Consider the following 71,783-nt stretch of genomic DNA (forward strand, 5'->3'; position numbering starts at 1 on the left):
GAGGAGGTTTTTGAGTATAACTTCTTGGCTACGCCTTGTTGTATTTAAGTTAGTGTAACCATTTCTCCAGCGTTGCAGCGACACACTATTTTAAGGTGCATTCACTTTCTCCTTCTCCGAGCGATCGTGGTAGATCTGTTATTCCGCACACATGAGTTACAAAATTATTGAATGCCACGAGGCTATCACCAATGTACGTACTCTAATTAGATGGTAGAGTCTTAGCTATTCAAGTGTTCTAGTATAGTGGACATTAAACGAGCTTTCATCGTCTACAAGGAATTCTGTTACTTGTGTGATCTGACACGGTGACTGTTATCCTTATGTTGTCTGATCCTCGCTTTGCAATCTGGTATCGGTGTTGCTTGGAGGAGGTTCTCTGATGGTGGATTTTCGCTACACGTTGCCATGACGCATATCTTATCGATGATTGATAATTGAGATGGAAAAAAAATCGAAGGATTTAATATAGCTCTTTGGTGTGTCTTAAGAGGTGACTATCTCCATTCCTTAGTGATTCTAGTAAAGATATGATTTTGGATCAAGGATAATCTATACATGCAATTTTGTAGGAATTAGGAGTCAATTCTGAGAGACAATGCCACTGTTCCCGTTATGGAACTAGAATTAGTGTTGATTGATGACGTAGGATTTTGGAATTGGCAGTGCTGATCTTTGATACAGTGGTATGAGGTGGACCTGCAAGGTAAGCACTCCAACACCCAAGTCAGTTCAGAGTCCAATATGAGTATAGTGAAAAGTGGACATCAGAAAGCAGAAAGTGTATGTTTGATCTTACGTGCACTAGCTATATACCTTGGATTGTCTCTATTGAGCATATGCATTATTGGACCCTTAGTCGGTCCATATATATATATATATATATATATATATATATATATATATATATATATATATATATATATATAAAATAGATTTTGCTTATCCTCTCAATCGGGTGAATGATTTGCAAGTAAATTTGTTGAATCATTATGTTGGTAAATCCTTTTTAACACATCTATCAATTGATACCTATAACACCTAGCACTACTACAAAAAACACATATAACAGTAGCCACAAAAGACCTATAATAACGGTTGAACAATCGTTGTTAGGTAGGGTGTGGTTGTAAGTGGGTTATTATAATCACGATCTATTACCCGCAGTAGTAAATTGGATAGCACGCTACATACAAACACATTTATACTAAACAACCGTTGTTGTATGTCTTTTAATAAAATAAAATAAAAATGAACCATTAGAACAACAACATCAGCAAGAACAACAACAATAACAAGAACAAGAATAAGAAGAAGAAGAAGAAAAAGAAGAAGAAGAAGAACAACAACAACAAAAACAACATTAATAACAACAATAACAACAAGAACAAAAAAAGAACAACAAGAACAACAACTAACATTTCTAACTCGAATCCATATTTTTCTTGTCGTATTCAAGTTGGAGAAGAGATGATGGAGTTCTGAAATTTGTTAATGAAATCAACGATGTTTTCGAGTTTTGTTTATGAAAGAAATGATTTTTTTGAGTTTGGTTTAGTGGAGAAATAAAATGTCGTAAATGAAAGATGACGTTTGGAGGTAGAAGATGAAGTTCGACTAAGTTGAAAGTTCGTCTAAGTTTTAGATTTCATGCGGATCACTAATAGCAGTATCTTGAGCGATGATAATCACTAAATGGACGATCAAGATTTGTTTAAGGACAGTGAAGAAACTCAATAAGCGCGCTACATACAACAATGTTTGTATTAAATAACTATTGTTGTATGTCTTTTAATAAAATATAAAAATGCAACAGTAGATTAATAACAACAACAAGATTCAAACTCGTGACAATGCATTACATACAACAACAGTTGTATTAAACAACCGTTGTTGTATTTCATTTGATAATACATAAAAAATGCAGCAATAGAGCAACAACAGTAAGATTCAAACTCATGACCAGACGCCCCTTTTCATCACGGTTGGAAGTTCCAACCGTCGTGAAAAGTGGGTTTAAAAATGAAAAGAAAAGCGCCTAATTAAATAGATTCTACCACGATGGATTCTTTGGCCGTGGTGAAATAAAATTTGGTGGAGTTATGAAAGGTAATTTTGTATTAGTGCAGACTGCTTTCAGGATTACTGACTGACCTCATAAATCAATACGAGGTCACAACTTAGAAAATGTGGTTAAAGGTATAGAGAGGTGGAAGTTTGATTCTTTTGAATTCGTTAAAAGAAAAAAGAGGAGTTTGCTGCGTAGGCTGGAAGGTGTGCAAGTAAGGTTAATAGAATGAAAGTTAATAAATAAGAGTAAGAAGATGCTGGATCAGAAGGAGGAGTGGTGGTTAACAGTGGTTTATGCTAACCCTAACTATAATAGTAAGAAGATGCTTTGGGAGGAATTGAAGACTCTTGCGAGGAATTTAAATAGAGGTTGGATGGTGGCGGGGGACTTCAATGACATAGATGCGATTCAAGACAAGAAAGGTGGGCTACCAGCTTCTCTTTCCAGATTTCAGAAGATGAGGGATAGAATGGAGGATTGCAGCTTAAATAATTTGGAGGCTCGAGGTCCTAGATTCCCTTGGCGCGGTCCCATTTATCATGGGGGACAACGTATATATGAAAAGCTTGATCGAGCTCTCTGTAATAATGAGTGGAAAGTCCTTTTTCCGGATGCCTATGTCCAAGTTTTGGTGCGTGTGAATTTCTCCGATCATCACCCTATTCTCATTCATCTCCAAGATAATCAGCCTTATGCTCAAAAAAGACCTTTTAGGTTTGAGAGTGCTTGGATTATGCATGAGTCTTACCATCACATGTTGCATGAAGTTTGGCAGCAAGCAAAGCCTATTAGTCACAACTTAGAAAATGTGGTTAAAGGTATAGAGAGGCAGAAGTTTGATTCTTTTGAATTCGTTAAAAGAAAAAAGAGGAGTTTGCTGCGTAGGCTGGAAGGTGTGCAAGTAAGGTTACAATGTAGAGACAACTTCTGGGGCATGAGGAAGCTTGAGAAAAAGATTCAGAAAGAGTTGAATGACACCCTTAATAGCGAAGAGATGATGTGGTTTCAGCGTTCTCGCTCTATGTGGTTAGCAGATGGTGATCGTAATACAAAGTATTACCATATGCAAACATTAAATAGGAGAAAAAGAAACAAAATAGTGACTCTAAAGGATGAAGATAACAACTGGATTATTGAAAAGGATGAGATGAAATTGCATGTGACTATGTTTTACAAAAAGCTGTTTTCCTGCCCTAACAGTTGGTGTAGTTGGAGCCAATCGCCTGTCACCTTCCCTAAACTTTCTGATGAGAACTTGCAGTCTCTCAATCAAGCCATTAGTGATATAGAAGTTAAGCAAGCTCTATTTTCTATGAAGCCTTGGAAATCTCCAGGGCCGGATGGGTTTCCCCCGGGATTCTATCAAAAGTCTTGGACCACGATTGGATCAGACTTGATTCATTGTGTGCGTGAGGTTTGGAAGAATCCTAGCATGATAGCGGAGTTTAACAAAACGAATATCTGTCTTATTCCCAAGATTGAGCATCCGATTTATGTGACTCAGTTTTGCCCTATCTCTTTGTGCAATACATTGTATAAAGTTATTAGTAAAGTGGTGGTGGCTAGGCTTAAACCTTTCATATCTAAATTGGTGTCTCCTCTTCAGACTGGTTTTGTGCCAGGAAGATCTATACATGAAAATATTATCATTGCGAAGGAAATCATGCATTCTATGCAAAGGAAGAAAGGGAGGAAAGGTTTCTTTGCCATTAAAATTGATCTTATGAAAGCCTATGATAAGTTAAACTAGGAGTTCATATGGAGAGTTCTGGAGGAAATTGAGTTGCCTAGGGATATCATGCATGTGATTATGCATGGTGTGACTAGCGTAGAAACGAACGTTAACTGGAATGGTAATAAAAATGAGTTCTTCCGTCCGCATCGTGGTATAAGACAAGGAGACCCAATGTCTCCCTACCTCTTTGTTCTTTGTATGGACAAATTAACAAATTTGATTGAGTATGCTATCCAACATAAACAGTGGAAACCTTTCCAGATTGGTAATAGCCAGACCTGCATTTCCCATCTCATGTTTGCGGACGATTTGCTTATTTTTGGGGAAGCAAGTGAGGTTCAGATTAATTGTGTGAAGGATACGCTGGATGAGTTTTGTAGAATGTCAGGGCAGGAGATTAGCAAGGAGAAGTCAAACATTCTGTTCTCTGATAATGTTGCTCGTAGTACAAGGAATAAGTTGGTGCATTTATCGGGTTTTAGGGAAACACACAATTTTGGAAAATATCTTGGTATACCTCTCAAAGGAAAGGCCAATAAAAAGCAAGATTTCCAATATGTAATTGATCAAGTGGCAAGTAAACTAGCGAGTTGGAAAGCTAGAACTCTATCTTTAGCAGGGAGGGTGACTCTTGCTAAGAGTGTGATTGAAGCCATTCCTGTCTATCCTATGATGACAAATCCGATTCCTAAGGCTTGTATTAAGGAGATTCAGAAGCTTCAAAGAGCTTTCATTTGGGGTGATTCTGATGACAAAGAAAAGTGCATGCTATCAGCTGGGATACAGTCACTAAAGCTAAGTGCGAGGGAGGTCTTGGAATTAGAGATTTGAGCAAAATGAATAAAGCCTGTATTTCAAAGCTTGGATGCAAGATCATTAATGGTGAGGAAGATTTGTGGTGCAAGGTTATGAGGAGTAAATATATGTCCGGGAGTAGAGGTAACATGATCCATGCTAAACCTTCGGACTCTCAATTGTGGAAGGAGATTGCCAAGAATTCTACGTGCTTATTTGATATGGGAATCTGGAGTCTAGGTGATGGTGCTTCGGTTAAACCTTGGAGTCAATGTTGGATTGAACAAGGTTTGATTATTGCTGATAAAGTGGATGTAATCCCTCGCGAGCTTGCGGACGTGTACGTTCAGGATTTAAGTGATGGTTTAGGTGGATGGAACTAGAGTAAGCTGAACTGGCTACCTCTTGATGTTCGTGGGAGGATAGCTGGTGTATTACCTCCAGTAATTGGAAATGGTTGTGACAAGTTTTGTGTGGCTACTGAGGATAATGGATCTTTCTCTATTAGCAGTATGTATAAGCATCTCAACAATATGGAGATGGCATCTGATTGCATGACTTGGAAGAATATTTGGAGGCTAGAGGTTCCTGAACGAATAAGATTATTTGTATGGATGCTCCATCATGATCGTTTGCTCACTAATCATCGCATCAGTGTTTCCGGTTTTGGGCATGATGGCTGCCCCTTATGTGGAGCTGCGAGTGATACGTCCCTACATGCGTTACGGGACTGTCGTATCGTGAAAGAATTTTGGGATAGTATTATCCCTTTCTCACTAACCAGTGTTTTCTTTAATGCAGGTTCGCTTGATTGGATTAAGAATAATATTTTCTGTAACCCCGTTGATTATCCCAATTGGAGTAATGTGTGGGCTACTAGCTGCCATACTTTATGGACTTGGAGAAACAAAGAGGTGCATGATAGGAATTATACTAGACCGTTAATGGTTCGTGAGGTGATTGAAGACATGATTCAGAATTATAATGAGGCCATGCATATGAGATCACAGGTTATGGATAGAACCGTGGAGTATAAGTATGTTCGATGGCTTGCTCCATTGTCTCCCTTTGTGAAACTCAACGTGGATGGAGCTAGGGATACTGATGGCACAACTGGGTGTGGTGGTTTAATCAGGAATCACCATGGCATTTGGCTTGGTGGGTTTGTCAAAAAAATTGGCATTTGTAGTGCTCTTATGGCAGAGATTTGGGGAATATATATCGGCATTACCATGGCTATGGATATGGGCTTTCAGCATATTATTGTGGAGTCGGATTCTCGAATTGCCGTTGATTGTATCAATCAAGGAAGCAACAGAAGAATGAATGTGGGTAATTTGATTGATGGAATTAGAAGTTTGATGCATCGATTTGTCAATGTGGAAGTCTCGCATATTTTTCGAGAGGCAAATGGATGTGCGAATATCCTTGCTCTTGAAGGAAAGAAATTGAGTTCTGATCTTATTATTTTTAAGGATGCTCCAGATTGGATTCGAAGTTCGCTGGATAAGGATCTCGCTGGTGATTCTGTTTCTAGGCTTGTGCCTATTTAGTTTTTTCTGTTTTTGGGCTTAGGCCCTCCTTTGTAAAAAAAAAAATAAAAAATAAGAGTTTAGTAGTGAAAAATAATAACAAATGTTACATTGGTATGGTAAAAAAATATTTATTTTGAGACGGAGGAAAATTACAAATGAAACACTATTTATAAGACAGATGAAATAATCTACAACTTTGTATTGTTCATTAAAAATAAAAAATTGTTAATAAGCTGGAAAAACTCATAAAATAAGAAATTCTTTAAAACATGTAAGTAGAATAATGGATTGGTGTTGTGATATTGAAAATAAAATAACTTAAAATAAACGAAAATGAAATAATAAAAAAGGTTGCTTGTGGGAAAATGGAGGTGACTACAATGGTGCGTGGTATGGTCGTTTGTGGGAAAAATGGTCTCTAAGTGGCTCAAATGAGAATGATTAATGATAAAATTGACGATTAGAAATATAACAAAGAAAGCCAAATAGTGATGATAAAAAAAAGGTAAAAAGAACCCGCAATAAAAAGCAGAAAAAAGTTATCGACGTCGACAATCATAATTTTTTCGGAAGTGATTACCAAAATTAAAAAATTATTAGAATTTGGGTTGGACCTAACTCAACTCTAAAAAACTAACTTGTAAGGTGAGTATTGTTAGGTCATCAAATTCGGGGGTTCAACATGAGAGAGCATTTACGTTGGGACTTTTTTCTTTATGAGTGATACACCTTGCGAGAGACACACCACATACTAACCCAAATCCTTAAGGTGATAGGCATGTGAATCCTCTCACTTATAATTGCTCAAGTCTCCACTTTTCTAATTAATGTGAGACTTCCCCACACTTTTTTCTCAATTGTTCTAACTCACACTTGTTATTCTCAACACTCTCTCAAGTGTGAGTCCACAATGCTCCTCTTTAAGCGGAAATTCTTTCATCCACATACACTTGTACCACCGTTGACACTCTTCAACATGACTCCTCCTACCCACCACCATGAGGAGTACTTTCGATACAAATGAGTCGGTCCTTTAGTCGAACCAGACTTTGATACCATTGCTAGGTCATCAAATTTGGGGGTTCAACACGAGGGAGCATTTACGTTGATGCTTTTTCTTTACGAGCAACACTCCTTGTGAAAGACACACCACATACTCATCGAAAATCTTAAGGTGATAGGTGTGTAGGTTCTTTCACTTATAAATAGTCAAGTATCCCCTTTTCTAATCAACGTGAGACTTTCCCGCACTTGTTTCACAAGTGTTCTAACTCACACTTGTTATTCTTGATATGATTGTTCCCATTTATAAACATATGTCAATGACATATATCGTCTAATATGAGACTATTATTACACTCTCTCATGCTCGATAGTATTGAACTTGGTGTGTGATTCAATAATAAAAATCGATAGTAGGTGACCCAACGGATCTTGAACGAAACTCTAATAATATATTGTAAAATAAGATTTTGATATATTGAAAGTTGTAATCACAATGCTAAAAATAATCATAATTAAATATAAAGTAAAAATAAATTTGATCGACTTTGATTAATGAATCTCAAATTAATACTATAAATGACTATTTACAATTTAGTAATCATAATAATATATTAACTATATATTAATCAAACTATTAATTTTTTAAAATTATATTTCTCATCTCTGTTGAAGAACATGTAAAAATAGGTCAGATCAATTTAATTCGCTTTCTATACGTGCTCAAATCGTAAAATAAAAAAAATAAAATTTTAGCAGATTAGATCTACTCTGACAATTGTTGTTATAAATATTAAATAAAATATACAATACATCTTATATGTTTTTCTCAAATTTTATACATTTTTAAAACTACTCATTTCGTGTTTCGTGTTGTCTGAATATACATTTTTAAAATTACTCATTTCGTGTTGTCTGATTCCAGACACATTCTATATGTTTGTTCGATAATACTTTCCAAATAAACGTTTTAATTTTTTTAAAATTGTGGGGGTGAAATCACCGCTATTACCTTTTTCAAAATTACATGCATTTTTTTAAAAGGAACAAATTTATTTGATTTTTTAATAAAAATAGTTTGCAAAACATGTTGGAGAAAGAAAATATAAGAGCTACTAGATAAGACTTTGACGTCTTTGCAAGTATGTGAACAATAAAAGTTTGCTTACCTCATAATAAAGTTAAACTTTTAATTTTGATGTACATTGATCTAAAATTAAGCTTGTGTCATTATTGCACTTTAACAAAGGTGCAACGGGTTTTCTCTAGGCCATTCCTTTCAAATTTGTGTATTTCTGCTTTTTATTTTAAAAAATTTATAATATGTTGAAAAGAATAGATGCTAAATTTAGAGTGCCAATATTGTATAGTACCAAAAATATAGAAGGGCAACTAGAGAAGTAGGAGGGTCCATCGTGAACTTTTGTTTGAACAAGGACTGGAAAGTTCCTCATTAAATGCTTGTTAAACTTTAACTACTTAATAAATTAAAGTAGGACTTCACCCCATATGTGTAGATGACTAGATAATCACGTGAATTCGTCAATTTATAGCAAAAAGGAAGACCATATGTGACTCAATTACTCATCGGTGAATGAACTATTTATAGCAAAAATGTAGTAATCACTCATTGTCGGTTCAAGACATATCAAGGTTGAGATGTAATGTTTTTATATATTATAATAGTATTTTAGTGAATAAATTATAGAATATCAAAAAATTTATAATTTTTTTTTAAGGTACGAGAGGATTTTTTTTTTGTCTTTATACCAGGCCGACCCTATAATAATCACGTAAGAGGTGTGAATATATCAGATTTATTCAAATATTATTTAAATAGATCATGTTTATTTAAAAAATAAATAAAGATTTATGTTTGACGCCTTCTCTATTATAGAGGGAGGGAAATAACAAACTTGGTATTTGATAGACGTGAAATCTAGAGAGTCGTTGGATGCACTTGCGGTTGAGATCATTTGTGGTCATTACGATGATAACTCTCGTATGCTGAGAAGGTTTTATAAGGAGTGTTGTCTATTCTCGCTGGTAGGTCGGGATAGACATGGTCAACATAGAACAAGTCCATACAATGTCTTATACCGTTTGAACACTTTGTTTTCTTGGCTTTCTTTCTCAAAACCAACTAGTTATGACATACATTTCTTCATCTAAATTTCCACTTAAGAATGCACACTTTACATCTATCTGACACCTAGATTAATTGTTGATATCAGTTAAGGCAACAACCAATCTAATTATCTCAATCCTGGAAACAAGCGTAAAAACTTTACCAAAATCAATATCTTCCCTTTGAAGAAATCCTTTGGCCACAAGTATTGCTTTGTGTTTGATGCCTTCACCCTTAGAACTCAACTTTACTTTGTATACCCACTTTACATCAATTGCCTTCTTTCCCCGTGATGGGTCAACAAATGACCAAGTCTTGTTGACTTCTAAAGACTTCGGCTCATCTATGATAACATTCATCCATTTAGGATCTTCAATTCCTCATTCACATTCACTAGCTTAATGTCTGTATAAAATTCATAGTGTACCACCTCACCATCATAAATGACAACATCATTTAGTGTGGCTGCATAATTATGCAGTCTAGTTGGCATAATTCTAGTTCTTTGAGTCTTGTTGGTACTTGGTTGAGTCTGCACTTCAGCTTCACTACTTGTTTCTTCATATGTGATTCTCACCGAATCCTTCTCAGTAATATTGCTCCTATCTCATTCCTCCAGCTCATCTATGACCATATCTTTGCTCATCATTATTTTCCTATTTATTAGATCAAACAACTTGTAACCACCTGTTGGGTGATAACCAACCTAGATCATTTGGATTTATTTGTCATCAAGCTTCCTTCTCAATTGGTCAGACACATGTATATGCACAAATAGGCCCAAATACCTTCAAGTGACCCAAGCTTGGTTTGACACTAGACAAACATTCATTTGGTGTGATCCTTTCTAGCCTCTTAGTTGTGCATCTATTCAAGATGTATGATGCAATGAACCCAGTCTCACTCCATAGTTTATTAGGTAGATTCCTATCCTTTAACATACTTCTCACCATGTTCATGATGGTCATGTTCTTTCTCTATACAGTTCCATTTATTGAGGTGTATATGGTGGCACCACCTCATAGACAATATCTTCTCTTTCACATAATGCATCAAAATCACTTGACACATACTCTCATCCACCATCAGTTCTTAATACCTTAATCTTGTGACCACTTTGCCTTTCCATCATGGATTGAAATTTGGTGAACATATCAATCACACCATTTTTCTTCTTACTTAAGTATGCCCATTATTTTTTGCTAAAATCATTTATGAATGTAACAAAGTAATTGTTACCTCCAAATGAGTCCACTTGGATAGAGCTATACACATCAAAAATATATGACTTTAAGAGAGGCTCTAGACTTGCTTTCTCCATCATTGCTGAAACTATTCTTATGTTACTTGGTTGGCACACATTCTTCACACACATCACTATGAATCTCAATTTCAGGTGATTATGAAACCATATTTTTTTTCTTCATATGATTGATATCTTTAAATTTAAGATGACCTATACTCTAGTACTAAACCCATTCATCCTTTCTAGCTGCAGTTGCTAGGCACTTATGTTCCAACACATCAAGTTCAATCTTGAGGGTCCTATTTTGAGATTTATATGCCTTTAAGATCAATCTTACACTTGATTCATGTACTCTCATCATCTTGTCCTCTATCAACATTGTATAGTTCCTTTCAATCAGTTGGCCAATGATAAGTAGGGTTCTCTTCATGCGTAGAATATATAACACGTTTGAGATTAATGACTGCTTGCTATCTTTTCTCATGATCAAGACATCACCAAATCCTTTAGCGGCCAATGTGCTATCATTTGTAAACTGCACTTTATTCTTCATGGATTGACTGATGTTGACAAACCTTTTGAAACCAAATTGGTTGGTACCATTACCACATCCCTAAGGTTTTGATGATAAAAAATTATTTAAAGAACAATTGGATATACTAACTTATGTTCAAATGTGAAGGACCATAGACTAAAATTTGTGATACAAGTTAAGTTATGACACTAAAATTGAACATTTAAGGAGAAGCTTGAAGATATGAATCTGAAGTATTAGAACCTGAGCATCAGACTCTGAAGACTCGGACTCTAAAGTGTAAGTATAAGAGTGCGCCTAAGAGGGGGGGGGGGGTGAATTAGGTTTTTCAAAGATTTATACGGTTTTTAGAATACTTGTACTTATTTTTGGTTAAGTGTTTGAAGGCTTTTGATGGTTTGTATCTTTATCTTGGTAATGGTGATGAAAGCGGTAAATACGGAAAGATAAAGAACACAACGATATATACTGGTTCCCCTCACAATCCGAGAGTACTCCAGTCCCCTTTCAAACACGAAAGAGATTTCACTATAGTTAGAATTATTGTACAAGCCTATGCCTACTATCTAACCTATAGGGTGATCAAAGGTTCTTAACACCTTTAAGATCAAACAACACTAATGTGAATGAAGAACAATCCTCTTCAAACACACCTCTTACTTCCAACAATCCTGGATAGTAAGGAAACAATACAATCTTATTTTCAACAATCCTGAAAAATAAGATATAATTTCTAAGTATAATTTGAGTAGAAGTTTGTAGAGAAATATCAATCTTGGATTGATCTTCTTCTTCAAATAAACAATTCTCAAAATGAATATAAGTGTTCACAATGTATGCATGAAACTTTGAATGGATTTCTCAATGAAAATGTGTATAGAAAGTTTCACTTGAAAATAAGATTTGATGAACACTTGGAAATATTGAAAGATGAAGAATATATGGTTTATGAATTGTTAATGAAGAAGGTGAATAATGATTCTGAAATATGTAGTATTTATAATGTGTTAAACACCTCTTTGAATGGTTATTTTTCCATGAAACAATGCAATGATCAAGTGGTAAGAAAATGGATTCGTTTGAATAAGATCATGCAATGAAAAAACACACTGGTTCAGTAGGAACCGGTTCCTGCCTAGGACAACCCGGTTCCTGCTGAACGTTACAGCAGAAAAATTCAAATTTTGAACTGAGGAACCGGTTCCCACCTAGGGACAACCCGGTTCCCCATAGTAAACCACAGAGAGCTGAAAACTGAGAATGTTGGGAACCGGTTCCCCCATAGGGACAACCCGGTTCCTAAAACCTTTATTTTGAAATTTAACTTTGAAAAAGGTTTTAAATGTTCTTTTGAGGGATGACACTTTGTAGTATGTTTATGATATGCATGAAAATATATTTGTGAACAATTATATGTCAAAGTGAGTATTGTTTATACCTTTGACATTTTAGCTTGATTCTTGAATCTTCACAATTTCTTCAAGACTTTGAAATGATGTATTTTTGCTTGATACTTGAAATTCTTTTTGCACATCCTTTATAAAAGCTTGATGTCCATATTGTCTTCATCAAAACACACTATGCTTGAGAAGCTTGCATTTACATTCTCCCCCTTTTTGATGATGACAACCAAGTCTTGAAAATGTTTTGAAAAAGTTGTTTTGTGCTTTTGAAATTATGTTGAACAATGCAAGGCTCCCCCTATGTTAGAGACTCCCCCTAAATCCATGATTCCTTGATTTATGGTGATGAGTTTTATTTGATAATTTTAACAATGGCCTGCATTTTTCTTTGAAACAAAACAACAACAAAAACACATGCATATTCTTCTCCCCCTTTGTTATTATCAAAAAGGATGGGGAAAAAGAGAAAAAGTATATGAAATATAACACAATGTGAAATACCACAAAGATAACACAAAATGAAATACTACAAACATAACATGATTTAAACGATACGAAACGTAGTTTTTTCACGATTACAACACAAACACAAATAGTCCTAAACATCACGAAACATAAATGGAACAATGTCTAGAAAACATAAATAAAAACTAATAATAGAAAGAAAACATAACATAGAAATTAAAGCACATAATTTAGTCACTTTCATCCATTTGTTCTTCATCATCATCCTCTTGTTCATCTTCTTCTTCACTTCCTTCCTCTCCCTCATAATGAGCCAAGATACGCCTTTGAGTCCGTTGAATTTCCCGCATTTGTCTTCTCATAAGGTTATGCTCATAGTTATTCTCCCGCTTGTTGTTATCAATAGATGTTTGAATAGAACAAAGCTTGGCAAACATCATATCCATTGTGTATCCACCTTCGGGAGGTTGAGGAACTTGTGGCACGGTTGGCTCAAAATCAACTTTGTAAACGAATCTACCTTCACGATCCGTAACTATTCCTGTATTTTTAAGAGCGGTAGCGGTGGTGATAGCACACTCTTGTTCATCCATATTTTTCTTTGGTTCCCTTTGGAGGAGAACACCAGCATTCCGAATAATATGAGAGATGGCCCTTGCATAAGGTAAGCCTCCTTTAAGGGAAGCCATAAGCTGCATGTGGCGCATAATTGAAAGAGCCTAATTGACTTCAATGCCACGTCTTAGAGCATGCAAAACCATCAACTCGAACTCATTGACCCTGGAATGGTTAGAATTCTTTGGAAATAAAACATAAGCAATGATAAGATGGAGCATCCTATCACTCACCGATAAGCTTGAACCGAACATGTTAAACTTGGTAGCCAGCTGTTGGCGAACCGTGTCGCGTTGAGTTGGTCGGCACATATCCACAAAAACATCAATCTTACTATACGGTTGCCAATCCTCCGGAATATTACCTTGAAGGAGTACTAAGCCCTGAGATGGAATTCCTAACACTCTTCCAAATTCCTCAACATCTAAACATATTTCTTTATTTGAAACTTCAGACAACAACGTGAAATCATCAAACTCATCGTTCACTATCCTAAGATTATGGTAAAATTCTCTAACCAAATCCGGATAATAATCACCATGGTCAAACACAAAATTAGCGACCCCTGCATTAGCTAGTCTAGCCGGAAAATTGAAGCTGTGATTAGGGAAGTCAGGGAGATTACCGTATTTTGCCGCAAGGAGTTTTCGACTCCAAATGTTGAATGTGAGTCTCCGACTTTTGACCGTTGGTTGGATCTCTTGAGGTTCTTCACTAGCCTCACCAACCTTGTTCTTCCCCTTAGCATTTCTTGAAGCTCTTGGTGGCATGATTGAGAGTTAGGGTTTAGGTTGGGATTTTCGGATTTTGTGAGTGGAGGAGGATATGAGTGAGATATGTGAAGAATGGAGGATGATATATAGGTTTGAGGTAGTGGGTAATTAAATTTTGTGAGTTAAAGTGAGATAGTGGAGCTTTTAATGGAGTTTGACAATGGAGGTGGAAGGGTTTGGAGAAGATGAAGATGAGTGAATATATTGAATGAGAGTAAAAGAGTGGATGTGAGTGAGTGAGTGTGTTTTTAATATATATAAAAAGCATTTAAAACTTTAAAATAATAAACAACTTTTACATTACAGCCAAACAAAGAAAATCTGGAAAAAAAAAATACGTGGGAACCGGTTCGTCCCACATGGGAACCGGTTCCTGAAGCACATAAAAACAACGTCTCTGGAAATTACTATGGGGAACCGGTTCGTCCCACCTGGGAACCGGTTCCTGGGCTGAAAAATTTCCAAAAACTTTAATTTTATGAAATATAAAGCATACATATCATACATAATTACCAAGTCATAATGAATGAACATTTATAAAGCACTTTGAACTTAAAAAATTTTAGAAACGTGTACCTTTGATGTATGAAAATGACGAATAAATTTTAAACATCACCTTCGTCTAAAATTCCAAGCTCTCGTCGAATTTTGTAAAACGATTCTTTTGGGAGAGGCTTGGTGAAGATATCCGCAAGTTGATTATGAGTATCTACAAAAGTGACTTCAACATCTCCTTTAAGCACATGATCGCGAAGAAAATGATGTCGAATGTCTATGTGTTTGGTTCTTGAATGCATGACCAGATTCTTTGTAATATTTATAGCACTTGTATTGTCGCATCGAAGAGGAATACATCCGAGATCAAGTCCGTAGTCACGAAGTTGTTGCTTAAGCCAAAGAATTTGTGCACAACAACTACCCGCTGCTATGTATTCTGCTTCGGCCGTACTAAGAGCAACACATGCTTGCTTTTTACAAGCCCATGATACTAATGCATTTCCAAGAACGTGACAAGTACCACTTGTGCTTTTACGATCAGTTTTACATCCTGCATAGTCCGCGTCAGAATAACCAATTAAATTGCAAACACTACCTTTTGGATACCATAAGCCAACATTGGTTGTTCCTCTGAGATACTTCATGATCCTTTTAACCGCCATAAGATGTGATTCCTTTGGATTTGCTTGGAAGCGAGCACAAAGACAAACACTAAACATTATGTCAGGACGGCTTGCCGTCAAATATAATAAAGAACCAATCATACCTCGATACTTAGTAATATCAATTGGAGTACCGGATTCATCTTGATCAACATATGTACCGGAGCCCATTGGAGTATTCATTGCTTTACAATTATCCATATCAAACTTCTTCAATAATTCTTTACAATATTTGGATTGATTGATAAAGATTCCATCTTTGAGTTGCTTAATTTGTAGTCCAAGAAAGTAGTTCATCTTTCCCATCATAGACATCTCGAATTCTCCTTGCATCATCAATGAGAATTCCTCACACATTTCTTTGTTAGTCGATCCAAAAATGATATCATCAACATAGACTTGAACCAATAAAGTGTTACTCTTGATTTTCTTAATGAACAAAGTTTTATCAACCTTACCCTTTTCGAAACCCTTTTCACACAAAAAATTGCTAAGTCTATCATACCATGCTCTTGGTGCTTGCTTTAAGCCATAAAGAGCCTTTCTCAACTTAAAGACATGTGTAGGATTCTTGAAGTCTTCAAATCCCGGGGGTTGTTTGACATAGACTTCTTCATTGATGTAGCCATTCAAGAATGCGCTCTTGACGTCCATTTGATAAAGCTGAAAATTTAATGAACATGCATAAGCAAGTAAAAGACGAATAGCTTCTAACCTTGCAACCGGAGCAAATGTTTCTTCAAAGTCGATTCCTTCTTCTTGATTGTAACCTTGGGCCACCAATCTTGCTTTGTTTCGAACAATTATACCATTCTCATCAAGTTTGTTCTTAAACACCCATCGAGTACCTATGATGTGTTTATTACTTGGTCTAGGCACAAGTTCCCAAACTTGATTTCTCTCGAATTGATTCAATTCTTCTTGCATTGCATTTATCCATTGATCGTCTCCTAAGGCTTCATCAACTTTGGAAGGTTCAATTTGAGAAACAAAAGCCATGTGTAAGCAAGCATCTTTGAGATTTAATCTTGTTGCAACTCCTTGACTAATATCACCAATAACTTTATCAATAGGATGATCTCTATGAGTTCTCCATTCTTTTGGTAAATCATTGGTGTTTGATTCTTGTTGTACACTTTCTTGTTGAACACTTTCTTGTTGTACTTCCGGTGCCTTCACAATTATATCATTTGAAAGTTCTTCCGGTGCCTTCACAATTGTATCATTTGAAAGTTCTTCCGGGGGTAAATCTAAAGGATCATCATCATCACAAGCAACTATTTCCTCTTTGGAAGTGTTAGTCTCATCAAAAGATACATGCATGGATTCAAGATTGTCTTTGTCATTGTTTAGAACAAAGCACTTGCATCCAAAAATGTGAAAGTGAGCAATGTTTGGCTTTCTTCCTTTGAAGAGTTCATATGGAGTCTTCTTTAAGATAGGTCTAATGATTACTCGATTTCCAACATAACATGCCGTACTAACCGCATCCGCCCAAAAATATTTAGGAAGATTTGCATCACTAAGCATTGTTCTTGCAAGTTCCACTAGAAACCTATTTTTCCTTTCGACTACTCCATTTTGTTGTGGAGTTCTTGGTGCTGAAAAATTATGAGAGATACCATGTTCTTCACAAAATTCTTCAAACGATGCATTTTGAAACTCTCCACCATGATCACTTCTTATGGATACAATCTTTAATGATTTTTCATTTTGGATTTGTTTTGCATACTTCTTAAAGGCTCTAAAAGCATCACTTTTCTGCACAAGAAACAAAGTCCAAGAATATCTAGAATAATCATCAACAATAACTAAAGCGTATACATTACCTCCGAAGCTTCTTGTCCTTGATGGACCAAATAGATCCATATGCAACAATTGAAGTGGTCTTGTTGTAGTCACCACATTCTTTGGTTTGAAAGATGATTTGGTTTGCTTTCCCTTTTGACATGCATCACATAATTTATCTTTGACAAACTTTATCTTAGGTAGGCCAATAACAAGATCATGTTTGGTTAATTTATTTAAATGATCCATATGAATATGGGCTGCTCTCTTATGCCATAACCATGATTCATTATTGTTTACCAAAAGACATTTTACTTTCAAAGATAAATCATTTAAAGAAATCATAAAAATGTTATTAATTCTTGTACCTTTGAGTTTTACCTCATTGGTGACTTCATCGATGATCAAGCATTCTTCCTTAGTGAATTTGATCTTGAAGCCTTTGTCACAAAGTTGGCTAATGCTTAGAAGATTATGCTTTAGTCCTTCAACATAAAGGACATCTTCAATGGATGTGAAAGGTGGTGCACCAACTTTGCCTTTTCCAAGAATTATTCCCTTATTGTTGTCTCCATAAGTGACAAAACCCTTGGCCTTTAACCTTAGATCTGAAAATTGGTTTAAGTCACCCGTCATATGCTTTGAACAACCACTATCTAGATACCATAGGTTTGAAGTGGTCTTCAAGCATGCCTACAAAACAAATTAAGTTTTATTAGGTACCCAAGTGGCTTTGGGTCCATCATAGTTAGTTCCTTTCTTCACCCATACATAATGTCCACTAGGAACACTAAAGTTCCTTACATAACAAGCATTGGGTGTGTGACCAATAATACCACAATAAAAACAAGTAGGTTCAAAGTTACTTCTATATCTAGGAGAATAAGATTTCTTCTTAACAAAGTTCTTCCTTTTAGGATAATGTTGCATTACTTTAGGCTTGATCACTTTCTCTTGAATTGGTTGGTTACTAGCCTTGACAAAGATAGTCTTGTTGGATCTTGGTTTATCAAATTTAGAGAAACCAAGTCCGCTCTTATCATTGGAGTATCTTTGTGTGCTAAGAACATTTTCCAATCCAATTTGCCCTTTTTCATATCTTTCTAAAACACGTTTTAATTGGACAATTTGGAAGGAAAGTGATTCACAATTCTTGCATGCAACATTATCTTCTTGAACACTAATCATTTTTTCTTTGTCATCTTTATGTTCTACTTCAATTATCTTAACCTTCTCTTCTAAAGATGATATTATTTTCTTTTGAGATGAGATAGTTTTATAGAGAATTTTGCATTCTTTTAAGGGATAATAGCTATTTTGCCCCCTGCCATATGGGCGAGGTTTGAAAAACGCCCCTGTAAAAAAAAAAATTTGGATTCGCCCCCTAACATATGAAGATTCCCCTGTTTTACCCCTTCAAGAAATTTAATATTCAAAATTATTGACGTGACAACCATTTTTTTATTTTTTTAAATTATTTATAATGACGTGGCATGCTTAGTTGGAATTTTTTATTATTTTTAATAATTTTTAATGACGTGGCAGGCTTAGTTGGAGTTTTTATTTATTTTTTATTTATTTTAATTCCATGTGGCATGTTTTATTATAATTTAATTATTTGTTTGTTAAAATGTCAAATATTAAAGCCAAAATTTTGTCTTCCATGGGTATTGAACCCATGACCTAGCAATTACAAGAGGGCACCATCAACCACTAGGCTGCTTTACTTTTTTTGTTCTATTCTTACTTTAAGTAGCTATATTATAGTAATTTATGAAAATATGTTTATTAAATATTTATTTAGGTTCTTATATTTTGATATATGTTTTAATATTATTGTTAATCAATGATAATGTTTTATTAACGAGTATATTAGTGTTAATATATTTATTTAGGTTATGATTTTTTATTATATGTTTTATTATTATTATTATTATTAACTAATAATTTATTAACTAATATATTTACATTAATATATTACATGAATTACATATTTACCGTTAATATTTAAAATATTGTAACATAAATATTTAAAAATTATTAAATATCATTGATATTGAAAAATGTTAATATTTAAATAACTTTAATTATTTAAATTATTAATTGAAAATAACGTTAATAAATTAGTTTAAACTAGTTTATTACATTAGTTTAAAAGGTACATTATTTTTTTAAAACATAGCCTATGAAACATGATTAACAGTATATTTTAAAACATAGCTTATAAAATGTGACTAAATTAATTTGGTTAAGTATTTTTTAAATTAGTTTATAAAACATAGCCTATAAAACATGACTAAATTAAATTAGTTTATGTAATTAAAACTAAATTAAACAAATTTAAATTAAAACTAAATTAATTTATATTTTAGAATTTAATTAATTTTAACAGTAAAATAAATATTAATTATAATAGTATTAATTAATAACAATGTTAACTAATAACTATAATATAACTATTATATTTTAACTGATATATTTTATAATTTAATTAAAATAAATATTTAATTAAATAAATATATTAACGTTAATATTTGACAAAAGTAAAATAGAACAACAAAAGTAACTGATAATATTTGATAAAAGTAGATAAATATAACTAGTTTATTATAATATAAGTACTTAAAGTAAGAATAAAACAACAAAATTAAAGTAGCCTAGTGGTTGGTAGTGCCTCCTTGTAATTAATTGGTCATGTGTTCAATACCCATGGGAGACAAAATTTTGGCTTTCATATTTGACATTTTAACAAACAAATAATTAAATAATAATAAAACATGCCACATGGAATTAAAATAAATAAAAATTCCAACTAAGCCTGCCACGTCATTAAAAATTATTAAAAATAATAAAAAATTCCAGCTAAGCATGCCACGTCATTAAAAATTATTAAAAATAATAAAAAATTCCAGCTAAGCATGCCACGTCATTATAAATAATTTTAAAAAATAAAAAAATGGTTGCCACGTCAATAATTTTGAATATTAAATTTCTTGAAGGGGCAAAACAGAGGAATCTTCATATGTTAGGGGGCGAATTCAAATTTTTTTTTTTACAGGGGCGTTTTTCAAACTTCGCCCATATGGCAGGGGGCAAAATAGCTATTATCCCTTCTTTTAATAATTCTTCTATTGCACCTTGCGCACCATTATCAAAAAGAGAATCATCATAACTAACCTCGCCTTCTTCATCGTCGGAGTGGTGTGATGCCATTAGTGCAAGGTTTGCACTTTCGTCACTATCGGAGTCCGATGAGGAACTTACTTCATTATCTTCCCATGCTATGTAGGCCCTTTTATTTTTGAACTCCTTTTTGCCTTTGAATCCATACTTCTTTGAAAGCTTTGGACATTCCGGCTTTATGTGTCCTTGTCTCCCACATTCATAGCATGTAACTTCTTGTGATGAAGTGGATGTTTCTTTATCTTTATGCTTTGAGAATTTCTTTCTTTTGACATAGTTAGTATTATCAATATTATTTTTATTACCAAAAAATTTGCCTAACCTTTTTACAAGAAGCAAGAAGTTTTCATCTTCATCCGATGTATCTTTCATTTTGCTTTCTTTTGAATCTACTTTTAATGCAATGCCTTTGGATTTCTTCTCTAAGTTCTCATGCTTTTCCAATCTTCCAAGTTCTGTCTCATATTCTTGAAGTTTTCCAAATAGTGTTGCGGAAGTAAGTTTTGATAAATTCTTCTTTTCGGATATCGCCGTCACTTTTGGTTGCCACTCCCTTGTCAAAGATCTGAGCACTTTAAGATTAAGTTCTTCGGTAGTAAGAGTCTTACCAAGTGCCTTCAAGTGATTTGTCAAATGTACGAATCGTTTTTGCAAATCGAGAATAGTTTCTCCGGGCTTCATTCTAAATAGTTCGTACTCTTGGCTTAAAGTATTCAATCTTGATCTTTTAACTTCAGCGGTACCTTCATGAGTTTCTACAAGAGTATCCCAAATTTCTTTTGATGTTGTACATGTTGATACTCGGAAGAATTCATCCATACTAAGAGCACCATGAAGAAGATTGACCGCCTTTTTGTCAGCAAGAACCCTTTTTCTATCATTATCATCCCATGACGCTTTAGGTTTCTCCGATCCAACACCATTAACGACCGTTATAGGAACATGAGGACCTTGTAGGACAGCCTCCCAAACTTCTTCTCCTTGTGCTTCTAGATGAGCCTTCATTTGGATTTTCCAAAAGTCAAAATATTCACCACAAAACAATGGAGGCTTGTTGTTAGAACCACCATCTTTGAAAACCGGGTTTTGATTTGCGGAAGCCATTCTGGATCTTTAGGAACAAGTTACCTATAACTTGCTCTGATGCCAAATGTAAGTATAAGAGTGCGCCTAAGAGGGGGGTGAATTAGGTTTTTCAAAGATTTATACGGTTTTTAGAATACTTGTACTTATTTTTGGTTAAGTGTTTGAAGGCTTTTGATGGTTTGTATCTTTATCTTGGTAATGGTGATGAAAGCGGTAAATACGGAAAGATAAAGAACACAACGATATATACTGGTTCCCCTCACAATCCGAGAGTACTCCAGTCCCCTTTCAAACACGAAAGAGATTTCACTATAGTTAGAATTATTGTACAAGCCTATGCCTACTATCTAACCTATAGGGTGATCAAAGGTTCTTAACACCTTTAAGATCAAACAACACTAATGTGAATGAAGAACAATCCTCTTCAAACACACCACTTACTTCCAACAATCCTGGATAGTAAGGAAACAATACAATCTTATTTTCAACAATCCTGAAAAATAAGATATAATTTCTAAGTATAATTTGAGTAGAAGTTTGTAGAGCAATATCAATCTTGGATTGATCTTCTTCTTCAAATAAACAATTCTCAAAATGAATATAAGTGTTCACAATGTATGCATGAAACTTTGAATGGATTTCTCAATGAAAATGTGTATAGAAAGTTTCACTTGAAAATAAGATTTGATGAACACTTGGAAATATTGAAAGATGAAGAATATATGGTTTATGAATTGTTAATGAAGAAGGTGAATAATGATTCTGAAATATGTAGGATTTATAATGTGTTAAACACCTCTTTGAATGGTTATTTTTCCATGAAACAATGCAATGATCAAGTGGTAAGAAAATGGATTCGTTTGAATAAGATCATGCAATGAAAAAACACACTGGTTCAGTAGGAACCGGTTCCTGCCTAGGACAACCCAGTTCCTGCTGAACGTTACAGCAGAAAAATTCAAATTTTGAACTGAGGAACCGGTTCCCACCTAGGGACAACCCGGTTCCCCATAGTAAACCACAGAGAGCTGAAAACTGAGAATGTTGGGAACCGGTTCCCCCATAGGGACAACCCGGTTCCTAAAACCTTTATTTTGAAATTTAACTTTGAAAAAGGTTTTAAATGTTCTTTTGAGGGATGACACTTTGTAGTATGTTTATGATATGCATGAAAATATATTTGTGAACAATTATATGTCAAAGTGAGTATTGTTTATACCTTTGACATTTTAGCTTGATTCTTGAATCTTCACAATTTCTTCAAGACTTTGAAATGATGTATTTTTGCTTGATACTTGAAATTCTTTTTGCACATCCTTTATAAAAGCTTGATGTCCATATTGTCTTCATCAAAATACACTATGCTTGAGAAGCTTGCATTTACATAAAGGAGGTCAAATTCTGAAGATCAGACTCTGAAGATCCAGACTCTAAAGAAGGTCAAACTTTGAAGATCCAAACTCTGAAGACTTATGCTTCGAAGCTGGTCAAACGCAAGATCAAGAATACTCTAAAAGGTCACTATCAGACTCAGAGTTCAATTTTTCTTCTTCTGATCAGATGTAGAACCAATCAAAAATATGCATAGACATCAGGGATGGAATGGATAATTCCTTTAGAAGCTAATGTATTTCAAATTTGTTTTGCTAGGTGACACACCACAAGTGTACTACTATGCAAAGTAGTAAAATATTATCGAACCACAAGGACTAATGGTTGAGTACCGAACTCTGTTCTATCATTGTATATCTAGGGAGATCGAAAATTGGTGTTTTAGGAGCAACTTAAGTGAAAAAAGCACTTAAGTGGAAAAACAACTTAAATAAAAAGTTTTTAAAATATATAAAGCAAACATGACTTTAGGGTCAAGACTCCTATTTACGACTTCTCCGTATAAATTAAGCTCTTATATTACGAGAATTTCGACACAAGTTATAGAAAAATATACTATTGTGGACAATATATGCTTTATCCAGTGTATTGCCATATCTCTGACGAACAGGACACTCGTCGGTTTTCGCTCGCGCACAAACGTTCGTCAATGATCGTTACTTTTGCACTACTATTAAAAGATGGAACATTTTCTCAATCCATTTTCAAAACTTTTGTGGCCTATTATTTGATTGTTTAAAAACAACTTTCCGATGTTTACACTTATCCCTTAGATTAAGGTAGACACCTAAAAACATTCCCACTTTCGTGGCGAGGTTTGAATCGAAAACTCAGGGTTTAAAATAAAAAAGATGAAATTCTCGCAATTGGATTAAGTTTACTCGTACAGATAATCATTTATAGGGTTCATGACCCTTGGTCCTTAGAAAACTACTCACTCATGCTGATGGAAACATAATTAAATTGATCCAGCTGCTCCAATGGAGACTTGTACATTGATAGGTGAGAGATGATTCGATCAAAGTAATTCTTGCTGATGGAAACATAATTAATAATAGAAAATAAAAATAGTAAATAAAGCGGTAAATAAAACTTGAATAAAAGAAAAGATTCAATATAAATCGATCCAGCTGCTCCAATGGAGACTTGTACAAAACGATGAAAGCAAAAGTGCGTGAAAAAGAAAATTCTACGATAAAAACGTGATAATCCTAAAACTCAACTACCTATTAGTTTTCTAACTTATTCTAAACATGGATAAAACATTTAGCTTTAATGCCTTTAAAAACATAATCATCTCAAATTAGAATGTGCAAAGGTCCCAAATCGGCAACAAATCAAACCGAGAAAGGAAACAAAAAGATGGGTACGCGCCTGCTTGTTACGACTCGTAATAGCCATTATGGGTGGTCGTAGTAGGCCACTGGATTTTGTCCTGGGCATCATTCTAGGGGAATTCGGGAGCGCCTTGCTATTACAGGTGGCCATAACAGCCCCCTAGAGTTTGCATGGGAGACTTTGATTTTTCGCCCTTTTCTACATTTCATCCAATTTGGTCCTTATTTCGTCTAGAATGCTTATTAAGGCTTGAAAATAACAAAAACACAATACCAATGCATAAAACATAATAAAATGAAGGAAAAATGGATAAAAACGATGAAATAACAAAGTAAAACTACAAATAAAAATGATACAAAAACCACTTATCAAACTCCCTTAAACTTAGACCGTCGCTTGTCCTCATGTAACAAAGCTCGCATAACGGATTTTTGGGTCAAACGGTTCATCTTAGCGAAAAATTTATGGAAATGAAGTAAGAAGTACTTGTACGTGAGTTTTTATTTTGATTGGCTAAGGTCTTGTTCTCTCGGTACTCTTTCTGACATTCAAGGAATTCACAAGGACACAAACCTCACTTAAGGACCCAAACTTCCCCTTCAGACACCTCTCTAACTGTGCTTTGTACTTAAGTCCCATCTTCCGATTTTTCTTCCCTTTTCATTCAAACAATCAAATAAAGTCATTTGGAATTTATGATAGTAGAAGATCGGTTGAGAGAATTTTCTAGACACAAAGTAAGCACATTGCTCTTTTAATTCATTGATGGAAGTACACACTTTTGCGTGTCTATTTATAGTCCACTTTAGAACGACGTTAAGGTTCAACCACCATGGGGCTAAATAACCTGATAAGGATTACCCAACTTAAAAAGTGCAGTTGCCTTTGATTGAATATTAGTGCATTTAATAAAAATTAATTTAAACTTTAAATTTATTTTAAAATAAAATGGAATAAAGAGTAACGTAACATTGAATAATACGATGTTTGATTTGATGATAGATACTTAGTAGGGATTAGTAAGGCTGTTTGCGGTGTAGTTTTATTCAATTTTAAATATTGATTAAAAAATTATGATTCAATAAAATATAATTTCATAATTTCATGCGGTCCAACTTAAATTAGTTTTTAAATATTTAAATTATAAAATATATTTTTATTAAGATTATAAAAATGATAATAAGTAATAGATTTAATATAATATAAAATTTATAGTATATTAAAAAGTTAATATTATAAAATGAGAATGATCCAATCAAATTAAAATAAATAAAATAATAAAAATAAATAAATAATTTTAAAAAATAAATATTATTGAATAGTAAATTAACACAATATATTATATTAATAAAAAATGATTAAATATTAAAATATGTAAACACGTTTTGGTTCGATTTTAAGAAATTAATCTAAAATTTAATCTGTGTCGGAGCAATTTTCACCAAACGACATTCAAACACATTCAATCATAATTAAAGAAAAAGTTCTTAGGTAGATACAAACATATGAAATTCTTTTACATACAACCAATCACAAAATTTAAATTAACTAAAATCTTTCCAATTAACTAAAATTTTTCACCAAACGACATTCAAACACATTCAATAATAATTAAAGAAAAAGTTCTTAGGTAGATACAAACATAAGCAATTCTTTTACATACAACCAATCATAAAATTTTCTAATTAATTAAAAAAATTTCAATTAAAAAAGAAATTAAAATTAAAATAAATTAAGAACTTTCTCTCTTCTTATTGATTGTTTATAAAAATATAAATTTTAGGTCATTTGCATACAAAAATTTCTCAATTCAAAGTCTTGAACTTTTAGTTTATTTTTTTAAAATTGACTTACGATATTTATTTGTAGGGTCTTGCTAACGAGTGCCCTCAGGGCACTCTTTAAGCATACTAAATAAAGAAAATATTTTTTTATAAAAGTCACGATTTCAATTTCCAATGTATTTTTAATGCATTGAATGCACACATTTTTTAAAAAAACTTATTATTTTAATCATTTAAAAAGCATTTCTCATATTTGTATCAGTATTAATTTAAACACTAATTCAAAAATATTGAAGTGTTGATCTTAAACACTCTTAAATATACTATCAAAAATATAGATAAATTCAACTAATTCAACTCTATTAAATATCATCTTCCTTAAATACCCCTTATTATTTTGTAAAATATGTGCAAATTTGGATAACTATTACAATAAATAATATTTTAATAATTATATCCTAAGGGAGTATAAACAAAGATAGAAGCTATTCTGACGGTGATATGTACAACATTATTTATACATCTCTTCGACATAATGGGCAAGATCCATGCTTAATGAGCCACTTATCAATGCAAGGTAGGTGAAACATATGATGACAATGGGGTAGCCTTCTAACGCTCTCTCCAACTTGCAAGTCCTGTAATTTCAAAATTCACCATGTCAATTAAAAATGTGTCTGCATATTATCTCGAACACGAACACGATTGCGGACTTTAATTTAAAACCATGAATAATTTGTACTTGTAAAGAAATCAACAAACCTGAAGACATACTGAACATGAGACTCTATCACCAGAAGCATCAAAATTATCATTACTTGTGATTGATATTGTTGGTATCTTTTCAACTAAAACTACTGATAAACCTCTTGTATCGCCAATATCATAGAAGTTTTGAAGCTCATAAAAGCCTATTTCATCAGTACTACCTATCTGACTTTGGACAGCACTCAACATGGCTGGACCTATCCTTTCACGTACAAGTCTCCCACTCATTAGGCTAGTAATAACATCAATCTGCATATAAATACAATAAACTTCAAACAAACATATGAAACATTAACACTGACACATCGACATGACACTGACACATCGACGCTGTTTATAATTTGACGAAATGACTCACCAAGTATAAGAGACAATCGATTCCAGATTCATTAGAACGCCAAAGATTAAGAGAATATTCAAAGACTTCGATAGAGAAAACAGCTCCTGACATAGCACCAACAGCAGCACCTCGAATGAAGCCACTCTCAGTTTCTTGCCCTATGAAGGCTCCAGTCATAGCCCCCAAAAAAGTCCCCACTGCCAACAAAAAAAAAAGCCAACTCATCAAACCTTAATTTTCCCAAATATGTCACAGCACATGTAAATATATCAGAAGATCAAAATCAAGATCAAGAATCATATATTACCAAATGCAAAGCAGAAAGTCAAGATCGCAGAGAAGATGTTCCCGATGATGACGGAGACGATGAGGACACCTACCCATTTGACCCTCTCAATGAAACTATCAAAGAATTCAAATAAAGAGCATTGATTTGCTGCAAACTCCATATTGGTATCTCACAAACTGATGTGTTGTTGTTTTTTATACAGGTAAAGATTGTGGTTTAAGCAACGGTAACGTATAATTAGTTAATGGTGAAGAGATAGAGATAAGAAGCTTTATCCATTGCACGAATGCTTAGTTAGTAACAACTACCAAGAGTGGGAAGATGATGTAGTGAAAGTACCAAACAACCAACCAGCATTTATTGTTGGTTCCCCGGGATTATAAAATGTTTAATTATGTTGATTGAGATACAATTAAGGAGCAAAACAAGAAAACACATCCACGTACCAGCTCAATATATTGCTTAAGTTGAATACAACAAAAATAATAAAGTTTTATCCGACTAATCGGATATATGAATCAGCTTTTGTCATAATGTTTTATTCATGATCAGGTAGGTTTTTGTTAATAGAAAAAAATAATTCATGTATATGTAAGTGATTGACATATGAGTGTAACCGGTTATTTCTTTTATATTTTTGGAACAGAACCATAGTGTGTAACCGGTTGACATAATATGTCAACCGGTTAATCGTATCTTTTTCCGAGGTAGTAGCTAAATGTAATCAGTTGCTGTTTTATGCCAACCAATAACACTTGGGGCGTTTCACTTTTTTTCTATTTGATAATTATAGCTCATCTTATGTAATTGTACAAATACTCTTGGGGTATCTCATAAATAATAGATTGATCATTTCACCCTCAATTAGACTCTCTCACTTTCTCCCTACCACACTCAATTATTCACTAGTCTTGTGATTCTAAGTTTTAAAATTTGACATCAAGAGTTAAGTTCGATTCATCAAACACCTAGTGTGCAAGCAAATAAAGGTGTTGTATGGCTGTCAAGATGTTCTTGATATGATAAATAATGGTGTGAATCCTCTTGTTGAAGGTGTTAGTCCAGAGAAAAGAGCATCACATAAGGAAGAAAAGAAGAAAGATTTCAAAGCGTTTTTTAATGAATCAATGTGTTGATACATATAATTTTGAGAATGTAGGTGATTGGTAATCATCGAAGCAAGCGTGAGAAATATTGGAGAAGACTTATGTAGGGGCTGGCAAAACGAATGTTGTGAGGTTACAAACTTACAAAAGACAGGTTGAGTTGATTCAAATGGATGAGAAGGAGACCACCAACGATTTTACAACAAGAATTACACTGTTGGTGAACCAAGTAAAAGCATGTGGAGAAACGATTACATATAAGTATGTTGTCGCGAAAATCTTGCATTCTTTGACTACAAGATTTGATAATGTAGTCGTTGCGATTGAGGATTCAAAGGATCTTGCGATGATGACCAAATAGAAGCTGCAAAACTCTCTTGAGGCACATGAGCAGAGAATGGAGGAAAGAAATGTTGATAAGGCAAATGTGGAGATTGCTTTACTTGTTTGTTTTAATGACAGAGATAAGAAAGTGAAGAGAAAGTGGTCCATGAGAAAAGTTTGAGGGAACTTTTAGAATTATGGTGGAAGAGAGTCTCAAAATTACAAGAATTTAACATTCTAAAAGGGTGAAAACAATGACATTAGGCATGGTGGATCAAACAACTCTAGAGGTGGAAATATAATAGGTAGATGAAGGATGTGTTGTATATTCTTGGAATCAAGTGTAATCTTCTAAGTATTGGCCAATTACTTGAGAAGGGTTACAAGATTCATATAAAGAACAAGGCATTACATGTAACGCCCAAAAGTGCTTTCATGATTACCGAATGACCTCACAAACCAACACGAGTCTTTTTAGCATACTTTGTCCTCACTCGCACGCTTTCCGAGAAATTTCGCAGAAGGTCACTCATCCAAATACTACTCCAAGTTAAGCACGCTTAACTATGGAGTTCTTATCTGTTAGGATACCGAAAAGAAGATGCATCTTGTTGGTATAGGTAGTACCAATCAATCCTTATAAGCCTTCCTTCAACCATGCAGTCCGATACCTACACAGCCTCAAGATCCCTCCCATTCCGATGTAATTCAGCGACCAATCGTCATCCTCTTCAACCTCGGTTGTGACTCATTATTATGCCTCGTACACCAAAAACCACTCCACACTTTCTGGTAAACTTCCCAGAAGGTCACCTTTCCAAATACTACTCCAAGTCAATTACACTTAACCGCTGGGTCTTATCTGTTAGGATACTGAAAAGAAAATGCATCTTGTTGGTATAGGTAGTATCAGTAAATCCTTATAAGCCTTCCTTTAACTATGCAGTCCCATACCTGCACAGCCTCAGGATCCATCTCATTCCGATGTGAATTCGGAAACCACTCCTCGCCCTCTTTGGCCATGAGAGTGTCTCATTATCATGCCCCGTGCACTGATAACCATTCCCCGCCCTCGTTGGCCTCGGGTGTTACATGCCCACCAGCCTCAAGATCCCTTTCATTCCGATGTTAATTCGACGACCATTACTCTCCCTCTATGACCTTGGGAGTGTCTCATTGTCATGCCTCGTGCACCGACAACCACTTCCCGCCCTCGTTGGCCTCGGGTGTTACATCTAAAGGTGCCATAAGAAGCCATCAGTCTCCCAAAACGGGCCATGAAGTCGTCCGAGTCTTAGTAACTACCCTCCCGATTGTGCTTAGCCCATGGAGACACTTTCTCACTTGTCTTGCGGAAATGGGAGATGGTGATTATAATGGACTAGGAGAATGGATCAAAGGAGGAATAAATCTTTCCTCTCCATGATCTAGTAGTGCGGAAGTAACTTCCCTTAACGCTACGCCCAAGAGCCTCTATAGACATTCTTTCTCCCAAGGGATAAAAGCATATCATAACTTACACACACTCTAAGTCATACACACTCTCTAAATACTAAAGAATGCAGCGCTCACCACATTATTAACACACGACCACCACTAATCGTACGCTCACTATCAAGCATCACCGGTCATCAGCAAAACCTCTTACGTCACGTGAGTAGGTCTCATAAGCAACCTCAAAATGCCACCGTACAAGACTTCTCGCTATCGCGGCAAATTTTAACCACTAAAACAAGTTATACACCCATACTATATATATATATATATATATATATATATATATATATATATATATATATATATATATATATATATATATATATATATATATATATATATATATATATATATATATATATATATATATCACCTCAGTTAATTTTTAAAACTGAGAGTAGAAGTTTGTTATCAATAAAATATCAAATTGTTGTTGTTGGGGTTTGAACCCATGAGCAGTATAATTTTTTCCTCGATGCATCTAAAATTGTGGGAAAAAGTGGAAATTTTTTTATGACGCCATTCGTTATCTCGCCTATGAAATTGAGGTCAAATTCTTTTTTCAATCGAGGTAAAAGGGGATTTTCGTAGTAGAACTTGAAGTTCTCTAGTACGGGGGAGTCCTAGATTTCGTCAGAGAGGGGATGCATATCTAAGATATCAACTCCCTTTGGTGGGTCGTCCTCGTGTTGTTGTTGGAGAAGCAAAACGTTGGTTTGTAGGGTTTTATTGTGGCGACATAACTCTATCATAACGACATATTCTATAGTTCCTTGATTTCACTTATGTTGCTATTCGTGCCACGTCTCACCAATGTGGAACGTTGATTAGGAAAAAGACATTTTGAATAAAAGTGTGGTCCTGATTAGTTCTATCGGGCTCCACGGTGGACGCTAATTGCACTTACAGTGAGTACACTAGGGGTTATCACGCTTTTAGTGAGATGTATAATAAGCCTATATGTTGTAATATGTAAAATTAGTGGATCAATTACCCAGATGTCTAGATGGGCTATGTATAGGCTCAACAACTTGATATAGGGATTGTTGAAAATACCAGTTCTAGTGTCTAAAAATTCGGCCACGGGCTCCTCGACTTTGACTAATAATGGAGTGAGTCACCCCATATTATAGAGAATATAGTTAATATATGCGACTTGCGATTACTCCAGTTACTCTCCTTATACGCGGCTAGAAACATTCTATTATGATCCATGATTGAGGAGCATTAGGTCGCGGGCGAGATTATGTGCTTGCCACTTGGCACCGCCTTTTTGTGCCCAAGTTCTTCTCGTGTTACTTACTATCTTCATAATTGGTAGCATGAGATCTTGAGGCCCAACTAAATTTGTTCTAATTAACACTCAAGCACGCGATCAGGATCAGATGTGATTAAAGTAAGACCTACTACTTCACAGTTTAATAAATGGAGCTTTGAAATGTAGTTTTTTTTTTAACACTTGTACATGGAGCCAATTCACATTTACTAATAGTTATTACTTAGCCTTGAAAACACTACCGCACGATGTTTTAAGCCTAAAAAATCATTAGGTACAATATTAACATGCGATGTTTTAAGCCTAAATAATCATTAGGTACAATATTTGCACGGCATGAACTAATACAATGATACAAACCTAAAAAGAAGCAAATCAACATGCAAGGTGGATAGTGAAAACTCATATTATGGTCATGAAGTGATGAAATAGTAAGCCGCAGCTCAAAATAATAGTTAGAAAGAAATTTAATTTAGTAGATTGTAGACAGATATCAGTGTTCCAATTGTTGCCATAATGCACCAAATTCTAAACTACCTCTCCACACAACATACATTTTCTCACTATATTTATGAACTTATATGCCAGTCAGTCAAATCATTAAACAAAAAGAACTTAATAAACATGACAGTGCAAAACAAATCACAAAATTGAGAAGATATTTCACTTCTGACGACTTTTTATATGAAGTTTCATGCAAATATTCTATCAGCTGATTCAAATATGAATCAGCTTAGCAATAATGTACAACATATAGAAAAATAAACACTATTGCTCCGCTCTATAACTGTAAAATTATATTTATATTTGTATTTATCTCAGTGCAACAACAAGGGAGAGATAACATTCTACAATAATGCATATTCAGGTGAATTCGGCCATCCGCATCCATTTGGCACATGACCACTTATCACCCTTGATTACTGGACAAGCACCTGAAAATTATCACAGATAGGTATGTAAGTTTATCTTCTTTAAATAAAAGTGCAAGTTCTTTAACACACAAGCACCTTATTTAGAGCTATTAAGATGAAAGTAATGAAAGAGCAACTAACTAACCATGCAAACTTGATGGATCAAAAGTTGAATCAGGCTTAATGCTCCAGAAAAGTATAGCATCACCCATCTTTGGTTTAACTGAAAGTCCTTCTTTTCCACAATCAGAAAGTTCATTCCACCAAGGAGCTGAGCTAAAATCTCCCTTTGCAGCTGGAAACACTGTTTCACCCCCTTCTTCAACATCTGAACTGTATCATCAGAATACAAAAAGTGCAGACCAATATCAGCATCATATCCATGAAGAAAATTGAATTCAACAACGAGGCAATGAAAACTGAAGTCACTTACAGGTACATCAGCATTGTTGCAATACGGTTACCCCCATTCCGAATATTATACTCATCTCTAAAAAAATCAAAATGAGGTACATACTTTTGACCAACTTCATAATGGAGAACATTAAATTCTTCGCCATTCTCTGCAAGTAATTGTTGTTTATGTATAGGACGAAAAAATAACATACTATGTGAGCATCATAGTCCGGAATCAGATGGTTTCACTAAGCATTAACTAGCATCAAAGCGTAATGTTATGAACAATGGAAATAACTAAAGGAAGAAAGAGCTCACCTACAGGTATAAAAGTAAAATCAGCGATTCTTTTCTCAATATTCTCCACAATTTTATCATGTCCTCTCGCGAGAAAAGTTCCAGAGCTTGTCCGTATACTAAATGCAAAAGGAATATGCAAACAAAAGGTTGTGCAATGTCAATCTAAACAAGGCAAAGGAGAAACTCAAAGAACACTTGATAAAGGAACTTCGGGTTCCGATAAAGAGAAATCTAACCTGCTGTTCAAATTCTTTCCAGTTTCATTGTCAACCACTGATGATCTTCGCATATGAGGCTTGGCTATATTGATTATATGTTCACATTCCTCTTTTGTCTGCTAAGATCAATCAGCAAGAACTTAGCATTTTGGAAATGTAAACATTCTAACATTAATACTACTTAAGGGATTAGCCCGGAAAAAAGGGAAAAAAAAACTGACCAGGAAATGATGATATAAAAACGCTCTAGGCTCCCACGATATGATTTCAACCCAACGCTTATTGTTATCGTCATTGCTTCTGCAAAAGTTTATGAAAAAGAGAGTTTATATACTGATGGATTAGGAAGCAGAAAGGAAAATGAGTTGTAGTAGTGAAATTGAGGAGAAACCTGAGAGTGTTACTACGAGAGATGAAGTTGAGGTGGTTGAATTTAGGGATACGGAGAGTTAATAGAATGAGAATGAGGATTGTGAAGATCACAAACAAGATGAAGATCAACGTCTGTAAAGTTGTTAGCGACGGTTTTCGAAGCGCCACACGAGAGTGCCTGAATTTCGCCATTAACAGTTATTGAAAATGAACAAATTGAAAAAGTTGAGTAAAGTAAAATGTGTAAATTTCATCGAATTAATTAAATAGAACTGGAAGAAAAAAAAGAGAGAAGAGAGAGACCTTAGTTTCTCTGTGGGAAGTGTTGTGTTTCTCGTGTGCGCAAACTCAAAGTCGTTTATTTTCCTAATGTAGCAATGAGTCAATCATACTAAGCGGATACTATTACTCAATTGAAGCCACTTGTAATATCTAAAGCAAACTTTGAATCCGAATATACTATAAATTATAGAATCAAATGATATTTGTATTGTTGGTTGAAAAATGCTATGACTAATAAGTATTTGTTTTATAGTGGTGAAAGAAATATTATAAATTTTGATTATATTTTAAGTATTTAAATAAAAATTGTCTCATAATTTCAAGTTAAAAATGTGAGAATATATTTTATAAAGAAATTGATTTTTTTTATTTATTTATTACTTGATGCCTAATAATTTTTTTGACTTGACTTATTTCAATCTATTATTCTCTTATTATCTCTTTCTTACCACTCTTATACTTTTATGAAAATTGAGAAACACAATATAAAGTACAAAATCATCTTTTTAGCTCCTTTCAGTTCATTTTCTTCGTATTACTTTATTAAGTGAGATCTATACTAAGAAGAGCATGTTGAATCATGAAGATTTTCACTTAAAAATAAATAAATTCTACACAATATGCTAATTCAAGGTAATTACTATTTTATATTTAATACTAACAAAAAAAAAACTAAAGCAAACTTTGAATCCAAATATACTATAAATTAAAAATTCAAATGCTATTTGAATTATTATTTAAAAAATGCTATAACTAATAAATATTTGTTTTATAATTGTGAGAAAAATATTATAAATTTGATAATATTTTAATAAATTATTTTCATACTTTTTTAGTTTAAAATGTGAAAAAAAATACTTTTATTTATTTATTACTTGACTTGACCCAATAATTTTTTTGGCTTGACTTATTTCAATCTATTATTCTCTTATTATCTCAGTCGTATAATTGCGTCTCGTACTTTTATGAAAAATGAGATGCAAAATATAAAGTAAAAAAATATTTTTTACTTCCTTCAATTCATTTTATTTTAATCATATCTTTTAATTATTTTAAAGACTCTATTTTATTATGTTATATCTATATTAAGAACCATATTAAGAATAGCATTTTTTTTTACAAAGAGAAATAAATCCTAGGAGGGAGAGAAAGACCATTATCAAATAATTTTACTTTAATCATAGGAGCTTATCTAAAATATGTTATAATCTATATCTACTAGTATAAACCAACGATTTAGCCTTGTCAAATATAGGTTAGGTAAAATCAAAACATCATGCCAAATTGGCATCACTTGATGATACTGTTTTTTAAATGGCTTTTCTGTTTTTTTCATATATTACCAAATTTTGCTAGTATTTTACGGGTTTAACTCCTTGTTATTGTTCTTGAATTGAATTCTCTGCAATTTTCTGAAGAAAATGAAAAAGCTTAGTTTATAGAGATTTGCTGAAACTCTAATGTTTACACCCCACCCAGTTTACATATTTTGATGAAGCAATCAACTAGAAAAAGCAAGTTGTTATGGATTGAATCCATACAACAAGCATACTATTTAAAGTGTCCCATGACTCATTTCAATTTACAATGCAAATTAATTTCTTTTTTTTTTAATTGTACCCTTTAATTATTCCTACTTTTATCACTCTCAATACTTAGTAAAAACATCATTCTCTCTTTCATTTCTATACTTTTTTAATATGTGTGAAATGATCAACTTGATCACTCATTGTGGAACGGATGAAGTACTAAATTTCTAAAGTAGAAAGCAAATACAGAAACCAGAAACCAGAAAGTAGCTTGATGTATTAAACTATATTCAAAAGGAAAGAAAATTGAATTGAATTGTGATCAATTTATTCAGGGTCTTGTACAATGTTGCACTGTAATAATGCAGAAGGCAATTGAATTCTCATGTTAAGCAATTTGAGCATTTTGGGAAAGATCATTATGTAATCTATTATACAGTAATCTGTTATAGAACTGTTTTATAGGGAGAGAAATAAAGTATAACTTGATTAGGTACAATATATGTATGACATTTCTAAATAAACACATGTAGCTCTGTAACTGTAAAACTATACTTATATTTGTATTTATATCATTATAACAAAAAAAAAGGAGAGATAACAACCTACAATAATGCATATTCAGGTTCTGTATTTAGCCATCCGCATCCATTTGGCACATGACCACTTATCACCCTTGATTACAGGACAAGCACCTAAAAAATTATCACAGATAGGTATGTTAATTTATCTTCTTTAAATAAAAGTGCGAGCTCGTTGACACAAGCACCTTAATTAGAGCTATTCAAATGATAGAAATAAAAGAGAAACTAACTAACCATGCAAACTCGATGGATCTAAAGTTGAATCAGGCTTCATGCCCCAGAAAAGTATAGCATCGCCCATCTTTGGCTTAATTGAAAGTCCTTTTTTGCCACAATCAGAAAGTTCATTCCACCAAGGAACTGAGCTAAAATCTCCCTTGGCATTTGGGAACACCGTCTCACCCCCTTCTTCAACAACTGAACTGTATCATCAAAATACAAAAAGGGCACACCAATATCAGTTTCATATCCTAGAAGACAATTGAAGTATACAATGAGTGAACGACAAGTAAAGTCGCTTACAGGTACATGAGCATTGTTGCTATACGGTTACCCCCATTCCTAGTATTATACTTATCTCTAAAGTAGTCAAAATGAGGATCATACTTTTGTCCAACTTCATAATGGAGAACATTAAGATTTTCGCCGTGTTCTACAAGTAATGGTTGTTTATGTATAGGATGGAAAATAACATAATATATCAGCATCATAGTCAAGAGGGTTCCTTTTTGTTGATACACGTTGAATCAAAAACATTAATATTATGAACAACGGAAAGAACTAAAGGATGAAAGAACACACCTACAGGTATAAAAGTAAAATCAGCTATTCTTTTCTCAATCCGCTTCACAATTTTATCATATCCTCTCCCGATAAAAGTTCCAGAGCTTGTCCGTACACTAAATGCAAAAGGAATATGTAGACAAAAGGTTGTGGAATTGTCAATCTAAACAAGGCAAACGGGATTTATATTCTACACTGAACTCAACTGACACTTGATAAAGAGCTTTGGGGTCGGAAAAAGAAAAATCAAACCTGCTGTTCAAATTCTTTCCTGTTTCATTATCAGCAACAGCTGACTTATGCAAACTAGGCTTGGCTATATTGATTAGATGTTCACATTCATTTTTTGTCTGCTCAGATCAATCAGCCAGGTCTTAGCATTTTAGAAATGTAAACATTATAAGATTAATAGTATTTACGAGATTAACCTTGAACTATACTTAAACAAAATATACACATGTCATGTTAAAAATGATACTCTAAGTTTAAAACTCTGTCTCTCTTCTAAAAGTTTAACAGATTATAAGAGAAGTCAAAAGCAACAATTTATCTTATGGATTTTTTCTTTTCTCATGGTATTCAAATCTTTCATAAACCATACAAATATCTTGTTGACCTCGAAAAATATTACTAGTGTTGTTTGATTAAGTGCTTGGGAAAGCATTTTGTGATTTGGAACATAATTGTTTTAGTTATAATTGATTTTGTAATGAAGTGATATATATTTGGACGATCTTATTTTCAAAGTGAGAAGTAAAAGTTACTGTAAATTTTTAGATCCAATGCAAAACATGCTTTTTACGAGTCCTAGTTTAAGTAGGGCTTGAAAGCAAAGATATAAACCAATCAAATATAATTTCACTAAAAAATACATATGATCATAGGAGGCGAAACTAATTTTGTTGTAATCCATTCCAAAATGAAACCAAACATACACCAATAAGGAAACACTAGTTAACTTATATAATATGGAGGAGGATCCTCTGACTTTAGGGCAGGAACTGCACTCTACCTTTTCCTCTATCTCATTCTAAAAATGCAGTCTCTCTCATGTCGTTTCCCTCCTTATTTATTACCACTTATGACAAATACGGGTAATAAATTGGATGAATTGTAATTATAATACAAACACTTAATGACAAATAGGGATAATAAACCAGGGTAGCTAAGCAGGGAGGAACATCAGATGTAGGGGCACGAGTTTGAACCAGCGACATCTCACTATACTACTTTATTAAAGAACGAAGACATTCCTTTAATTTGGAGTGTTGTGCTTCATGAAACACAACTCATTTGTACTCCAAATATATAATATCATATTTAGATAATTAATCCACAATCCATGTCTTTCAGGTAACAAACAAAATCTCTCTATTTTCTTATACATTGGTGTTATCCTCTCAACATCAACAAAAAAAGTGGGGGAAAACTGACCAGAAAATGATGATAGAGAAAGGCTCTAGGCTCCCATGATATGATTTCAACCCAACGCTCTCTGGCATCATCTTCACTTCTGCATCGAACATATGATAATGAGAGAGATATAAAGAGAAAGAAAGGAAAAAGAGTTGTAGTAGTGGAATTGAATAGAAACCTGAGAGTGTTACTATGAGAGATAGAGTTGAGGGGGTTGGAATTAGGAATACGGAGAGTTAAGAGAATGAGAATGAGGATTGTGAAGACCACAGCCAATGTGAGGATCAGTATCTGTAAAGTTGTTAGCGACGGTCTTCGAAGTCCCACGCGAGAATGCCTGAGTTTTACCATAACGGTTATGAAGATAATAAATGAATGAATTGAAGGAATTTGATAAAGTAAAATCTGAAAATTGAATTGAATTGAGTGAGAAGAGAAAGAAACCTTTTAAGTAATAATCTCGCAGCAAGTGTGTATCTGTGGGTAGTGTTGCGTTGTTTGCAGATTGCGATACGGTGGGCTCAAAGTCGTTTCTTTTCCTAACGTAGCAACTAGCAACGAGTCAATGATATTGTGCTGGCTAGTGGCAGATACCATACCATGGTTTCATTTCATCACAAAAGTCGGACACTATGATTGATTCAATTGAAGCCAATTTTGTATTATTAAAATGTCTTTCTTTCCATTCTTAGTAATTACACATATTTACAAGGGCTAGATAAATTTTTGGTCTTATAAATATTGGAGTTTTATTTTTAGTCTCTCTAGAGTATTTTAGCAACGGTTTTAGCTGGTTTTAGCAATATTTTTTTTTTAAAAACCGTTGCCTAAAGACAAAGAGACTAAAAATAAAAACTGCAATATTTATAGGGACTAAAAATACTTTTATCTTTTAACTTTTCAATCAATATTAATAAAAAAGTTATGTGTGATAATTGTTGTTTAACTTTCAATTTATATATTTTTTATTTATCTCATTATTTTTTAAAAAAATATATATTCTTACACCGTTAATGTATACCATTTTGCATGTGTGATATTAGATCGAACTCTAGTAGGGTTAAGAGTAGTTTTTTTCTGACAATTCGACAGGAAATTAGCATGTCGTCGAAGTCTGTTCACATGTTGTAGTCGAAGTATGCTAGGATTGTTAGCATGTCGAATTAAGCCTATTTGTTATGCCTAATTTTTTAAGTTAGTTTGTGTAATGGGTATGTGTGTAATTAGTTTAGTGTATTAGTTTATTATAAATAACATACTAGTCTCTCATCATTGCACACTACAAATCCTAATTAGGGTGAGAGAGGTTATTTGTTATTCTATAACACTTGTAATCTTGTTTCGAAGAGAAAGTAAAGAATAACAGTTTATAACCAATTTTGTTGTGTTCTTCTTGCTTCCCTCGTTTCTATCCTTGTGGATTTTTTTACAAGAAAATAAACCTATTATACTTTGTTCTTGTCATCAATTTCACAACAAATTGGTGCGGTGAGCATGGAGAAGAATGCATGAAGGTTGAGAAAAACACAAGAAATGAAGGGTTTGAATTGGGTTTTCAAAAACTTTTTCTTTTAGAGAAACTATTCACCAAACAGATGAGATAGACAAGATGAGAAAGAGAAATAACATTTTCGGTTTATACAAGTTTATCTTAGAAAAGATTAATCTTGTCAACCCGCCAAGGTGATTTCGCCTTAGAAAAGGATTTAATCCACTAATCTTGAAAGATTACAAACAACCTCTAAGAGTCTAGAAAGACACCTTAGCTCTCTCAAGTATTGTTGAAAGTATTTGTGGGTAAATATTTTCGGTGTATATCGTATCCACAGAGATTGATTTAATATTACTGTCGTTCTATAGTTGTTTATTTTGAGTGAGAAAACTAGTTGAGTTTGTTTGTTTATCTTCACGTTGCATATAACAGAATAATAATTGAGTGATAAAAAGCTTAAAGATGATTAACAATGGTAAACGAATATGTTGAGTTCTAGGGTTCATCAACCTATTCCTATACAATTTATTAATTAAACCTTATTCGAACAATCATTTGAATTATTATCTTCACTTATCCTCAAATATGATTCCATGTCTGCAAATCAAATTAGATAAACTTTTACCGGTATGAGATTCGATCTCTCCAAATATCAATATCGATAATAGTAATAAAGAACGATAATTATGAAAACCCAATCACAATTCCATCTCTGCAAATTGAGATTGAATCAATATAGTAACCTAGGGCAAAAGTTAGAATCCTTTCTTTCGATCAAAGAATCCACAATGATTTAAGATAAAAACAAGGTTTCTTATTGATAATAAATTCAAACAATTGTTCATAAGAATTAATCAACGGTATTGTATATTCATAAGTTAACTACTACCTTAAACTCAACAAGAAGAATTTAGCTCCACATAGACATGAAGAACAAACAAGGTTTCATGGATGGATTCATCTTCATCAAGGGAATATCTTCAATTGATGTTGAATTCTCCGTCGGATGTTGTTTGCTGTTCTCGATTGGGATTGCTCTCTGAATTTCGCTCGCAAAAAATCTCTCTTCAAAAAGTTCTGGTTTATGAGGATTAGGGCTTGTATTTATAGCCTTTTCCTTTATAACGCAGTCACCGCGGCGCGACACGGGCTGGCGCGGCGCGACCCCAAGACAGAAGGTTTCGCGCGTCTCGCCTTTGATTGGCGCGGCTCGCCACTTGCTTTAACTCAACTCTTTGTGATTCCTCTTCTTCAGAGCTTCTCCGCTTGCGTGTTCCTTCGTCTTTGCTTCTTAACTTCAATATCTGCACAAATAACACCCAAAGTGACGCAAGTCGTTCTACAATTAACATCGAACCTCGAAAGTTCAATTCTAACTATAAAACCCTTAAAAATCATAAGATATATTCACTTTTAGCTCAAAAGGTAGTTAATGTAACACATGAAAATACCATTAATTCACTCCTAACAAGTATTCAGACTAACAACCTAGTCACTTGAGGAAAACAAATCTCAACAGATTTACAATAGAAAGTGTTTACAAATAATGCTTCTAAATAAGCATATGAAACAAAGTATAAGAACAAGTGTTTACACAAATAATGAGCAACAACTCTTGTGTTTTAAAGATTCTCTTAGAAATAGATTTCTTACAATGGAGTGTTTAGAACAATATCTCTCTAATTTTTTTCTCTAGCTTTTCTTTCACGTTTGAAACTTTTGTATGCAATAGTTGAACAGTAGTTTTGCAACTTCACAAAGCTTGAGCAATTTTTCTTCAATGGTGAGTGCCTCTATATATAGTCCCAAAAAGTATATTGTTGAGAAGGACAAGACGTCACATTCCTTGCCAATTGACATAACAGATCAAATGTGGTGGTGAGAGACAAAGAGCACATAAAATTAGGGTCGTACACACGTCCTTGCAGTAGTGAAGAAAGTAATATAGTATTCTACCATTATGCTTCTAGTGCAAGTTTCTGATCTTTCCTTCTTAGAGATATACTTCTGATCTAAATTAATGAGAGCATAGAAGAGATCAAGTAACGTGAAATATTTCAGAGCAGTATAGTCTTTAGAGTTAAACGCAATAACTTATTTGAACGACAGATCTTGATTTCTGAGTTGGAAGAAAAAGCTTATCTGAGCTTTGAAATCATGACTTTTGATCTGGAAGAGTAACTTATCTAAGAAACACTTGAGAATCATTTTCTAACGAACATTTAACATTCTTTAGAACTGCTGATGTTACAATAAAAATGGATGAATTATTCTTCTGAGGTGTGTCAGCGCTGGTTTTGATGATCTTTTAGATAGCAATTCATGATCAATTAAAATATTATATCTGCACATAAAAGAAACTATTAGAGTATAAAATTGTTACTTATAAAATATATGTGTTTATATCATCAACACTAAAGATTGAATGCATAATCAAATCTTGTTCTAACAATATCGTCAATAAAGTATGAGATTGAAAAGCTCACATGAGTGATTGATTTCGGTCTATGGCGCTTGAAGATGAAAGCCCTGCTGGTTCGGGTGGATTGGTTAGAGGCACTGAAGGGATTCACAGCCATGGACGTTGCGTTAACGGAGAAGGAGAAAACGGCTATGGTAGAGAAAGCCCACAACACTGTCTTATTGAGTCTTGGTGATAAGGTTTCGAAAGAGACGACGAAGGCGGGTTTGTGGTCGAAACTCAAAAGTTTGTACATGACCAAATCATTGGTCAATCGCCTCAACCTGAAGCAAGCTCTGTATTCATTCAAGATAAGTGAAGAAAAATTCTTGGATGAGTAGTTGGATATGTTCAATAAGCTGATTCTTCATCTTGAAAATATTGATATCAAGATCGATGATGAAGATCAAGCTCTGTTGTTGCTGGTGCTTTGTCCAGATCACATGTTCACTTCAAAGAAACTCTATTGTATGGAAGAGAGTCTCTAACCTCTGAAAAAGTTTAGTCTTCCTTGTTCTCAAAGGATTGAAACAAACAAAAGGAGCATAAGCCATCTTCGACTGGTGAAGGCATGTTAGTTAAGGCGAAATTCACAAAGAGATATGGCAAGTTCGACAAGAAGAATGGTAAAATCCAAAAAAAGAGGGTGGATTATCATCAGAAGCTAGATTACCATCAAAGGCTAGATTACCATCAGAGGCTAGACTACCACCAGAGTTTCAGACTCGAAATCATCTTTAGAGTCTTCTTCAAAGTTAGACTCACCTTCGGATTCAGCTTCAGACTCAGAATCTCCCTCAGAGTCAGAATCTCCTTCAGAGACAGATTCTCCTTTAGAGGCATCTTCCGGAATACCTTCCGCTCCAAAAGCAGGACCATACTTGTTCCAATCCCATGTTTCTAATTTTTTCACTATGACATCTATGTTGACAACAACTCTATTAGTGATTGTGCAATAGATTTTATGAGCACTTGTATAGTGGTAACTTATAAGAGATATGACATTGCTTCTGCCATCCAATTTCCTTCTAGTAGCATCATGTACATGTTTGTAACAAACAGAACCAAACACCTTCAGATGGCTCACACTTTGCTTTCTTCCAGTCTATTTCTTTAAAGGAAATATTTCCTTTAGCTTCTTAGTTGGACAACAGTTGAGCACATAAGCTACAGTACCAATAGCTTCTCCCCATAATGTATGAGGCATATTCTTTTCTTTCGACATGCTTCTAGTCATGTCAAGAAGAGTCTTGTTTCTTCTTTTAGCAAGACCATTATATTGTGGAGTGTAAGGAGAATTCACCTCATTTTCAATACCATTATCCTCACAGAACTTCTTGAATTCTCCATATATAGTTGAACTCACCTCCACCATCGGTTTGGAAGATCTTCAACCTTTGTTCACTTTGATTTTCAGCCTTCACACCAAACTTCTTAAACTCGGCAAACACCTCATGTTTGAACTTAATGAGTACTACTTATGTCATTCTTGTGAACTCATCCCTAAATGACACAAAGTACTTGTTCCCTCCAAGTAAAGGTACTTCAAAAGGACCACATACATCAAAATGCACAACACCCAAAGCATGAGTTGCTCTTGGAGGCAATTCTAATGAGAAAGGCAATCTTGGTTGCTTGCATTTCATACATATGTCATATGATTTCTATGGTGCCATAATCTTTAGAATTCCAAGTTCCATATTCTTTGAATTCAAATGCCCTAAGCTTTGGAAGTTCAGATGCCCCAATCTCTTGTGCCACAACTCACTCTCCCTTGCAACACTTGCTGCACTAAGACATTGAGTGTATCCTATTTCAACATTCACCTTGAATGACCTATTTCTTCTTAGCTCAGAATGTATAATCAACTTCTAATTACAGTCATACAACTTCAAGAGATTGTCCTTCATGGTTACTGAAAAACCATTTTCAATCACCTGACCAACACTCATGAGATTGCTCTTCATGCCAGGAACATATCATACATCCTTGATCAGAGCAGCTTTGCCATTCTGCAACTTCACTCTGACATTTCTCATTCCTTCAGCATATAGATACTTATCATCAGCATATTTGATCTTGGTTTTTCTACCAGAGTCAAAATTAACAAGTCATTGCTTGTTTTGAGTTAGGTGATTTGAGCAGTCAGTGCCCACATACCATCAGTTTACCATGTTTTCACCTACATTCTCAGATGCCATTAATACCATCAGTTTACCATGTTTTCACCTACACTCTCAGATGCCATTAATAGCACAGGTTCATCTTTGAATCTCCTTTGGCTATATTGGCTTCTTCACACTTGTTTTATTCATTTGACCAACAGTCAGAGAAAAAGTGGCCAAATTTGTTACAGTTGTAGGATTGAACCTTTCTTTCATCAAACTTCTCTTTTCCCTTATGAACATTCTTTAGGCAATATTTTTCACGGTTGTAACTATATTTTCTTATTGTTATCAAAAAGTAAATGCTATCAAAAAGAAAAATGTTGTAGTGATTTTCAGTTGAATTTAATAAACAATAGAATTTAATAAACATGATAGTGAAAATAAAAGCATAAATTTGAGAAGATATTTCAATTTTTATGACTTTTTATATACAACTGCATGTAAATATTCTGTCAGCTGATTCATATCAGACTCGGGTTAGCAATAATGTAAAACATTGACAACTGTTGTGTAACCATAAAAGTAATACTATATATATTTAGGTTTTGTATTGATTAGCCCGCATCCATTTGACACATGACCACTTATCACCCTTGATCACAGGACATGCTCCTGAAAATTATTTCACAAATAGTTTTGAAAAGTCATTTTCTTTAAATAAAAGTGCAAACACATATTGATACACACATCATGGATGATGCTATTAAGAATATGATAGTAAAAAAGCAATGCAACTAACTAACCGTGTAAACTTGATATATCTAAAGTTGCATTAGGCTTCATGCTCCAGAAAAATATAGCATCACCCATCTTTGGCTTAATAGAAATTCCTTTTTTTCCACAATCAGAAAGTTCATTCCACCAAGGCACTGAGCTAAAATTTCCCTTGGCATATGGGAACACCGTCTCACCTCCTTCTTCAACATCTGAGCTATATCATCAAAATACAAAAAGTGCATACCAATATCATCTTCATATCCCAGAAGAGAATTGAAGTCAACAATGAGTGAATGAAAACTGAGGTCACTTACAGGTACATCAGCATTGTTGCTATACGGTTTCCCCCATTACGAGTATTATACTCATCTTTAAAGTAATCCAAATGAGGTACATACTTTTGTCCAACTTCATAGTGGAGAATTTGCAGGCCTTCACCGTGCTCTGAATATTGTGTAACACAGTTGAAGTAATGGTAGTTTTAAAATAGAAGGTAAAAAAAATACAAAACGTACCTACAGGTATAAAAGTAAAATCAGCTATTCTTTTCTCAATATTCCTTACAATTTTATCAGCTCCTCTCTTGAGAAAAGTTCCGGAGCTTGTTCGTATACTAAACACAAAAGGAATATGTAAACCAAAGGTTTGCCATCATTGAAGTTGCAAAGGAGATTTAAGACACTTGATAAAGAAGTTTGAGGTGGAAAAAAGAAAAATGTAACCTGCTGAGCACACTCTTTCCTGTTTTAGCATCAACAACAACTGACTTATGCATACTTGGCTTTGCTATATTGATTAGATGTTCACATTCCTCCTTTGTCTGCTCAGATCAATAAGCTAAGCCTTAGCATTTGGGAAACGCAAACATTGTAACATTAATAGTAATATTATATTAGAGGATTGGATTGGACTTGAAATATAATTAAACAAAATATAAGCATATCATGTTAAAAACGATACTCTCATTACAACTGAATTTACCGGTCTCTTTATACATATATAATCACCTAAATTTATATTCCACATTTTTTCTACTAGTAGAAAAAGAAACAATAAGCTGACCAGAAAATGATGATACAAAAACGCTCTAGGTTCCCACGATATGGTTTCAACCCAACGCTCTCCGGCACCATCTTTACTTCTACATAGAACATATAAGAATTAGAGAGATAAAGGTAAATGAGCAGTAGTAATGAAATAGAAAAGAAACCTGAGTGCATTGCGAGAGATGGAGCTGCGGTAGTTGAATGCTAAGAGAATGAGAATGAGGATTGTGAAGGTCACAAACAAGGTGAGGATGATCAATCTCCCTGAAGTTGATAGCAATGGTTTAGGAAGTCCCACACGAGAATGTCTGAGTTTTACCATAACTGTTTTCGATAGAGTTCAGTAATGTAAAAACTGAAAATTGGATTGAACCGGAAGAGAAAGAGAATGGGAATGATACTTTTTAAATCATAATTTATTTTCTTTTTCTTCATCGCAAATCTGTCTCTGCAGATAGTGCTGTATGCAGATTGCGTACTGGATAGTGTAACAATGAGCCAATGATACTGTGCTGGCTAGTGGTGGATTCCATGGTTTCATTACTTCATAAAAACATACTCTATTATTCTATTGAAGCCAATTTTATATTATTAAAAGTGTCTTACCGGCTCATCTTCATAGTTACATTTCTTTTTTTGTAAAAAGCTTTATGAAAAGAAGGAAAAAATTACTAATATATTATACTCCTGTTATTAAACATTAAATTTTCCAATCTTCATAAATTTAGGTTTTGTAACTGATAATCTTAAAATACAAATGATAAGTTGTTATATTTAAAATTTGAAATTTCAAAAGACATCTTCGAGAGTGATCAAAGGAGATATCGAGGAAAATATAAAAAGATAGCTTCGAAACAAGAGAGAATATAGACATAGAAGAAGGCACACTCGAAATGTGATAATAAGTATTTGAATAATATATACAGTGTCCAGGAAATCATCTTTTAGTGAATGATTGAGATCGATCTAATAGTGTATTTCTCTTAATGTCTCAAGGTTGAATTTCACTAGGTGCTAATAATTCACATATGTATTAGTACCCACATGACAAAAGCTCTAGCTTTAAATGACGCTTCATCAAGTGTAAATGAACAATGGAGTTGGTCTCCCGTTTAATCGGTGTTATGGATGACCATCATTCACTAGGTGCTAATAATTCATATATTGTATTAGTACACACATGACAAAAGCTCTAGCTTCAAATGACGCTTCATCAAGTGTAAATGAACAAGATTGGTCTCCCGTTTAATTGGTGTTATGGATGACTATCAAGTTTATATATATATATATATATATATATATATATATATATATATATATATATATATATATATATATATATATATATATATATATATATATATATATATATATATATATATATATACACACACACATACTACTAAGAAGTATATATAAAAAAATTCATTGTATGCAAGATATTAGAAATACAGCATGTTCATGTCCCATACAAGATATTAGAGATCTGCACTTGAAGGTCATACCTACCTTCACCAAGATTGATTGTTGATGATATCATTATCACTGCTTTCAATAGCGTATACAATTTGCATGTTTTAAATGAATCCAACTTCTAATCAGGTGTTTGTTCCAAAAATTAGAAAATATTTTTTCACAACTTGCAATCCATCAGTAAAGACTTTTAGAAATAAATCATAGTTGTTCAAAATCTTCAACAATAAAAACATCAACACCATTGTTTGAGGTGAATTGCAAAAGCTGAAAAAATTATTTTGTTCAAGTTAGAAGAACATTTTTTCTCAGTTTTGCAATCCATCATACAAAAATGATGCGTTCGACAATGGGACGACTACAAATAAGATAGCATTAGGGTGAAATCTGTTCGGCGAGTGTTTTATAGTAAAATCTGATTATTTTATCCCTCGAGTTATCAAGAAACCGAAGGGTTAAATCATTTATCATACAGTTGTTAACAAATAAAAACATAAAGTGCATTAGTTGGGATTCAAAGCATGTCTTGAATGGTATATCACCTCGGTTTTTAAAACAACCGAGGCAACAAGTTGCTTATATATATATATATATATATATATATATATATATATATATATATATATGGCGTGCCTTGGAATAACACCTCGGTTTGTTGGATGACGTGAAAGCTTCGTCATGAAAGCGTTATTTGTTGTAGTGGTGGCAGACCCATTGCGGCCTCTGGATTGGCAAACTACCAAGAGGTGATAGATTGATTATGGTTGTTTTTAGTGGTTTTTCCACTTTCTTTTTGTGTTAGCTTTATGTTATGGGGTTTCGATTGTTGTAGTCATACGCTTCTGGCATTTATGACAGCACCCTTGACTCTTTGTGTAGGGGCTTCAATCTCTTTAGTCATAACCCAGACTCGTCGTTACCTTATACGATCAAAAAGATATTTTAAAATGTTATTTGTTCATTAATAATGGAGAGATCTCAATACAATTGTGCAGTGATCAGTAATACAAGAAATAATTGTGAAGATAAAATAGAAAATATAACTAGGTGGGGCTTGCCACCGCTTATTCTCCTAGGTCCATAGCGTGTAGGGTAAGCCATTTTTAGTTATTGGGCCGACTTGATTTACTCTACATGCAGGAGGCCAAATGTTCATGGTACTTAGCTTCCCAATGATGGAGGCTACATTGATCTCCCTGACCTTACACTTCCCTTGGTTTTATTGCAGTGCATGTTTGATTCTTCGAGTTCTTTAAGATCAACATTAATCGTGACCGGCTCACCATGGAGATTGTGTAATTTGAGCTCGAAGTGGACCAGCGAGGCCACGACCTCAAGGACCTCTACAAAAAGATGTAAAGGATGCAGTTGTTGACGTTCTTGCAAAGGACTACAAGGAATTGTAAGTCCACGATTTTGACGTATTCTCCTTCCCCTACGAATATCAATAGCTCTAGGAACCCCCACTAGCGGGTGGTCATGAGTTACTTCCATCGATAAGTATATGTGACACGTTAAGGTGTCTGACCATCGCAGTTATAACCAGAGGGAGGATTTCTTTCGAGGTCCCCCCGACCTTCTCGTTGTCTCAGAACCGAGCATCGACCTATCTAGAGTTTTGGCTAAGGCGCTTTAGTATTTTTTATGTACGACCATCAGTTATGCAATATTCCTTTTCATTGTCCCTTATGACGGGACATTTACCCTCGGTGCTCCACTTGTTATGGTGACAATATGTTGGTGTTTCCCTTTACTAGCTTTTACGTCTTCGTTGTTGGTCACTTCACTAGCCACGACATTCGCAGACTTGGATGGAGACTTATTGTTTGACGATTTTTCCATGTTTCTCTTGCTTCCCTTGGTATACTCTAACAAGATACCTCTCTTAATCAAGCTTTTGATGGCATCATTCAGATGGATGCATTCATTGGTGGTATAGCCATAGACCTTGTGAAAATGGTAGTATTTTGTCTTATCATTTATGGAATATTCCCTAACTTGAAAGGGGTTTCTGATCCCAGCCTTTTAGAATTTTGTGTTGGCAGAAACCTGGTATATCTTCTCTCTATAAGTGTTCAAAAGGGTTTACTTATCCCATCGTTCATGAGTTCCACTGTCAAATTGATTTCTTTTCCTGTTGAAGTCTTTCCCAAATGACCCGTCAAACTCTTGCATCTGTTGCGGCTGGGTTGTCAAACCAGGCGTTAAGTTTCTCTTCCAAGTTGATGAAGGATTGTGCTTTGTTCAATATCTCTTTCACGATATCGGCCTCTCTGCGCCCCAACTTCTGTCTGAATAAGCTATCAAGTAATGGGTCGTTCTCAAATATCCAGTATTTGAGATCTTCTTCACCTCCATCTACTTCCACAACTACTTGTGTGAAACAGTCGATGTACGATCATAAGCTCTCCTTCTTTCCCTGTGTTATATTGCTTAGAATCGATATTGTCACTGGCTGCCTTTTCTGGACTGTGAAATGAGCGGTGAAGCTCTTGCACAAGTCGATCCACAACTCAATGCTTCCATTCGGCAGAGCTTTGAAGACAGATCTTGTCAGAGTTAGTGCAAATAGATAATATGCCTATATTTCAAGCAGCTTAGATGAATCATTTCTTTCTTTGGGTCAGACCTACTGGCTCTTCCTATCGGTCCATAACAAAAATATTCTCAAATGGCCTTTCATTGTGTCGGGATGAAGATCCTTATTCCTTGAGATCTTCAAAACCAAATTGCAACCACCATCTTCCTTATTTCAATTTAATAGAAAATTGAAAAATAAATTTATAAAAACACAAAATCTAGTATTGAAACCCAGGTTAATTGCCTTCCAGTCAAGCTTCTCTACCGTTGAACTCATTGTGTTAACTTGTCAAAATGTTATCTTGCAATGGTGAGATGCGTTACCAATTTTCATTAAGGAAGAGTTCTTCAAAGATATGTTGGATTTGACTAATTATGATTTATTTTACCTTTGACTTTGAGGATTGGCATCTCACCGTTTGATGGCTGTAGTTTGACATGTTTGTAGGGTTTTGGATTTAGTGGGAGCTTTTTTATTCTCTTTTGATTTTTTCTGTGTCAAATAACGCCTCTTAACTGTACAATATTTTTATGTATGATTTATTTGGTTAAAACATATTATTCTAAATATATTATTTAGAATATTAGTTCTATGATCAGTTAAATTTTTAAACAAAAAGAACTACACAGAACAAAACAAATCATAAATTTGAGAAGATATTTCAAATAAAATTTTTGTTTTGATATACATTTAAATTTATTTATCTAATATATCGAATATTAAAATGTTGGAAATGTTATTCTACAGAATCTACACATATTATATAGGATATTATGTATATGTCCAATTAAATCTATAAACAAAAGAAGAAAATAAATTTGAGAAGATATTTCAGTTTTATTAATTTTTATTTGAAATTGTATGCAAATAATCTATCAGCTTTTTCAGATCAGGCTCAAGTTAGCAATAATGCATGTAACACATTGCCAACTATTATGTATCCGTAACTGGAAAACTATATATATGAGTGCAGCAAAAAAAATAGCGATATAATATCCTACGATGAAAAGGTTTTGAATTCACCCACATGCAGCCATTTAGTAGCTGACCACTTATCACCCTTGATCACAGGACATGAACCATGCATACTCGATGGATCTAAAGTTGAATCAGTCTTCATGCCCCAGAAAAGTATAGCATCACCCATCTTTGGCTTAATTGAAAGTCCTTTTTTTCCACAATCAGAAAGTTCATTCCACCAAGGCACTGAGCTAAAATTTGCATTTGCAACTGGGAACACTGTCTCACCCCCTTCTTCAACATCTGAACTGTATCATCAGAATACAAAAGGTGCAAACCAATATCAGCTTCATATATATCCAAATAGAAAACTGAAGTCAAGAATGAGTGAGTGACAAGTGAAGTCACTTACAGGTACATCAGCATTGTTGCTATACGGTTACCCCCGTTCAAAAAATTAAACTCATCTGTAAAGTAGTCATGATGAGGTACATACTCTTGTCCAACTTCATAATGCAGAACTTGAAGCTCTTCACCATGTTCTGCATATTTTTTAAAACATTTGAAGTAGAGATTGTTATGAAAAATAACATACTATCTCAGCATTGTAGTCCAGATGGCGAAGACAAATCAAAAACATTAGCAGAAGCACCAAACTTTAATATTATGAACAATGGAAAGAACTAATGGACGAAAGAACGCACCTATAGGTATAAAAGTAAAATCAGCAATTCTTTTCTCAATATTCTTCACAATTTGATCTTGACCTCTATAGAGAAAAGTTCCTGTGCTTGTCCGTTCACTAAATGCAGAAGGAATATGTATACAAAAGGTTAACCATCAATGAATTTGCAATGGCAATGTAAACAAGACAAATGAGATTTATTATATTATTCAACATTGAACTCAAAGGACAGTTGATAAAGAATTTCGGAGTCAAAAAAAAACCTAACCGGCTGTAGACATTATGTGCCGTGCCATTATCAGATTCAACTACAAGTGACTTATGCATATCAGGCTTGGCTATATTGATTAGATGTTCACATTCATCTTTTGCCTGTTCAGATCATAAAGCCTTATATTAGTACAATAAGAGAAAATACAAAGAAATGTCGCAATCAGCCATTGAATACTGGATCAACAGATTACACTCATCTAGGTCAAGTCTCCCTATTTTTCTACTCATCAGTGTTATATAAATGAAAAAACTGACCAGAAAATGATGGTATAAAAAGGCTCTAGGTTCCCACGATATGATTTCAACCCAACTCTTATTGTCGTCATCTTCGCTTCTGCGTAGAATCAAAGAGAAAGACAGGTCATATAGAGGGAAAAAACACTGTAAAATGAGTAGTAGTAGTAGTAGTGGAATTGGATAGAAACCTGAGAGTGTTATGAGAGATGGAGTTGAGGTGGTTGAATTTAGGGATACGGGGAGTTAAGAGAATGAGAATGAAGATTGTGAAGATCACAAACAAGATGAAGATCAATGTCTGTAAAGTTGATAGTGATGGCTTTCGAAGTGCTGCGCGAGAATGCCTGAGTTTTACCATAACGGTTTCGGAAGATGAAAGAATTGAAATAGAGTAAAGAAATTGAATTGAATGGAAAGAGAATGGGAATGGAGGTTTTGATTGTTAGTAAAAAAAATTCTTTTCTTTTTTCCTTTTGTGAAAAAGGTCGCAAATTTTTCTCTGTACGTAGCAAAGTTACAGTAACTGCGTTTTATTTTGGCTAGTGTAGAAAAAGCAAGGATAGTTCATATTTTAAAATCAATTTTTTTTTATAATAAGAAAGTCAAATTTATATTAACTTTTAATTATTTTATTTTATTTTAGTGATCATAAATATTGGGAATGCGTATATTTATACTTTATTAAAATTTATGTTATTAAAATGGTCTTTCATCCAACTCTTTCATAATTACATATAGACAGTAATTTTAATATTCTTTTTCTTTAAAGTTTTATATATATGACTTTCTTTTGACAAAAGTTAAAAAGCTTTACAATACCAAAAAAAAAAAGTTAAAAAGCTTTATTACATTGTGCCACAGAAAATCTTATAAAAAAATGATATTAATTTTATATCATACTCTCCTTTTTTGTTACAATGTATATCACACACTCTTCTAATTAAGTATTAAAATATCTCATTTTCAATAATTCATTATCTTCTCTCTTTTTTTCTTTTTTTTCATAATTCACAAACTATATATGTGAAATTCTCCGACTTATATTTTTGGACAAAATAGTTATTTGCTATATTTTATTGGATAAATATGATATATTTGTCCATCTCATATTTGTTATATAAAATATTGTTAAATATTCATTAGATATGATTTTATTTTGAATTTAAAAAAACTTTAAAAAGGTAATGAACACATACAATACTAAAACATTGAACTATCACTTTGACAATTAAATTATTAATCAATTTTTATTAATGGAAATTATTAATCAACAAATAAACACAAATTAAAATTTCTTTTTTATGTATGTAATATTTATGTTTAAATAATATAACATTTTGGTAATTGTATTAATTTAAAAATATTTATGTTTAAATAATATAACAATTAACAGACCGCGTCACGTTTGGCAAAAAACTTGGAAGACGCTGTCCGACGGTATTCTGCACCAACAAAGACAGTTAACTAATATAAGAGGTACATTGTTGTAATATATTTATAGTTAAATTATTTGTTGTGTGTATAACAAGCTTTTATGCATATCTCAGTTTGAGGTCCTCACAAACAAGGAATCTTCTAAAATATGTTCCTTCTGATCTGTACATTAATTTTATATTGCAAGATTTTAATGTAACATGAAATAACTTAATGTGCTGCTGTAATGCATGTATTGTCAATTGATACCCTTTTAAATTAACTTCCATGCCACGACATATCAAGTTTTAATTGGTGCTTTTTTATAGATATGCAGTTAACAGAAGCTGAGTTGAAAAACTTGACACTCATTGAGATTGAGAATATGTTGCAATCCAATCGAAGAAGTTTGCACGAATTCAAAGACATGCCTTATTCGGATGCTTATGTCACGCGGCACGTTGGAAACAGACTGATTTACGAAGAACATGATTACAATACTGAAACTGAGCGAGAAAACTTCAACAATCTCTTTCGAGCCCTTACAGGTGATAATTTATATTTATACTATTTGATGGCATAAGCTGACAGTCCCACAGGTAGACATTTTTTGAAATATCACAATTTACATTATGCATGATAGATGAACAACGCTCAATCTTTGAAAAAATCATGGAAGCTGTCGGAAAACAAAGAGGAGGGGTCTTTTTTTTACATGGTTATGGAGGCACCGGTAAAACTTTCATGTGGAGGACACTATCAAGTGCACTTTGTTCGAAGAAAAAAATTGTGCTTGTTGTTGCTTCAAGCGGTATAGCTTCATTGTTATTACCAGGTGGACGAACTGCTCATTCCAAGTTCAAAATTCCTGTGCCAACACTTGACAACTCCACTTGCAATATTGATAAAAACACTGAACATTCTCAATTATTCGAGGCAACGACGTGATAATATGGGATGAAGCACCTATGGCTCATAAAAATTGTTTTGAGGCATTGGATAGAACACTTAAAGACGTCATGACCAAGAAGGGTCTTGGGAATAAAATCTTCGGCGGCAAAGTTGTTGTTTTTGGAGGAGACTTCAGACAGATTCTTCCAGTTATTCCGAGAGCAGGGCGTTCTGATATTGTTCATGCATCCATATGCTCCTATTATATCTGGGACTATTGCCAGGTTCTAACACTGACAAAAAACATGAGACTTCAGCAGGGAAGCGATAATACAAGTTCTAAGGAATTAGCGGAGTTCTCAAAATGGATTTTAAATGTCGGTGATGGTAAGATATCTGAACCAAATGATGGATTGGTGGACATAGAGATTCCTCAAGATTTATTGATTACCAATTATGAAGATCCTATCAAAGCTATTGTTGAAAATACATATCCCAATTTGGTTAATGTATTCCAAGATGTTGCATATCTACAAGGAAAAGCAATTCTTGCCTCAACCATTGAAGTTGTGGATAAGATCAATCATTATGTATTGGACCTTATACCAGGTAATAATTATTTATTCTTTTTTTGGTGCATGGGAAAAAGAATATGCAGCCTATGATTTTGAATTTACTAATGTTTGTATCTTTCTGTTGATTTTTTTTAGGTGAAGAGAAAGAGTATCTTAGTTACGATTCAATTGATAGAACTGACACGAGTTATACCAAAGCTTATGAAGTGCTAACTCCAGAATTTCTTAGCAAATTAAGAACATCAGGTTTACCAAATCATAGAATCAAATTGAAAGTTGGTACTCCCATTATGCTTATGAGAAATTTGGACCAATCAGATGGATTGTGTAATGGAACAAGATTGATTGTCACAAGATTGGCCAATCATGTCATTGAGGCAAAAATTATTTCTGGCAAGAACATAGGTAACCTTTTTTACATTCCTCGAATGTCTATGTCACCTTCAGAGTCACCGTGGCCATTTAAGTTGATTAGGAGACAATTTCCAATTATTGTCTCTTACGCAATGACAATTAATAAGTCTCAAGGCCAGTCTCTTGATAGTGTTGGTTTGTATTTGCCTTCTCCCGTGTTTAGTCATGGACAACTTTATGTTGCAATCTCAAGAGTTACTACAAAAAGTGGTCTTAAAATCTTAATACACGACAAAGAGAATGTTTCGTGCTCCACTACCACAAATGTTGTATACAAGGAGGTTTTCCAATCACTTTGTTAGATGGTAAGCTTATTCTTCTTTTCCATCTTTGTAAATGTATATGAAACACACAATATTTATATGCCTTAAATTTTATTCTTAATCATATATTGTTTCATACATTTTATAATGTAGGTATACGATGCATGTTGTTGGCTGGTTGCAATCATACAAGAAGATAGCATCTGATATTTATACCAGCAAATATGTTTATTGTTTTTATTTGAAGACATAAAAAATTGAATGTATTAATAGCTTTTTCATTGTTTTGCCGTTGTGTATCATGTGTTTAACATTTATTAATATTTACTAAAACTTGGAAAACACTTTGGCTAAATATATGTCGTTAATTTATATAAGGGAACATTACAAGTGATAGACTGATTCATGTAATATGATCCCGACCAGACCTGTGCGATAGCACGGGTTTCCTACTAGTTAAGTGTTAAAATATCTCATTTTCAATAATTCATTATCTTCTCTCTTCTTTTTTTTTCATAATTCACAAACTATATATGTGAAATTCTCCGACTTACATTTTTGGACAAAATAGTTATTTGCTATATTTTATTGGATAAATATGATATATTTGTCCATCTCATATTTGTTATATAAAATATTGTTAAATATTCATAGATATGATTTTATTTTGAATTTAAAAAAACTTTAAAAAGGTAATGAACACATACAATACTAAAACATTGAACTATCACTTTGACAATTAAATTATTAATCAATTTTTATTAATGGAAATTATTAATCAACAAATAAACACAAATTAAAATTTCTTTTTTATGTATGTAATATTTATGTTTAAATAATATAAAATTTTGGTAATTGTATTAATTTAAAAATATTTATGTTTAAATAATACAACAATAGTAGATGAGGTTCAAACAAAGGATACATTCATTTTTGAAAAAGATAGCTAGTGATGAGACTATACAAAATATTATTGATGATATTAGTGGATCGGTTGAAGATATACTTGTTTTTTATTAGATTCATATTAATATGTTGAGAAAAATTATAAAGAAATGCAGAAGAAATAACTTAAATAAAAAAAACTAAGCATACGTAGAATATGAGGATTTTGAGAAATAACATAATTTTATTCATAATATGGAGAATTTGAGGAATTGAATATGGAAAGATATATGTAATAAAGAAAAACAACAAAAGAAGCATCAGAGTAATAAAAGAGAGGAAGTGTGAACATTCGTCCGGTCATGTCTGTCTAAGTGATATGGTTTGGTTTAATTTTTAGTGTATATCAAAAATGGAACCGAACAAACTAACTGATTTAGTTCGATATGGTTTAATTCGTTGATTGATTTACATCACTTTGTCTTCAAACATTGTATTCATCTGTGTATAATCCGCTATCATATTTTGGTGTATTTTCTACCATTATTTTTTCAAATAATATATTTTATATAATATATTTCATGCTCTACTTTTCAAACAACTTACAAGTTTTACTTAATCTATACAATGCAGTAATAAATAAAACACAACGATAACAATAAAGGTTGTAATACACATAAATTAACATGTTTCATACCTCAAACACACATCAAAACTATTTTGTAACAATACTTGAAGAAATTTTGTTGAAGAATAAGAAGCAAAAAAATATTTTTAAAAGAGATGAAAATTAACCAAGAGAACTTGAAAAACAAAGAAGGCGGTTGGAACAAAGAAAAACGACATTGGTGAGAATAATAGTGGTGGCGGTCGGAGCAACACTTCGGTGAGAACAATTTTTTGTGACTTAGGATTTCTACGTTTTATATTTGGAGTTTAGTTGTTGGTTGTGGTTTTTACTAAAAGGAAGGAAGTGTAAATAAAGATGTAGAAGGGTTTGGTTGATGCAAAATATGGTTTTAACAATGGGATGAATAAAAGATTAAGTGAGTACATATACTCATCGATTTGGTTCACTGGTTTGGCATTTTCTTAAAACTAAAGTTGAGATCTGAACCAAAACACCTCGTTTTTCATCAGTTTGGTTTTTGAACCGAACTAGAAAAAATTGTTTTTTCATTTTTATTTGGTTTGAATTGTCGGTTTAATCGATTTTTTCTGATATGCTTACATCTCTATCTATGCACCAACTTGACGGTGTGTAGAAATAAAATATATTGTTTTCTTTTCTTATTATTCTAAATTTATGTTAATTTATTTTCCTTATATCTCTCTTTAATTAAAGAGTTGGTTGATTCTATGTTCTCCTATAGAAAATAAGCTCATGTATTCATAATAATCTATCATAATATTATTCTCTACATTCGTCAACAAATGAGATGAAGTGTTTATTTCCTCCTAGTGACTTCTTCTAAAAGGTCAAAACACATCTCAATGGACAACCTCTAGCACAAAGGATGACCTTAGTTGGCCTTAAATGCGTGTTTAGGTTGCTTACTAACCAAGCAACCATCACACATCTTATCTGGAAATGTGAAACTTGGAAAACCTAGCACCATATATCTTGACTGACTAATTGATTAAGGGATCTAAAGTTAAGTTTAACGAACCTTAGGTACCACCTATAGATTTTCATGTACTCCGCCACAACTTTCACACACTCTACATATGAGTTATTGATCATTATCTCGAAAGTATTATTCTTTGCAAGAGATGACCTCAAGGCAAGAAAATTGGTAGGATCATACAATTCAAAAGCATCGTTCTTCATAATTACAGATAAATCTTTATCTATAAGTTGGACAACGCTAAGTAAATCACACTTCATTCCTAGTACAAACATAACATCCTTAATGATTGTAAATCTTATATCATTCCTTCTGATCACCGTGTTCCTTTTTCCTTCAACTTGTAAGGTTCTACTATCTTCTAGACTCGCATTACTCTTTCTTGTGCTATCAAACTTGACCAACAATTTATTTTAGCATGTCATGTGGTTTGAGCAGCATGTATCTAGAAACTATGGCCCTGCTTTATGTTGATCTTTAGACACTAAAACTATTAATACTACATTATCTTAGCATTCTTTTTTCCTTTATTGTACTAGTAATATGAGGTATAATGACCTCATTTCTCAAATTTATAGCAGTGAATATGCTTCTTGTTATTGATTTGAGTCTTCTATTGATTTAAGTTTGATATCCCTCTTCCTTTCTTGAAGGATTTAGGTTTACCATCAAAATTAGTCTTCTGTGAGCTTGACTATGCATACTTCTTGAACTTTTCTTAGATTTCCTTGTCTTTATGTTTTTCAAAGTTGCCATTACTCTTTAAAGTTTGAGCATGCAGTGCTTGAACTGACTCTTGCACTCCCTTTCTTTCAAAAATCGACAGCTTATTTGCCTCTATGACCCTATGAGATCCTCTGTCTTCATAGTTACTAAGGTGTTAGATTCTTGTATAGGAAATATCACATGATCAAACTAAGGAGTGGGTGTCCTCCTCGCCTTTTCAATCACCATTTTCTCAATCATCACTTCGCCACAACATTTCATTGTGTGAATCAAGCCTTTAATTTTTCATGCATGTGCTACAACTATTTCATTCTTCTCCATGTGCAGTAATTTTCATACTATCTTCTCAGAGATTGCATTTTTACACCCTTCACGTTTTCACCTCATTCATAATATTTGATCAAAATGTCTTTTGCCTCCTCTCAACATGAGAAATTGTGTCAAAATTTACAACATTCATTGCAACTTGTATAGAGTACATAGCCTTGTAATTCTTTTTCTTCTCTTCCTTCTTAACATTCTTTTGTGTCTTAGTTGCATTTGCAGGAAGTTCTTGAATCCCATTAGCAACCACTTTGAGTGTTTCTTAATAATCAAACAAAGTCTTCATTTGTTTGTGGTGTCTCTCCTAATTCTTTTCATCAAGAATTGGAAGTGTGTTTGGATAGTAACAACAACACTCATCTTTACTTGGTTGATAATGGTTGAAGGTTCTTCAATTTGTGTATTTTACACAAACAAGAATCGGACTCTAGATACCTAATATGTTAGAGCAAAAGGATTTATTGCTTTACAAGAATGAGGAAAGAAGAAATAAAGAGATGAATTGAGAGGGATCAAAGCAATGGATTGCATTCACATAGGCTTAATGATCAATGCAAATGAGTTACATCATTTATACAACGTCAACTAACTAACTTCTTGTCAGTTAATAAAAGACGGAATTAGTTATAATTATCTAACTATCATCTTAACTAACTTCTAATCATACACACGTGATTAATTCTAGGTGTGTGAGAATCAATCATCTCTGATTGTTGCCAACATAACTGATGCAATGTGATCTGAATACAACGATTAACCAGAGAACCTTCAAGTCAAGAAGAAAGAAAGTGCAGAGAGAAAATAGCTTCACGGTGAGTTGAATCCAAAACATATGTGTGTATGTGTAACTTCATAAACAGAGATTCACATGCTGAGTCCATTTTCCATCAAACATCACGAGCAACTTCAATCAATATCATAAGTAGAACGTCTATAAGGTTAAGCCAAATTATCAACTTCTAATCTAACTTCTCAACTGCAAGAAAAGCTGGTCACTCTTTCAAATGTTGATAAAACTATATTTCCCACTAAACAGTTAAAGGTTCCAGTTTGTTGAAGCATAGCTCCCCTTTTGCCTCAGACTTTCTTAAATGTTTGGACAGAAAAGGAGGCCTAAAGCTCAGAAGGTTGGGTGTACTAAATTTTAGAGAAAGTAGAAGGCTACTGAATTCAAGCAATGTAATGAAGTCATACAAACAGCACTCTAAAGTAGAAGAGAAATTGAGAAACCAGAAGATTGCTGGATATATTAATTTGAATTTCTTGGTCTTTCTCTTGTACATTGTTGCACTTTAATTATGCAAAATGCTATTGAGTTGTATTTGTTATGCAATTTGGGCATCTTGTGAAAGATCATTAATTTGTAATCTGTTATGAACTTAATCTTTTATAGTAAATATGTACTTACATTGCCTATCAATAATGTAAAACATTGCCAATTTAACACTTTTCTGTCGCCGTAACTGTAAACTCTATATTTATATTTATATCAATACAACAACAAAGAAGAGATAACAACCTACAATAATGTATATTCAGGTTCTGTATTCGTCGACCCGCATCCATTTGGCAGATGACCACTTATCACCCTTGATTACAGGACAAGCACCTGAAAATTGTCACATACAAATAGGTTTGTAAGTTAATGTTTTTCAAAATTGCAAGCTTGTTGAGACAAGCAATTAACTAACCGTGCAAACTCAATGGATCTAAGGTTGTATTAGGCTTCATGCTCCAAAAAAGTATAGCATCACCCATCTTTGGCTTAACTGAGAGTCCTTCTTTTCCACAATCAGAAAGCTCATTCCACCAAGGCACAGAGCTAACATCTCCCTTAGCATTTGGGAACACTGTCTCACCCCCTTCCTCAACATCTGAACTGTATCATCCAAAATACAAAAAAGTGCACACCAATATCAACTTCATACCCAAGAAGACAATGGAAGTAAACAATGCGTGAATGAAAACTGAAGTCACTTACAGGTACATCAGCATTGTTGCCATACGGTTACCCCCATTCCGAGTATTAAACTTATCGGCGAAGTAATCATTATGAGGTACATACTGTTGTCCAACTTTATAACGGAGAACTTGAAGGGGTTCGCCATGCTCTGCATATTGCGAAACAAAGCCGAAGTTATCACGGCTGTTTAAGCATAAGATAGGATGAAAAATAACACATTATCTCATCATTATAGTCTAGATTGCAAAAACAACTGAAAACATTCCACTTTGCTGATACATGGTTGAACCAAAAACATTAGCAGGAGCATCAAACCTTAATTTCATGAAAAATGAAGGCGAAAAAATCAAAAGGCAGAAAGAACGCACCTACTGGTATATGAGTAAAATCAGCAATTCTTTTCTCAATATTCCTCACAATTTTATCATGTCCTCTCTTGAGAAAAGTTCCGGAGCTTGTCCGTACACTAAATGCAAAAGGAATATGTAAACAAAAGGTTAACTAACCGTCAATGAAATTTAAACAAGGCAAATGAGATTTATCATATTCAACATTGACCTCAAATGACAGTTGATAAAGAATTTTGGATTCGGAAAAAAAGAAATCTAACCTGCTGTCAAAACTCTTTCCTGTTTCATTATCAACAACAGACGACTTACTCATTCTAGGCTTGGCTATACGGATTATATGTTCACATTCCTCCTTCGTCTGCACATATTAATCAAAATATAAACAATCAGTCATCAGCTATAAACTATCAGTTATCTTATTAGCTATCGGTTATTTTTACCAGTAGCCTTTAGATATATTGTAACATTCATACTGACCAGAAAATTATGATGTAAGAATGCTCTAGGTTCCCACGATATGGTTTCAACCCAAAGTTCTCCCTCGCCATCTTCGCTTCTGCATAAAACATATATGAGTTAGAGATATAAAGAAAGGAAAATGAGTTAGAGATATAAAGAAAGGAAAATGAGTTGTAGTAATGGAATTGAAGAGAAACCTGAGAGTGTTTCTACGAGAGATGGAGTTGAGGTGGTTGAATTTAGGGAAACGGAGAGCTAAGAGAATGAGGATGAAGAATGTGAAGGCCACGGCCAATATGAGGATTCGTGTCTGTAAAGTCGTTAGCGACGGTCTTCGAAGTCCGTCGCGAGAATGCCTGAGTTTTACCATGACGGTTTTACAAGATGGATGAATATTGAAGAAGATCAGTAATGTAAAATCTGAAAACTGAATTGAAATTTAAAAGAGAATGAGAATGAGAATGAGACCTTTTAAATGTTGATGATTAATTCTGTTTTCCTTGGTGAGTGTCTTGTGGGTTGTGGGTAGTATTGTTTGCAGCTTGTGTTTCCGTGTGCTGCGATATTCTTTGTTCAAAGCTGTTTGTTTTCCAATTGCAGCAATCCATGGTTTGGTTTCATCAGAAAAACATATACTCTACTATTCAATTGAAATCTGTTTTATTATATCTACTATCTACTATCTATTCATTAATAATAGATTGACCAAATTGCCTAAATTACCCTTTCACCAAAATTTATTTGCACTAATAAAAGGTCATTTTTGTAACTAACAAATTAAGTATTCACTCTTTCAACTTTATTGAATGAATACCCCAAGTGTTAGCTTTTCATTGGTCCAAATTAAATAACATTTTTCCTACAACTTTATTGCATGAATGATGACATCACATGTAAGACATGGATGATGGAAGTCATATTTAAATTTCTTTTACATTTCATTTTCCCACACTTTCTTACTTTTATTTTAATTTTTCTTAATTTATTTATTATCACAAAAAATATTAATAATCTATTTTTAAATTTTAATCTTACTAAAAATTTCAAATTTCTTTCGCATTTCATTTTTCCATACTTTCATTTTAATTTTTCAACATTTATCTATTATCGCAAAAAATATTAATAATCGATCATTTAATTATTATTCCCAAAAATATTTAATTATTTCACGGGCCATTATCAATGTTTAATTTTTTTTAATCGATCATTACACATTTTCTTTATCTTAATTAAAATTTCAAATTTCTCTCACATTTTTTCACACTTTCTTACTTTCATTTTAATTTTTTTCTCTATTTATTTATTTATTTATTTATTTATTTATTATCTCACGGGTCACTATCAACATAATGTCTATTTTATTTTAATCAATCATTGTCTTTATTTGAGAGATAATATCTTTATTTTTATTTTTTTCTTCATCTCACGATTTTTTATCATTATTTAATACAATTAAATTTCCATGATTATTGTTTATTTTACATTTGTTTTTAAATATATTTTATATCGCATCAAATTATTTTTTTATTTCACGGGTCATTATCAACATAGTAGCTATTTTATTTTAATCAACAATTACTATTAATTGAGAGATAATTTTTATTTTTAAATTTTAATATTTCATTTTTATTATCTCCATCTTATAGTATTTTTTTATATGATTATTTAATATAATTGAATTTATATGATCATTTTTCATTTATAATTAAACCATAGTGGAGTATATCATTTTCTTTTAATTGTTGTTGGACCGTCAATTATTAAATTACCTGACCCAATTTTGCTATTGTGTTCTTAACCTATCTTAAACATTTTTTTGTGGATCATTGTTTTCTATATAATTATTGTTAAATTTACAATTAAGTAAATTATTTCATATTTTTCATTTATATTTAAAATTTTACATTTGCATTTGTTAAAATTTTATTTTTTCTCCAACTCACATGTCCTTTTTTATATGGTTCTTTATTACACACAAAATTAGCACATGAATAAGATAATAATGTTTAATCTTAAGGGCCAATTTCAATACAATGTCTATTTTATTTTAAACAATAATGACTTTTATTTGAAAACTAAAGTATTTATTTTCAAATTTCATAACGATTCCTATGGATATTAGGTTTTCAAAGAATTGGGAGTATAACAGAGCAATTAATAAAATTCTAACTCTATTCAAATAAAACAATTCCTTTTAATTATGCATATTGCTTATAATTCTTTTTATTTATATTATTCATATCATTACAAAAATACTACACCAGGAAAAAAATCACCCGTGCGGAAGCACGGGTCTCTGACTAGTTATTATTAAAACTAAAATGGCAGAGTTTCTTCAACTCTTCATTAATATTTTATAATATTCTTTATCAGAAAAGCTTTATGGAAAAAAAATATCTCCGTATACTATATTTTTTAATAAAATATAAAAATATCTTATTTTCATAAAATAAATACTCTTTTCTTTTTCTCTTTGCCAAATTATATAAAGTATCACTTATGATATTATGTTTCAATCCAACGGTTGAATTTAAAAAATATTATTTCGAAATGTAGTTATTGAACGAGTGTAACTCGTGATGTAACTCTTCGGGTGTAATTTGATCCCTCCTCATATATATATATATATATATATATATATATATATATATATATATATATATATATATATATATATATATATATATATATATATATATTATGAATTGAATCGGAGATCTACTCAATTCACAAAGTGTAGCAAATTTATCAACCATGATGAAAGAGTAGAAAGACCTGCTTTTGAGAAAGAATCAGTCAAATCTATTTTTATTTAGGATTCAAAAGTGAGAAGCCTACACCACATCATACTTTTTTTATAAAGAAGAAACAGCAAATACCGAAAGAGTGAGATTGGAAAAGATAGACCGCATTAAAATTTGTTTTATCAAAATAGTACATTGTTGTTACTGACAATTTAAAAGTGTGACTTACAATACAAGCAACTGATTGTTATGGTTAGTTAATAATTTATTATGTTTTGATTTTTCCAATCATATAAATACCCCAAACTCTTATACATGTATCTCAACAATTCAATAAACATATATCTCTCTCTCTCACAAATTTACTTTGATATCTCTTTAGTTCATCTATTTGTAAAATAATTTAAAAGTCAAGTTACTCAATAAATTAGTATCTAGAGTACCGATTCAATTCATAGCTTTCATCCAAGGTAAATGATAGATAGTGTGGACAGATAAAAATTATATTCAAATTTTAAAATATGCTCGAAATCGTGGATGATAGTTTATTGGCATTAGAGAAAAATGCCACTGAGGCGCAAAGAAATACTCATCGTGAAATGAGCAAGAAGGGTGGGAAAGGTCTATTTTTGATCCATCACTATGTGGAATCAAACATTTTTTAGAATATAATTGAGGAAGAAATGGCTAAGGGTGGAATGGATACACTTAAAAAGTTGTATGGAGGTGATGGGAAATTGAAGAAGGTCAAAATGCAATCTTTGAGGAAACAATATGCAAAGCAATTGTAGAGTTCTTATCAAGATTGGTGTTGTTTACCAATCAAATGGAATCATGAGGAGAGAAGATAATTAAAGTGCACAAAGTTGAAAAGGTTCTAAGATCTTTAATTGCCGAATTTGATCACATAAAAGTGGCCTTTGAGGAATTTAAAGACCTACCTAAATAAAGTTTAAAGAATTGGAACTATCTCTTAGGGCACATGAATATAGATTGAAACAAAGAAATTAAGATAAAGTTGTAGAGCAAGCATGGTAGGCCAAGTTCTTCAAGAAAATAAAAAAATATATATCTTAAAAGATTGGCAAAGTGAAAGAAAAGTGGAAGAAAAAATGGAATAAGGATGGTCCTGCCAAGAATCCAAAGAGTCAAATAGTGGCAGGAAAGAATGATGCCTCTCATAACAAGAAGTTCAAGAAGATGCCAAATATGAAGAAAATACAATGTTATTGCTGTCAAAAGTTTAGTCAGTATGCTAGTTTCTACTTCGACAAAGAAGCTTTTGGTAATGATAAGGAAGTAGCAAAATTTGCACATGCAAGAAATAGTTACTCTGAGGAGGACATTTTAATGACCAACACACACCGGACTCAAGACAAAGCTAATGTGTGGTATCTTGATACTAGGTGCGACAATCACATGAAAAGTAACCAAAACTAGTTTATCAAGCTTGATGAATCAGTAAGAAGATCCATTAGATTTGTAGATGATGTCATGGTTACCTCAGAATGAGTGGGAAACATTATTGTGAAGAGAAAGGATGGATAAAAAGCAATCATATGTGATGTTTTGCATGTTCCTTCAATGGCAAGCAACCTGATAAGTTTGGGTCAACTTCTTGACAAGAATTATTCTATCAAGTTAGAAGAGAGGGAGCTTAAGGTGTTTGATATAAGTTCCAAGATAATCTTGAAGGAACCTCTGTCATACAATAGAACATTAAAGATTATGATCAATATGCTAGACCATCAATTTCTTACATCAACCGCTGATGAAGACCAAATTTTGATCTAGCATCAGAGATATGGCCATCTCAATTTTAGAAGTCTCAGTTTGATGCATATGAAGAAGATGATGTATAGACTTTCCAAAATCAAGATGCCAAAGCATTTGTGAGAGGAGTGTTGCATTGCCTAGCAGGCAAGAAAGACATTCAAACATGACTTGCCAATAAGTCAAAGCATGAGTAAGAAATTATGCACTCGGATGTGTGCAGACCATTTGAAGTAAAGTCGCTATGAGAGAATTACTACTTCTTAACATTTATAGATGAATTCACCAAATACATGTGGATTTACTTGATGGAGAAGAAAAGTGAAGTATTCAAAAACTTCAAAAGATTTAAATTGTTAGCTGAAAAACACTTTGAATGTGCCATCAAGGAGCTTAGGACTTATGATGGTGGTGAGTACACCTCAAGTGAATTTGCTCAATTTTGTGAAAATGTGGGAATTTAGCATGAAGTTATAACACTCTACACACCTTAGCATAATGGAATTGTTGAGAGAAATAATATGAGCATTTTAAACATCGCAAGAAATATGCTCAGAGAAAATTATGTGTCGAATCATTTCTAGAGGGAGGTTATCTCAACTACAGTCCATATCATTAATAGATATCCATCAAAGAAGTTGAGCAACAAGATACCCTACGAATCTTGGTTAGGATAGAAACCATGTGTTAGATACTTTAAAATTGTTGGTTATCTACCATATGATCTTGGTTATCTACCACTCCATATGATCTTGGTTATTTACCACTCCACATGTTCTTACAAATTATTCTCACCAAATGAGAATATAATATGAATAATGAGAGATGTATAGTTTCATGAAATCGAAAGATGGAATTAGTTGAAATGACCAAGAAATTCAATGCAGAAAAGTGAAATTCCAAGCCATAACAACACCACTCTACAAGATGACCAAGAAATTGAGGTTGCACAACCTCGGGAAGTGAGAAGATCAACAAGGTCCAGAACTTAATCAGTTAGATTGATTAATTATGAAAGATTCATTAATCAAGACGTAAGTGATAATGGTGACCTGATTGAATAAGCCATGATGGATTAGTCAAAACCAATTGATCATAATCAAACCATAAAATATGAGAATTGGAAAGGTTTCATGAAGGAAGATTTCGGTAAGGGAGTGTTCAAAGACAAGCACCAGTGCAATATTAGAACCATCAACAAAAACTCAATCAATATCAGCTGTCAGATCAACGGAATTGGCAACCATTTATACCGAAGAAAGCTAACTAAGAGTTAGCTACTGAAAGTTATAACAACCGGTGAGAAGTATGCAGAAAAGAAGAAATCAACTCCCAAAAGAAAATTTACTCCTACAATGGAAGATGTTGGAGGATATGTGGAAGACAATCTGAACAACATTATGGTACCCCCCCCCCCCCCTCCCTCTCAAGAAGAATAGGAAAATTATTGGTGGCAAGACATTCAGGTCAATTGAAGTTCACACCAAGATCTTGATCACACGGTTGACTAATACTGATGAGATTAGCAGTTATACCTTCAACTAAAATAACATATCATAAACTCATAAGGCCTGGATAATCCAATTTCCCTTTCCCCATAATCTTGCCTTTAACACCATCACCAAAAGTAACATAACAATTAGAATAGGATTTTAACTCTTTCAAATAGTTCTTCTCTCCATTCATGTGTCTAGAGTAGTCACTATCAAAATACCAATCTTCAATAGAGGACGCTCTTAGATAGGTATGAGCAATGTGACTTGTGGTTTCCTCCTTAACTTTCCAAAATTGTTGGACACAATTATTTTCGGATGTGTTATTGATGGAATCTTGTTGATAATGATAGTAAGGTCTACCATGAAGTTTGTAGTAAAAAGGTTGAATATGCATGTGTTGAACATAGTAGTGGCATCTCCAATATGGTCTTCTATGGAAATTTATGTGTTGGTAATAATGTTGAGTAGGTTACTTTGACATGTAGTATGTCATTATGAACTTATCAGTTTTCTATTCGTGAGGAAAAAACTTATTTTCTTCATTCATGGATTGGTAATCAAAATCAATTCCTTTCATGTATTTAGCCACCTTTCCTACCCCAAGAGTTTCATTTAGAGTGCCATACCCGCGGTTTAACATGTGAATTGGTTTTATCATATCTTCAAGCTTAGAATTCAGGAGAGAAACTTCTTTCTTCAGTTCTAAGATGGTAGTGATAATATTAGTCTTCTTCTTAAGCAAAACATTTATTTTTGCCTTTTTTTCCTCCAGACATGAATTCTTCTTTTCATTTGACATACATATGTTTATAAGCTTCAATAACATCTTCCTCTAAGAGTTCATCATCATTGGATTCACCATCGTTTTAATCATTTGGTTTGTATATCATGTGTGTAGGGAATAAAACCATTTTGTTGGCCTTTTCTTCATCACCATAATCTTCAGATTCTTTATTTGATAGAGAGGAAGTGTATCCCTTCTTTTGCTTCCTAGTGAAATTGGTGCCTGAATGTGTCTAAAACCTTCACACTCATGACCTTGGATTCCCTTGCCTCTATTTGGTTGTTCTCCTTCTGTGCTTTTCTATTGGGAATTGAAACCTCGCAAGTTGTTAGGAAGTTTATCTTTGACATTTGTCATGACATTATTCTTTGACATTTATCCAAGTTTTTGCATAACCTTACCAAACGTTTTTGCAATTAAAGCAATAGAGTTAGAAAAGTTATCGTCATTATCATCTTTTACCTGATCTTTATCATTTTCAACACCAGCTTTGAATACAACACCTTTGTTTTTCTTTTTAGATTTTCCATTGATAGCCATTTCAAAAGTTAGCAATGAACCAATAAGTTTATCCACCTTGATGGTGCTGATGACCTGAGCTTCTTCTATAGTTGTAACTTTCATATCAAACCTTTTTAGAAGAGATATGAAAATCTTTCTAGCCATATTTTCTTTAGATATTTTTTACCAAGAGCAAATGAGTAATTGACTAAGTCACGAAGGGGAACATAGAAATCAATAATTTTTTCGTCTTCTTTCATTATCAAGTTCTCAAACTTATTGGTGAAAATTTAGAGTCTTGACATATGAACTTTTGAGGTGCCTTCATGAGCGGTTTTGAGTGTCTCCCACGCTTCTTTGGCAAATGTACATGTGTTGATGAGTTTGAATATATTTTTATCAACTCCATTGAATATGGCATTGAGAGCACGAGAATTTCCATAAAAAAATTTCACCTTCATCTTTGGACCAATCTTCTTCTTTCTTCAAGGACTGAGTGTTATCTTGTGCAGTAACCATTTGGGGTGTCTATTCTTTGATGATTAACTTCCAAGTTTTGTTGTCCATAGACTTGACAAAGGCAGTCATGTGGACTTTCCAATAATCATAGACTTGACAAGGGCAGTTTACAGACCCTCCTTCTTTAGCGTTCTCCATTTTGAACAAAATAAATAGATCTCCTGGAGCTCACACAACCTGGACACGGTGTCTGCTTTGATACCAATTGAAATTATGTTCTATTGGAAATATGTCATACACAATATGCGGGACAATGTGTATGACAAGATAAATAAAGTAATATATAAAATGCAAATAAAGTAAAATGAAACAAGGAATTGATAACCCAGTTCGGTGTAAAGTCGCCTACATCTGAAGGGCTTTAACCCCAGAAAGGAAATCCATTTAGTTGAACCCATTGTAAATAGTAAAAGTACAAATTGGTCTTAGTTGAACCCATTTACTTCAAATCCTTCTTTCTTAATACTGCCCGTGAATTTCTATTTATGACTCCCCTTGAATTTGAGACCATTCTCACTTTCTCTCAAGCACTTTCCGAAGTGTTTGGATACTTACAGTATAGTATGAATGATGAAACCAGTTACAACTCAAAATAAACTTTATTCCTCTATATAGGAATGACACTAGTGGATAGAGTTTCACAACATAACTAACAATGAAAACAATATACTCAATAAACTAAACACGTCTAGCTTGTTGTCCCAAGGTCCGAGTCTTCTATATGGATAGCTCGTCCTTAAATAGAAAAGAGTCCTACTCCATGGCCCGTTAGGGTTTTGAACAATTTTTCAACTAGAGCAAACCCAAATAGGGTAATACATTCATATCAGTTAATTTGATTTGAAATATTTGATATAGTAAATCTCCACCTATCTGATTTGATCTTTTTTAATCTTGAAAATTGTTCTTTTGGAAAATCTTTCCTTATTCCAAAAAGCGAATAAAACAATCAAACAATAAAGGAAACAAATCTTCATCAAGCGCGAGATTTAATCGGCGCATGCTGGCCTCACAATGAGGCAGAATGTTCCGTAATGTATGGAACATCTTGCTCCACATATTGCCTCTTGGTTTGATCTCATAGAGACATAATGTCTCAACATAAAGTCATGGCATTTTGCTCCACATGTTGCCTTTAAAATTATGCCAATCCAGTGTAACAACAAAATCGATGCTCAAAATGCTCAATTCTAAGAAGAAACCAGAAATGGTAGAAGAAATACTACAACATCTATAAAAAATTTAGAGGTTTAGATGGGACAAAAAGCTCGATAACTCTCACAACAAGTTCAATGAAATTTGCTAGGCAACATCATCAATAATCCTGGAAATCATGAGAGTGTCAATATTGTTACCACTATGACTCAAAAAGAAACTTTTCAAAAAAACAGAAATCAAATTGTCTTGTCCGTAAAGATTAAAAAAAGGAAATGATAATAAAAAATAATTGCAAGTTTCACAGCAAGCATGGGGGAGTACTTCAAGCACTGTTGTCTCCACCATAATTCATAAGGTAGATGAATCGTATAGAGAAACAAAGGAATGTGACACACA

The 71,783-nt window shown here is 33.3% G+C and overlaps 7 protein-coding genes across 8 annotated transcripts; 1 reads left to right on the plus strand and 6 right to left on the minus strand.

The window, feature by feature from the left end:
• Positions 1 to 26,385: 26,385 nt before the first annotated feature.
• On the minus strand, positions 26,386 to 27,747 carry LOC131608856 (NEP1-interacting protein 1-like). The gene is made up of 4 exons (XM_058880439.1): positions 27,450 to 27,747; positions 27,161 to 27,339; positions 26,797 to 27,051; positions 26,386 to 26,672 (listed from the first exon to the last, which is right to left on the minus strand). Exons 1-4 carry the CDS (start codon positions 27,589 to 27,591, stop codon positions 26,550 to 26,552), a joined length of 699 nt encoding a protein of 232 aa, XP_058736422.1. The 5' UTR covers positions 27,592 to 27,747; the 3' UTR covers positions 26,386 to 26,549.
• A 4,214-nt stretch (positions 27,748 to 31,961) lies between these two features.
• On the minus strand, positions 31,962 to 34,098 carry LOC131641024 (probable prolyl 4-hydroxylase 10). The gene is made up of 7 exons (XM_058911355.1): positions 33,854 to 34,098; positions 33,684 to 33,762; positions 33,481 to 33,578; positions 33,263 to 33,360; positions 32,982 to 33,111; positions 32,694 to 32,881; positions 31,962 to 32,569 (listed from the first exon to the last, which is right to left on the minus strand). The coding sequence occupies exons 1-7, from the start codon at positions 34,024 to 34,026 to the stop codon at positions 32,499 to 32,501; spliced, it is 837 nt and encodes a 278-aa protein (XP_058767338.1). The 5' UTR covers positions 34,027 to 34,098; the 3' UTR covers positions 31,962 to 32,498.
• A 1,286-nt stretch (positions 34,099 to 35,384) lies between these two features.
• On the minus strand, positions 35,385 to 38,856 carry LOC131640998 (probable prolyl 4-hydroxylase 10). 2 transcript variants are annotated; one of them, XM_058911347.1, is made up of 7 exons: positions 38,607 to 38,856; positions 38,447 to 38,525; positions 37,265 to 37,362; positions 37,031 to 37,128; positions 36,752 to 36,881; positions 36,464 to 36,651; positions 35,437 to 36,340 (listed from the first exon to the last, which is right to left on the minus strand). In XM_058911347.1, exons 1-7 carry the CDS (start codon positions 38,777 to 38,779, stop codon positions 36,267 to 36,269), a joined length of 840 nt encoding a protein of 279 aa, XP_058767330.1. In that variant the 5' UTR covers positions 38,780 to 38,856; the 3' UTR covers positions 35,437 to 36,266. The 2 variants fall into 2 exon arrangements, with proteins under 2 accessions (XP_058767322.1, XP_058767330.1); XM_058911339.1 differs by having other exon boundaries at positions 35,385 to 36,340; positions 38,447 to 38,856.
• Positions 38,857 to 44,891: 6,035 nt separating this feature from the next.
• LOC131641036 (probable prolyl 4-hydroxylase 10) lies at positions 44,892 to 46,832 on the minus strand. The gene is made up of 7 exons (XM_058911364.1): positions 46,477 to 46,832; positions 46,329 to 46,407; positions 45,989 to 46,086; positions 45,782 to 45,879; positions 45,581 to 45,710; positions 45,293 to 45,480; positions 44,892 to 45,161 (listed from the first exon to the last, which is right to left on the minus strand). The coding sequence occupies exons 1-7, from the start codon at positions 46,632 to 46,634 to the stop codon at positions 45,088 to 45,090; spliced, it is 825 nt and encodes a 274-aa protein (XP_058767347.1). The 5' UTR covers positions 46,635 to 46,832; the 3' UTR covers positions 44,892 to 45,087.
• Positions 46,833 to 51,202: 4,370 nt separating this feature from the next.
• LOC131641045 (probable prolyl 4-hydroxylase 3) lies at positions 51,203 to 52,937 on the minus strand. Its single transcript, XM_058911372.1, has 6 exons — positions 52,710 to 52,937; positions 52,540 to 52,618; positions 52,280 to 52,383; positions 52,031 to 52,128; positions 51,739 to 51,868; positions 51,203 to 51,634 (listed from the first exon to the last, which is right to left on the minus strand). Exons 1-6 carry the CDS (start codon positions 52,877 to 52,879, stop codon positions 51,364 to 51,366), a joined length of 852 nt encoding a protein of 283 aa, XP_058767355.1. The 5' UTR covers positions 52,880 to 52,937; the 3' UTR covers positions 51,203 to 51,363.
• A 1,965-nt stretch (positions 52,938 to 54,902) lies between these two features.
• LOC131644971 (uncharacterized) lies at positions 54,903 to 56,116 on the plus strand. The gene is made up of 2 exons (XM_058915609.1): positions 54,903 to 55,434; positions 55,536 to 56,116. Exons 1-2 carry the CDS (start codon positions 54,903 to 54,905, stop codon positions 56,114 to 56,116), a joined length of 1,113 nt encoding a protein of 370 aa, XP_058771592.1.
• Positions 56,117 to 60,976: 4,860 nt separating this feature from the next.
• Positions 60,977 to 62,868, minus strand: LOC131641015 (probable prolyl 4-hydroxylase 10). The gene is made up of 7 exons (XM_058911354.1): positions 62,610 to 62,868; positions 62,431 to 62,509; positions 62,214 to 62,311; positions 61,972 to 62,069; positions 61,622 to 61,751; positions 61,332 to 61,519; positions 60,977 to 61,249 (listed from the first exon to the last, which is right to left on the minus strand). Exons 1-7 carry the CDS (start codon positions 62,780 to 62,782, stop codon positions 61,176 to 61,178), a joined length of 840 nt encoding a protein of 279 aa, XP_058767337.1. The 5' UTR covers positions 62,783 to 62,868; the 3' UTR covers positions 60,977 to 61,175.
• Positions 62,869 to 71,783: the final 8,915 nt, after the last annotated feature.

The sequence above is a fragment of the Vicia villosa genome, linkage group LG1 (genome assembly GCF_029867415.1).
Source record: "Vicia villosa cultivar HV-30 ecotype Madison, WI linkage group LG1, Vvil1.0, whole genome shotgun sequence".
In the NCBI taxonomy this organism is placed as follows: domain Eukaryota; kingdom Viridiplantae; phylum Streptophyta; class Magnoliopsida; order Fabales; family Fabaceae; genus Vicia; species Vicia villosa.

Bases quoted from the DNA above. Each gene is read 5' to 3' on its own strand.
- LOC131608856 (XM_058880439.1), bottom strand. From the start codon at position 27,591: ATGGAGTTTGCAGCAAATCAATGCTCTTTATTTGAATTCTTTGATAGT. The intron at 27,340-27,449 runs GTAATATATGAT...TTTTGTTGGCAG, and splicing joins GACTTTCTGCTTTGCATTTG to TGGGGACTTTTTTGGGGGCT. The intron at 26,673-26,796 runs GTTTGTTGATTT...TTGAAATTACAG, and splicing joins CATGTTCAGTATGTCTTCAG to GACTTGCAAGTTGGAGAGAG.
- LOC131641024 (XM_058911355.1), bottom strand. From the start codon at position 34,026: ATGGCGAAATTCAGGCACTCTCGTGTGGCGCTTCGAAAACCGTCGCTA. The intron at 33,763-33,853 runs GTTTCTCCTCAA...AAACTTTTGCAG, and splicing joins TCTCGTAGTAACACTCTCAG to AAGCAATGACGATAACAATA. The intron at 32,570-32,693 runs GTTAGTTAGTTG...GATAATTTTCAG, and splicing joins TGATCCATCAAGTTTGCATG to GTGCTTGTCCAGTAATCAAG.
- LOC131640998 (XM_058911339.1), bottom strand. From the start codon at position 38,779: ATGGTAAAACTCAGGCATTCTCGCGTGGGACTTCGAAGACCGTCGCTA. The intron at 37,363-38,446 runs GTCAGTTTTCCC...TGATCTGAGCAG, and splicing joins TTCTCTATCATCATTTTCTG to ACAAAAAATGAATGTGAACA. The intron at 36,652-36,751 runs GTAAGCGACTTT...TTGATGATACAG, and splicing joins GCAACAATGCTCATGTACCT to TTCAGTTGTTGAAGAAGGGG.
- LOC131641036 (XM_058911364.1), bottom strand. From the start codon at position 46,634: ATGGTAAAACTCAGACATTCTCGTGTGGGACTTCCTAAACCATTGCTA. The intron at 45,880-45,988 runs GTTACATTTTTC...TTTTGTGTTTAG, and splicing joins GGAAAGAGTGTGCTCAGCAG to TATACGAACAAGCTCCGGAA. The intron at 45,162-45,292 runs GTTAGTTAGTTG...AATAATTTTCAG, and splicing joins AGATATATCAAGTTTACACG to GAGCATGTCCTGTGATCAAG.
- LOC131641045 (XM_058911372.1), bottom strand. From the start codon at position 52,879: ATGGTAAAACTCAGGCATTCTCGCGCAGCACTTCGAAAGCCATCACTA. The intron at 52,619-52,709 runs GTTTCTATCCAA...GATTCTACGCAG, and splicing joins ATCTCTCATAACACTCTCAG to AAGCGAAGATGACGACAATA. The intron at 51,869-52,030 runs GTGCGTTCTTTC...AAAAATATGCAG, and splicing joins TTTTACTTTTATACCTATAG to AACATGGTGAAGAGCTTCAA.
- LOC131644971 (XM_058915609.1), top strand. From the start codon at position 54,903: ATGGCTCATAAAAATTGTTTTGAGGCATTGGATAGAACACTTAAAGAC. The intron at 55,435-55,535 runs GTAATAATTATT...GATTTTTTTTAG, and splicing joins TGTATTGGACCTTATACCAG to GTGAAGAGAAAGAGTATCTT.
- LOC131641015 (XM_058911354.1), bottom strand. From the start codon at position 62,782: ATGGTAAAACTCAGGCATTCTCGCGACGGACTTCGAAGACCGTCGCTA. The intron at 62,312-62,430 runs GTCAGTATGAAT...TAATATGTGCAG, and splicing joins TCTTACATCATAATTTTCTG to ACGAAGGAGGAATGTGAACA. The intron at 61,752-61,971 runs GTGCGTTCTTTC...CGCAATATGCAG, and splicing joins TTTTACTCATATACCAGTAG to AGCATGGCGAACCCCTTCAA.